This window comes from Myotis nattereri (assembly GCF_964212035.1).
Source record: "Myotis nattereri genome assembly, chromosome: 16".
NCBI lineage: Eukaryota > Metazoa > Chordata > Mammalia > Chiroptera > Vespertilionidae > Myotis > Myotis nattereri.
This window is the reverse complement of record NC_138091.1, coordinates 7,037,549-7,109,637: the sequence shown is the minus strand read 5'-3', so window position 1 is coordinate 7,109,637 and position 72,089 is coordinate 7,037,549. Positions and strand designations below refer to the sequence as shown.

General features: G+C 45.6%; 1 protein-coding gene across 1 annotated transcript; it reads left to right on the top strand.

The window, feature by feature from the left end:
- Positions 1-35,346: 35,346 nt before the first annotated feature.
- On the top strand, positions 35,347-48,007 carry LOC308532607 (phosphofurin acidic cluster sorting protein 2-like; the record flags this gene model as incomplete). The annotated part of the gene is made up of 4 exons (XM_081110119.1): positions 35,347-35,371; positions 35,710-35,821; positions 44,440-46,392; positions 46,669-48,007. The coding sequence occupies 4 exons, from the start codon at positions 35,347-35,349 to the stop codon at positions 48,005-48,007; spliced, it is 3,429 nt and encodes a 1,142-aa protein (XP_080966245.1).
- Between the last annotated feature and the right edge of the window lie 24,082 nt (positions 48,008-72,089).

The window sequence follows — 72,089 nt, the reverse complement described above, 5'->3', positions numbered from 1 at the left end:
GCCAGTCACCGCAGTCACCAAGGTGTTTTCATCAACACGGACTCCAGTCCCTTCACCATGAAAAAAAGGCAACTTTCTTTAGGCATTTTCAAGATGTGTGTCATAGGATATGACATTTCTTTCTTTCTTTCTTTCTTTCTTTTTTTATCCTCACCTGAGGATATGTTTCCATTGAATTTTAGAGAATGTGGAAGAGAAAGCGAAAGTCAGAGAGAAACATCAAAGTGAGAGGAACACTTTTATTGGCTGCCTCCTGTATGAGCCCTGACCTGGGCCCAGGCCAGGGAGGAGCCTGCAACCTAGGTACATGCCCTTAGTCAGAATTGAACCCGGACCCTGTGGTGGGCAGGCCGAGGCATTATCCACTGAGCAAAACCAGCTAGGGCAGGAAATGACATTGCTTAGCCCTCCAGCAGCGGACCTTCCTTTTTTTCAACAGGAGTGTGGTAAAAAACCCTAGATCACCTTATTGGAGTCTTATTACCCAAGTTACTAAGAATATTATCAATGGTATACAGGGAGCTTAGCCAGTGAGCAGTCAGAAAAGGTGTTTCCTCTGTAGTTACACCAATTGCCGGCTCAGCCTCTGCCCAGGCCTAACTCCTCTGGCCGAGTCATTAGGCCTGGGCAGGAGACCCCCACTCCTGCAATCCCCCCTCCGCCCAACCCCAAGCTTAATGCCTCGGCATTAGGCCTGGGCAGAGGACCGCCAGCTCCCCCAATTGTGCGATCTGACCCTGCTCCCCGTGATCACTGGCTCTGCCCCTTCTCCCAGCCATCGCAAGCCCCCTTTCCTGCTCTCAGCCATCGCTGACTCCACCACTGGCCTGGCCTAATGCCTCTCACCAAGGCTGTAGGCCTAAGCGTGGAATGCCCCGGTCCCCACGATCGCTGACTCTGCCCCTGCACCCCGCGATCACTGACTCCACACCAGCCCAGGCCTAACGCTTCTGGCCAAGGTGTAAGGCCTGGGCAGGGGATCCCCAGCTCTCCTCAATTTTCGGCTCTGCCCCTGCCCAGGCCTAATGCCTGTGGCCGAGGCATTAGGCCTGGCAGGGGACTCCCAGCTCCAAGCGATCACCGATCACCGACTCCTCACATCCTCCACACCATTGCCGGCTCCACACCTGCCCAGGCCTAACTCCTCAAGGCATTGGGCCTGGGCAGGAGACCCCTCAGCTCTGATTGCAGGCTCCGATTGCCGCTGGGTGTCTATGTATGCAAATTAACCGCCATCTTTGTTTGGTTAATTTGCATACACATACGATTGGCTGCTGGGCATAGCAAAGGTATGACCAATTTGCATGTTTGTCTATTATTAGGTAAGATATGAATGTAAACAATCATCAAGTGGAAATACCATGTGTAACATCAACAAAATAATCTAAAGCACTAAGATGTTAACAGGAATTGCCCAGGGCCTTCCAATGCTCTATTTCTCCATTTAATCATAAATGCATGGACTTACTCATTTCTGGATAGAAAGATAAAATATTGCAAAGGCATATACTCTCCTGAATTAATCTAAAATGTACATATATATGTAATATGCAGATTAGGCCAGGAAGCTTTAATGCAGTGGTTCTCAACCTGTGGGTTGCGACCCCTTTGAGGGTTGAACAACCCTTTCACAGGGGTTGCCTAAGACCATTGGAAAACACATATATAATTACATATTGTTTTTGTGATAAATCACTTGCTTTAATTATGTTCAATTTGTAACAATGAAAATACATCTTGCATATCAGATATTTACATTATGATTCATAACAGTAGCAAAATTACAGTTATGAAGTAGCAACAAAAATAATTTTATGGTTGGGGGTCACCACAACACGAGGAACTGTAGTAGAGGGTCGCAGCATTAGGAAGGTTGAGAACCACTGCTTTAAAGGGTCACGACCAGACAGGAGGAGGTTGCCTGTGCAGGTGAGGCCAGGGGCAGAGATGGAGACAGACACAGGGGGCCTGCCTGAGCCAGAGCGGACACAGGCAGGGGGGCCAGTAAGGCCTGGGGTTGGCTGAGTCACTGCGCCTGGCTAGGGAAGCCCTGGAAGGGACACAGGCAGGGGGTCAGGGGGTACCTGGGGCAGAAGTCAGGTGCGGGTCCTGCTGCCTGCAGCACGGGTCAGATCCAACTCCTGTGGTAGCCCTCGAGGTGCCTCGTCCAGCGATTTCAATAGAGCGCTGGGCCTCTAGTTTAAAGTAAAAATTATAATAGGATTTTGGGGAAACAAACATTGTTCTAAATTTGATCTACAAATAAATATGCAAACAAATCAGGAAACAGTTGAAAAGAATATAGGAAGGGGACTTGCTCTGTCAATTAGGAAGGACTCTCAAGCAGTGCGGCCCTGGTGCTGGAGTGAGCAGGTCCTGGGAGCTGGGCAGCGACATCTGGAACAGGGCGCAGCACACATGAGACTCAGGGGATTATTGTGGGGGCCCTTTGGCAGCAAATAGCACTGGGGCAGCTGCTCAATTATTGAGGGGAAAACTTTAGGTCAATATTTCAGATCTTACCTAAGACATTTTAATGTATTTACGAATAATATATTTTACTGTCTTTTCCTTCTGAAAAACGAATGAAGGTGGAATCAAAATTTTAAAAATAAAAAATGAGAGAATATACATAAACTCTATTTAATTCCATGATATAGAGAACACTACCCACATGTTGATGTCTTTTTTGGGTGAGATGTAATGGAGAAAAAAGGGCAGGCCTATGAAGTCCTAAGCAAAAGCCTTGCAGACAGAGAGGTGTGTGTGTGCAAAGGCCTGAGGTGGGAAAGAGCCCACTGGGGTGAAGGAATGACACACGGGCCAGGGTGGCTGGAGTTAAGAGGAGAGTGTGAGACAGGACGTTGTGCTGGTCAACGGGGTCCCCGATCCTGCAGAGTCTTGCTCAAGCTGTAAAATTTATTCCAAGTGCCATGAGGACTTTTAGAGGATTTTAAGTGAAAGACATTTAGCAACTATCTTTCTATTTGTATTTGAAAATAGTACTTTAATAATCAGATTTGGCTGTTGCATTTTTGATCAGATGCTTTTTCAGTACCTAGTACATTTTATTAACTTTTATAAAGACACGGTTTTTATTTTTGAATATTCATTCCTAGGTTTAATTTCTTTTTAAAAAAAATATATTTTATTAATTTTTTTGCAGAGAGGAAGGAAGAGGGATAGAGAGTTAGAAACATCGATGAGAGAGAAATATCGATCATCTGCCTCCTGCATACCCCCTACTGGAGATGTGCCCACAACCACGTACATGCCCTTGACCGGAATCAAACCTGTGACCTTTCAGTCCACAGGCTGATGCTCTATCCACTGAGCCAAACCAGTTAGGGCCCTAGGTTTAATTTCTTAACAAACCTACAGCATCTGAGAAACTTATTTATTTATTTTTAATTTAAGTATAGTTGATATACAATCTTATATGGTTATATTGTTTCTGGTGTATGATATGGTGACTCAACAATTATATCACCTCACCAATTCATATAACCATCTGTCATCATGCAAACTTATCCCAATATTATTGACTGTATTTCCCTTCCCCTTTTCACCCACTCCACACCCTCCCTTCTGGTAACCACATCTTTTCTCTCTTTTTATATGAGTCTGTTTTTGTTTTGTTTTGTTTTTTTGATTCCACATATGAATAAAACTATATGGTAATTGTCTTTCGCTGCCTGACTTAGTTCACTTAGCATAATACCTTCTAGACCAGTGGTTCTCAACCTTGGCTGCACATTAGAATCACCTGGGAATCTTTTTCAAATCCTGATTTCTAGGCCTCATCCTCCAGAAATTCTGTTTCTTTGTTACTAATGTTGTGGCCCCACCCCATAACAAAGAAACAGAATTTCTAGGGGATGAGGCCCAGAAATCAGGATTTTAAAAGATTCCCAGGTGATTCTAATGCTCAGGCATGTGAGAAGGGAGTAATGTAGATTTCTTTAGTTGTGGCGCCAGACAAGCCATTCCATAATGAGCCAGACACTTAGAATAAGGACAAGGAGAAGTCTGAATGGGGATTTTTTTCTCAACACTTTCTCATACTGGCAAGGAATAAGAAGCTGATGTTTAATTTGGGTTTGGATTGGGGGGGAGGAATGGATGGTGGTGGTCGCAGCCATGAGGAACATGGTGTTGTGTTAGTGCTGGCAGTGTATAATAATGATATTGATTTCCTTTTTACATGGTAGACTATTGTTTATTGTTAAACTATTGAAAAGATGGTCAGCTCAAGATCTGAAGTTTTATGCCACAAGTGTTCCAGTTTTTCCTTTAACAACTTGGTCTAGAACAGCATTGCTGGATATTGGAGATACTAGAGAAGTGAGGTTTCACACTGTTTTACTGATGATACACTTCATGTTACATTTGCCCCATAAGTAAGATACTAATAATATGGGTTATTGGGTATGGTGTACGTCGTTATTATCTTCACAATTTTTCTGTAAATCTAGAACTAATATAAAATAAAACATCCATTGAAACAACACTCAAAATCCTAGGAAATGGTAGCAACTGATCATAGTGGAAGGGACCACTGAAATGACGGGGGAGTATGGGAATTGTCTTAGAGGAAACACCACCTCCCTGCCATATGCTGGACTCTAATGGAACTAGAGGAAATGAGAGAGAGAGGTCTCTCTGGGAAAAATTTTAGGAGTTAAGAGGAAGGTCTCGGTTCTATAACCAGAGTGTCTGAGATTTCTGCATCCTCTGCATCCCCCGCCCCTCCTTGATAGTGACACTGAGGCTTTGTGATGTCAAGCCACACCATGGCAACCACTGATTTTGGGCTGCCAGAGCTGAAGTAAGTGGCTCCTCATTAACCTAAAGAGTATATGTAGAGGCCAGGACCCTTTGAGTAGTGTCTGTTGCCTCAAGGTAGCGAAACTTAATAAGACGATATTGTAGGCTAGTAGAGATACGGAATAAGACTCCAAACCCAAGGATGGATGAAGAAACTGCAAGTCATAGAATCAATAATGTTTGTATGGGGCGGGGGGGGGTGGATGGTGGTGGTCACAGTCATGAGGAACAACAGGTTGTTGTGTTAGGGCTGGCAGTGTCTAATAAAGAGTTTGATTTCCTTTTTACATGGCAGACTATTGAATATTGTTAAACTGTTGAAAGGATGGTCAGCTGAAGATGTGAAGTTTTATGCCACAACTGGTACAGTATTTCCTTTAACATCATGGTCTAGGACAGCATTGTTGGATATTGGAGATACTAGATAAGTGAGTTTTGACTCTCTTTCACTGATGGGGAGGGATCTAAGGAAGGGGCAGGCATGTGAGAAGGGATTAGTGTAGATTTCTTTAGTTGTGGCACCAGACAAGCCATTCCATAATGAGGCAGACCCTTAGAAAAAGGACAAGGAGAAGTCTGAATGGGGATTTTTTTCTCTCAATGATTTCTCATACTGGCAACGAATAAAGAAGCTGATGTTTAATTTAGGTTTGGATTGGGCTGTGGGTTGCATGGTTGTGGTCGCAGTCATGAGGAACAGGGTGTTGTGATAGTGCTGGCAGTGTATAATAATGAATTTGATTTCCTTTTTACATGGTAGACTATTGAATATTGTTAAACTAATGAAAGGATGGTCAGCTCAAGATCTGAAGTTTTTTGCCACAACTGGTCCAGTTTGTCCTTTAACAACTTGGTCTAGAACAGCATTGCTGGATATTGGAGATACTATAGAAGTGAGGTTTCCCTCTAACAGTTTCACTGATTATTCACAGCATTTTACATTTGCCCCATACATAAGTAAGATATTAGGAATAAGGGAAATTGGTTATGGTGTACATGGTTATTATCTTCACAATTTTTCTATAAATCTGGAAGTATTCAAAAATGAAACATCCATTAAAACAACACTCAAAATCCTAGGAAATGGTAGCAACTAATCATAATGGAAGGGACCACTGAAATGACGGGGGAATATGGGAATTGTCTTAGAGGAAACACCACCTCCCTGCCATATGATGGACTATGATGGAACTGGAGGAAATGAGAGAGAGAGGTCAGTTTGGTTAAAATTTTAGGAGTGAAGAGGAAGGTCTCTGTTCTATGACCAGAGTGTCTGAGATTTCTTCATCCTCTTACACCCCCGCCCCTCCTGGATGGTGAAGCTGAGGCTTTGTGATGTCAAACCACACCATGGAAACCACTGATTTTGGGCAACCAAAGCTGAAGTGAGTGGCTCCTCATTCACCTACAGAGTTTATATAGAGGCCTGGACCCTTTGAGCAGTGTCCGTTGCATCAAGATAGCCAAACTTACTAAGAAGATATTTTAGACTAGTGGAGATAAGGAATAAGACTCCAAACTCAAGGATGGATGAAGAAAGTGCAAGTCCTAAAGTGAATTCGAAGTCAGTTTCTCAACTGCATGACGAAGAAGTGGATAACGTCAGAATACCTTATTCAAAACTACCCCTTCCCCAATAATTCCTCTCCCAAGATTCTGGCCTTGTGCTTTTTGGCCACAGACACTTCCTCATTCAATCCACTGTCATCCATTTACAAGCACATTTCCTAAACATTTTCCAAAATTTTCCCTAAAACCAATGTCTTTCTGTGATTAACTTGTTTCCAAACTACATAACCAAGATAGTGCCAACGGTAACTTTGGACTTTAAGCTGAATGTACACAAGAGGGAGAAAGACAGAAAGAATCAGATAATTGTATTTTACTACAGGAAGGGCAAAACCTCCAGTAAGCAAGACAACAAGCTCCAGTAAGCAAGGAAGAAAAGAAGCTGATGTTTAATTTAGGTCTGGATTCGGGGAGTGGGATGGATGGTGGTGGTCGCAGTCATGAGGAACAGCGTGTGGTGTTAGTGCTGGCAGTGTATAATAGTGAATTTGATTTCCTTTTTACATGGTAGAGTATTGAATATTGTTAAACTCTTGACAGGATTGTCTGCTCAAGATGGGAAATTTTATGCCACCATGGTACAGTTTTTCCTTTATCTACTTGGTCTAGAACAGCATTGCTGCATATTGGAGATACTAGAGAAGTGAGGTTTCACTCTGTTTCACTGATGATTCACTTCATGTTGCATTTGCCCTAAACATAAGTAAGATATTAGTAATAAGGGAAATTGGGTATGGTGTACATGGTTATTATCTTCACAATTTTTATGTAAATCTGAAACTATTCTAAAATAAACCATCCAGATTTTCAATCCCAGCAACAACACAGAGTGGGTAACTATTAAGGAACCAGCTCTGGGCAGTAGACTTCCCCACACCAGTTTTAAGTGTAATAGAGACGATAAACCCAAGCTACGCGACAGAGAGACCCTTTAGCCTCAGTGGCCAACCCAAAAACACTGCCACCCAGAGGCTGAGCCACAAACTGACTCTTAGCTAAATAAAAATTAAGGCAGTCTGGGAGTCAAATATGGCCTGCTTTAAAATGCGGACTGTGGTTTACAACAGGGAGGAACAGTGTATCACAGAGAAATTCAACACTCTCCTGAATTCCTGACAGGACTAAGGCAAGCCAGACTGACGAGTAGAAGAACCGAAGGACCTTCACTACTGCAATTTGTTTTTCTTCTTTTTTATTTTTTCTTTTTTCACATTTTAACTAAGAAACCATTTTTTTCCTTTGTTTTCCCATCACCTGATTTTACCCTTTAAATTACTACATTTTTATTTTTTAACCAGTATTATTACTGCTACCATTTTCCATTTTTCAAAGTGCCATTTTATTTTCTCTTTATTTTATTTTGGGATTAGTGTTCTGTATTCTGTTTCATCATTTCTTTAGCATCAATTTTCCCTACCTCAATTTTACCTCTATGCTAAAACCCTTTCCCTCACTTTTCTCCTTTTGTTGTCCTGTTTCTCTTACCCTACTCCTGCTTTAGATTTTCCCTATTCCTTCTGTTTACCTCCTGTCAAAATTTCACCCTACTTATATATCCTATTTCCAATTCATTGCTCTAAAACCTTATACACATATCCCTTATCTTTCTTCACTATCCAATTTTTTTCTTCTTTTATCTTTCTATTGTTTTGCTGCTGTTTGCTTGATTGTTGAGTATATTGGTTTTTTTGTTGTTGTTGTTGTTGTTTGTGTGTGTGTGTGTGTGTGTGTGTGTGTGTGTGTGTGTGTGTTTAGGACTGGTTGTGAGGCTGTTTTGCTTTTTCTTTTCTTTTTTTCTGCTGGTTTTTACCCTCGCTCCAACCCCTCCCCCCTGGTTATTTTTATGCTTCTGTTTTCCCTTGCCTTTCTAGATACTATTGGTTGATTCAAGGTTGCATTCATCTCCAGGGAGCTGTTGCTGGAGTTTGTTGGGATTAGTGGTTGTTATATAGGAGTTTTCTCCTCATATACATAGCCTCTTCCCCTCATGTACTTCATTCTCTCTTTTCGCTCTTTTTTTTTTACTCTCTTTTTTTTTCTCTTTTATTTCCCCCTTGTTTTTATCAATTTCATTTTTCACTACTTTTTTTTTTCTTTCTTCCCTACTTTTCTTTTCTTTTCTTTTTTCTCTTTTATCTTTTTCTCTCCTTTCTTCCTTGTCCCGTAATTCTCTTAATGCGGGTGGTCACCTTTTTGCGGGGTTATTAATATCGTGAATATATTTGTGTTTAGTGCCTAGTACATGGTGCCTTGTTGTGTTGTATTTTGTGCCTTTAAATCAACGCAGCAGATCCAAGAAACAGCAGCCTCATGAGCACCACACCCTCTGCTGAGGAACAGCAGCTGTACGTGAAGCCTCCCCACACCAGCCAGAAGAGCCACCACAGCTGTGAACAGCACCCACCAGAGGAGCTGCTGCCAACAGAGGAGCAGCTGCTACCACAACTGCCCGAGGAGCAACCACAGCCCAAGGAACCACTGCCACCCAGGGAGCAGCCACTGAATGACTCAACGTCTAGATCTGTCAGTGAGATCAATCATGGGTAGACAAAGAAACCGCCAAAGGAAAGAGAAGGAGGACTCTCCAGAAAAGCAGCTAAGTAATACAGAGGCATGCAACATGACAGAAAAAGAATTCAGAATAAGGGTCCTAGAGTGCATATACCGGATGGAGGAAAACATCAACAACCTCTGCAAGAAGCTAGAAGAAAAAGATGAAAAAGTCAACTACCTATGCAAGAAGCAAGAAGAAACAGATGAAAAAGTCAATAACATATGGAGGAAGCTAGAAGAAACAGATGAAAAAATCAACAACTTAAGTAAGACCCAAGAAGAAATGAAGAGTGATATAGCTGCAATAAAAAACACCATTGAAAGTTTCAACAGTAGACTAGGAGAAGCGGAGGACCGAATTAGTGAATTAGAAGACAAGGAAGCAAAACACACTCAAAATGTACTACAATTGGAGAAAAAAATTAAAAGACAATAGGAGAGCCTAAGGGAGCTTAGGGACAACATGAAATGAAACAACACATGAATAACAGGGGTGCCAGAACAACAGAAAGAGGAACAAGGATTAGAAAACCTATTCAAAGAAATAATATCAGAAAACTTCCCTGAGGTGGGGAAGAAAAAAGTCACACAAGCCCAGAGAGTCCCAAATAAGGTGAACCCTAAAGGACCCCCACCAAGATACATCATAATTACCATGGCAAATGTTCAGGACAAAGAGAGAATCTTACAGGCTGCAAGAGAGAGACGAAAAGTTACATACAAGGGATCTCCCATTAGATTATCAAATGATTTCTCAACAGAAGCACATCAGGCCAGAGAAGAATGGACGAAAATTTACAAAGTGATGCAAAGCAAAGGACTGAATCCAAGAATACTCTATCCAGCAAGGCTATCATTCAAACTTGAAAGGGAAATAAGAAGCTTCACAGACAAAAAAAGGCTAAGGGAGTTTATCACCACCAAGCCAGCAATGCAAGGAATGCTAAAGGGACTGGTCTAAAAAGAAGAAATGCAAAGCTGAGAAAGAAAACAGCCACACAAAAAAAGAAATGGCTGCAAACAAGTACCTTTCAATAACAACTTTAAACGTAAATGGACTAAATGCTCCAACCAAAAGACGTCAAGTGGCTGAATGGATAAAAAAACATGACCCATACATCTGCTGTCTACAAGAGACCCACCTCATTAGAAGGGACTCACAGAGACTGAAAGTGAAGGGATGGAAAAATATTTTTCAGGCAAATGGAAAGGAAAAGAAAGCTGGGGTAGCAATACTTATATCGGACAAAATAGACCTCAAAGTGAAGGCCATAACAAGAGATAAGGAAGGCCACTTCATAATACTAAAGGGATCAATACAACAACAAGATATAACCCTGGTAAACATATATGCACCCAATGCAGGAGCACCCAAATTCATAAAAAAACTCCTGGAAGATATCAAAGGAGAGATCGACAACAATACAATCATAGTAGGGGACTTTAATACACCACTGACAGCACTGGATAAGTCCTCTAGACAAACAATCAGCAAAGATACAGCAATCCGAAATGACTCACTAGATCACATGGACTTAATAGACATCTTCAGAACACTTCAACCCAAAGCCACGGAATTTACATTCTACTCAAGTGCTCATATTCAAAAAGAGGCCATATATTGGGTCACAAGCAAAGTATCCCCAAATTCAAGAAGATTGAAATCATAACAAGCATCTTCTCAGACCATGATGGCATAGTATTAGAATTAAACTACAATAAAAATTACCCAAAATACACAAACACCTGGAAGCTGAATAGCATGTTATTAAATATTGATTGGGTTACCAAGGAGATCAAAGAAGAAATTAAAAACATCCTGGAAACTAATGACAATGAAAACACAACAATCCCAAACCTATGGGACACAATGAAAGCAGTCCTGAGAGGGAAGTTTATAGCTCTACAGACCTATCTCAAAAAACAAGAAAAAATGGTAGTAAATCATCTAACTCTACAACTCAAAGAATTAGAAAGAGAGCAACAAGAAAACCCCAGAGTGAGCAGAAGGAAGGAGATAATAAAGACTAGAGCAGAAATAAATGACAATGACATAGAGACCAAAAAAGCAATACAGAAAATCAATGAAGCCAAGAGCTGGTTCTTTGAAAGGATAAACAAGATTGACAAACCTCTAGCCAGACTCACCAAGAAGCAAAGAGAGAGGACCCAAATAAACAAAATCAGAAATGATAGAGGCGAAATAACAACAGACCCCACAGAAATACAAATGATTGTTAAAAAATACTATGGGCAGCTCTACTCCAACAAACCAGAGGGCCTGGAGGAAATGGACAAATACCTAGAAAAATACAACATTCCAAAACTCAATCAGGAAGAAGGTAATAATCTCAACAAACCAATAAGTATGGAAGAAATTGAAGCAGTCATCACAAAGCTTCCATCAAACAAAAGCCCAGGACCAGACAGCTTCACAGGGGAGTTTTACCAAACATTCAAGGAAGATCTAAAACCTGTCCTCCACAGACTACTACAAAAAATTCAAGAGGAAAGAACACTTCCAAGCTCATTCTATGAAGCCAGCATCACCCTAATACCAAATCCAGGTAAAGACAACACAATGAAAGAGAATTACAGGCCAATATCCCTTATGAACATAGATGCCAAAATCCTCACCAAAATCTTAGCAAATCGGATCCAGCAGTACATCAGAAAGATCATACACCATGGCCAAGTAGGATTTATCCCAGGGATGCAAGGATGGTACAATATCTGCAAATCAATAAACGTGATACATCACATAAACAAATTGATAGAAAAAAACCACATGGTCATATCAATTGATGCAGAAAAAGCATTTGACAAAATTCAACACCCATTTTTGATAACAACTCTCAGTAAGGTGGGAGTAGAAGGATCATACCTCAACATAATAAAAGCCATATATGACAGGCCCATAGCCAACATCATACTCAATGGACAAAAACTAACACCATTTGCCCTAAGAACAGGAACAAGACAGGGATGCCCCCCTCACCACTCCTGTTCAACATAGTACTGGAAGTGTTAGCCATTGCAATTCGGCAAGAAGAAGAAATAAAAGGCATCCAAATTGGAAAAGAGGAAGTAAAACTGTCCTTATTTGCAGACGACATGATATGATACATACAAAACCCTAGAGACTCCATCAAAGAGCTACTAGACTTAATACATGAATTTGGCAATGTAGCAGGATACAAAATTAACCCCAAGAAATCTGAGGCATTTCTATACATCAATAGTGAACTTTCAGAACGATAGATTATAAAAACAATCCCATTTACCATCGCACCAAAAAAATTAAGCTACCTAGGAATAAACTTAACTGAAGAGGTAAAAGACCTCGACTCAGAAAACTACAGGACATTGACAAAAGATATAGAGGAAGACATAAACAGATGGGAGAACATACCATGTTCATGCATTGGTAGAATCAACATCATTAAAATGTCCATACTACCCAAAGCAATCTATAAATTCAACGCACTTCCCATTAAAATATCAACGGCATACTTCACAGATCTAGAACGAACTCTCCAAAAATTCATCTGGAATAAAAAAAAGACCCTGAATAGCTGCAGCGATTCTGAAAAAGAAAAAAGTAGGTGGGATCTCAATACCAGATATCAAGCTATATTACAAAGCCACTGTTCTCAAAACTGCCTGGTACTGGCACAAGAACAGGCATACAGATCAATGGAATAGAATAGAGAGCCCAGAAATCAGCCCGAACCAATATGCTCAATTAATATTTGACAAAGAAGGCAAGAACATACAATGGGGCCAAGATAGCCTATTCAATAAATGGTGTTGGGAAAATTGGACAGATACATGCAAGAAAATGAAACCAGACCATGAACTTACACCATACACAAAAAATAAACTCAAAATGGATAAAGGACTTAAATATACAACGGGAAACCATACAAATACCAGCAAAATCCAAAGGCAACAAAATCTCAGACATGTACCGAAGCAATTTCTTCACTGATACAACTCCTAGGGCACTTGAAACTATAGAAAAAATGAACAAATGGGACTATATCAAAATAAAAAGCTTCTGCACAGCAAAAGAAACCATCAACAAAACAACGAGAAAACCCACTGTGTGGGAAAACATATTTGCCAATGTCATATCTGATAAGGGCCTAATCTCCAAAATTCATAGGGAACTCATACAACTTAACAAAAGGAAGTTAAACAGTCCAATCAAAAAATGGGCAAAGGACTTAGATAGACATCTTTCAAAAGAGGACATTCAGAAAGCCAAGAGACATATGAAAACATGCTCAAAGTCACTAATCATCCGAGAGATGCAAATCAAAACAACAATGAGGTACCATCTCACACCTGTCAGACTGGCTATCATCAACAAATCAACAAATGACAAGTGCTGGAGAGGATGTGGAGAACAAGGAACACTTGTGCACTGTTGGTGGGAATGCAGACTCGTGCAGCCACTTGGAAGGGGATATGGAGTTTCCTCAAAAAACTGAAAATGGAACTGCCATTTATCCCTGTGATCCCACTTCTAGGAATATATCCTAAGAAACCAGAAACACCAATCAGAAAGGATATATGCACCCCTATGTTCATAGCAGCACAATTCACCATAGCTAAGATCTGGAAACAGCCTAAGTGCCCATCAATAGATGAATGGATTGGAAAACTGTGGTACATCTACATGATGGAATACTCTGCTGCTCTAAAAAGGAAGGAACTCTTACCATTTGCAACGGCATGGATGGAACTAGAGAGAATAATGCTAAGTGAAATAAGCCAGTCAATGAAGGAAAAATACCACATGATCTCACTCATTCATGGATAATAGAGACCATTATAAACCTTTGAACAATAATAGATACAGAGGCAGAGCTGCCTCGAACAGATTGTCAAACTGCAGCGGGAAGGCCAGGGAGGGTTGGAGGTCAGGAGGGAGGGGGGTAATAGATCAACCTCAGGACTAGTATGAATGCATATAAGCATAACCAATGGACATAAGACACTGGCAGATAGGGGAGGCTAGGGGACAGTCAAAGGCAGGGGGGAAACAGGACACATATGTATTGCCCTTTGTAATACTTTAAGCAATAAAAACAATAAATAAAATAAAATAAAACATCCATTAAAACAACACTCAAAATCCTAGGAAATGGTAGCAACTGAACATAGTGGAATGGACCACTGAAATGACGGGGGAGTATGGGAATTGTCTTAGAGGAAACACCACCTCCCTGCCATATGCTGGACTGTAATGGAACTAGAGGAAATGAGAGAGAGAGAGGACAGTTTGGGAAAAAATTTAGGAGATAAGTAAAGGTCTCTGTTCTATAACCAGAGTGAGATTTCTGCATCCTCTGCCACCACCGCCCCTCCTGGATGGTCAAGCTGAGGCTTTGTCATGTCAAGCCACAACATGGCAACCACTGATTTTGGGCAACCAGAGCTGAAATGAGTGGCTCCTAATTAACCTAAAGAGTATATGTAGAGGCCAGGACCCTTTGAGTAGTGTCTGTTGCCTCAAGATAGCGAAACTTAATAAGACGATATTGTAGACTAGTAGAGATATGGAATAAGACTCCAAACACAAGGATGAATGAAGAAACTGCAAGTCTGAAACTGAATTTATGTTTGTATTTTTTTTTGGGGGGGGGGTGAGATGGATGATGGTGGTCGCAGTCATGAGGAACAGGGTGTTTTGTTCCTGCTGGCAGTGTATAATAAAGAATTTGATTTCCTTTTTACATGGTAGACTATTGAATATTGTTAAAGTATTGAAAGGATGGTCAGCTCAAGATGTGAAGTTTTATGCCACAACTGGTACACTTTTTCCTTCAACATCATGGTCTAGAACAGCATTGTTGTATATTGGAGATACTAGAGAAGTGAGGTTTGACTCTGTTTCACTGATAGGGAGGGATCTAAGGAGGGGGCAGGCATGTGAGAAGGGAGTAATGTAGATTTCTTTAGTTGTGGCACCAGACATGCCATTCCATACTGAGCCAGACACTTAGAATAAGGCCAAGGAGAAGGATGAATGGCCCCACCCCATAACAAAGAAACAGAATTTCTGGGGATGAGGCCCAGAAATCAGGATTTTAAAAAGATTCCCAGGTGATTCTAATGCGCAGCCAAGGTTGAGAACCACTGGTCTAGACCCACCCATGTTGTTGCAAATGGTAAGATTTCCTTCTTATATATGGCCCAGTAAGATTCCATTGTACATATGCACCACATCATCTTTATCCAGTCATCTGTTGATGGGCACTTAGGTTACTTCCGTATCTTGGCTATTGTCAATAATGCTGCAGTGAACATAGGGGTAGAGCATAGGCGTAGAGCTTTTAAAGCTCTCCTAATATTAAACCATACTTGTGTTCCAGTATAAGCTAAGGAAGTAGATATGCTCATGTTTAGTCCTCTTAGTCACCTTTATTAATAAGTTGGTCCACAGCTGTTTTTTTTGTATGTGCCAAACTTCCTTTATATTTTGATATCTGTTGCATTAACTTCCATATTAAATTTGTATCCACATATGTTTATTTTCTACTATTTGGATTTTGTTGAATTTTTGTAATATCATTAAATATAAAATGTAAAGGAAGTAAAAATCACCCAGGTTTTTTAACAAAATTCTTCCAATTTTTGTTTTCTTACTAAATTATTTTTATTCACTCAATGTGCTGGTGAACATACTCTAAACATTTTCATCATTTTTAATGGCTGCATGCTATTACATTTTGGGATTGCATCATATATATTTTTAATCAATATTGTGATGATGATATTTAGCTTTCTTTCTGTCTTTCCTATTCAGACAATGGATCAGTAAATGTGTTTGCACATCACTTTTGGGCAGATTTCTAGGTACATTCAAAGGGAAGCACACTTCATTGTTATACATATTGCCAGAGTGTCCTCCAGGGAGGTAGTTTCAACTTGCATTCCCCAAGTTCATGGAAACTGTCAGGTTCATGCAGCCCTGCCAATCTGATCTGGGAAACAGCTTTAATTCTCACAGCACTCCTTACTGGTAATTCAAGGTGAAGATAAACAAGTTGTTGTTTTTAAAAAATTAATACCACTTTTTAAAAAATATATTTTACCGATATTTTACAGAGGAAGGGAGAGGGATAGAGAGTTAGAAACATCGATGAGAGAGAAACATCGACCAGCTGCCTCCTGCACACCTCCTACTGGGGATGTGCCAGCAACCAAGGTACATGCCCTTGACCGGAATCGAACCTGGGACCTTTCAGTCCGCAGACCGACGCTCTATCCACTGAGCCAAACCGGTCTGGGAGAAGATTAATATCTTAAGGAAATAGCAAAAGGAACTTCTTGGAGCTAAATCACAAATATTGAGAAGGGTATCTCTCCAAGATGCAAGGATAAGAATCATAAATGATACAGACAATTATTGCAGATACATGAGACCAAGAAACTCTTTGCTTTTATGCGAGAAATCATTATGATAAGATTAGTCACAGAAGCAAATACCAAACTGCTTATATTTGTTCTTCCAGTTTATTGTAAATTTAATTTTACATTTCTTGAAAGTCTTGGAAGTGTGCTACACAGTCACTTCTCTCTCTCCCCCTCTCCTCTCTCACTCTCTGTTATTCTTTAAAAATACTGTCTCCATATTACTGGGTATTTTTCCACACACACCAAAAAGGAGAAAAATGTACATTCAACATTGTCGTTTTGTGACTTTAAAAATAAAGTAACAAAAAGGACATGCTTTAGATTAAATTCTAGTTCTAGAAATTTATCTTAAGAATATAATTATCTATGATGGTGGGATTGGGCCAGGTGCTGGGTTGCTTCCCCTCATGGAGTTTGTAAACCAGCATAGGAGAGAGCTCCTCAAAGCAAGCAGACAGGACAAAATAACCACAAACCCATAAATGCTGCAAGGAATCAGTAATCTGGAATAGAGAGTCATGGCGGGGCGGGCTGGGGGGAGAGAAAAAGGCAACGTCTTGGATTAGATGGTCAGGGAGGTTTTCTCTGAGAGACTTTAAGCTGAGTCAGACAGCTGAGAGTGTCTGATACTCAGAGAGTTGGGAAAAGAGCTTTGCAAAGAGAAGGAAGAACATCTGCAAAGACACAAAAGTGTGTCTCAAGGACTGAAAGGAAGTCAGTGCTGGTGTTTTGTGAGTGAGGCTGTGAGAGACACTAGTTGAGGTTGGGAGGTCCATGGGACACAACAAGCCAGTGAGTCATTCTGTTTTATGTTTTAAGGACAATGAGAAGTCATTAAAGTGTCTTAAGCAGGTAGGGTGGGATGGCTGGTTTTAAGTTGAATGGATCACTCTGGTTGCAGGGAGGAGAACAGGTGGAAGACAGGACAAGATCAGAAGCAGAGAGAGCAGAGGGCCAGCAGAGGGGGAGGGTGGCCTGAACTAGGACAAGAGCAGGAAAAGTAGAAAAAGAACTGACTCCACTTGGAGATGAAATCATGACATGTCAATGGTGGACTGGGTCCTGGAGATACAAGGTAGGGTAAAATCAAAGATGACACTTCATTTTAGACTAGGGGACCTCCAGGAGGGCCCATAAAGGGTTAATATGGGGAAGTGTTTGTACTCCTGAGTGGTGAGCAGGAGAGAGGGCAGGAAGGTATTTAGATGCATAAGTCTTGGATGGTGGTATGAATTTGGAAGAGGAGGCGCTACTGACAATAGAATCCAATTGAGTAAGACAGGGAAACAGGGCAAAGGAAAGTCACAGTAAAGGTAAAATTGGGGAGTGAAAACCAGGACAGGAGGTCAGAAAATGTTACCACACTTTGAACGCTGCGTCAAAGCAACAAAGTCGGGAGCTTTTAAATTATGAAGCCAGGGAAACAACTTTAACCACACTTTCCTTTGACAAGTTCAGGAAAAATAATTTCATTTGCAGATGAGCAATAGGAAAAGTTGAGTACTGGAAAGAGTGTGAAAAAATGGCCACTCATACATTTTAGGGAAACATTTTATTGGGACAAGCTTATTAGAGAATAATTGAGAGCAGGGGTCTTCAAACTACGGCCCGTGGGCCACATGCGGCCCGCCGAAAACGTTTATTCGGCAAGCGGGTGTTTTTTGCCGCTGCTGTGTGCATAGGAATTTGTCCATAGTTTTTTTTTAAACTATAGTCCGGCCCCCCAGCGGTCTGAGGGACCTTCAACTGGCCCCCTGTTTAAAAAGTTTGAGGACCCCTGATTTAGAGCAACCATACATATAAAAATATTCAATCTTTTTGACACAACTCCAATTTGAACTTATTTTATAGGAATTCAAGAAACAGTGTAAACGTTGAAATATATGAATACTAGTAAATTTATGACAACACTGTCATCATAAAGTTTTGGCATTACTGCAACATCTATCAATAGACAACAGAGTAAAAGACAATATTGTGCATACATAATGAAATACTTGTGCAGTTGTAAAAAGGAGTCATGTTATCTTAATTTAGACATGAATTTTCCAAGATGAAGTTTAAATTAAAAGCACAAGTTTGTGTGATCCTATTTTTAATTACCTATATGTGTGCCTGTATGTTACCAGAAAAACATGCAAGTCCATTACTAAATTATTGTGATCAGGATTTTATTTTTAATTGACAAGATATTAAAAGAATCATTGTTCATATAATTTGATTCTATAATTCTATTTCCACTGATAGAGATCCTCATAAATCATTCAAAATGCTATACATTTTATAAAGAAAGATATCCATCACAGCATTATGTATGTATTTTAAAAACAAAAAGAGCCTAAAGACCCATTTAGGCAATACTTAAGCACATGATGGTACTGAAACAGATGAAATATTATGCAGCATGTTTACAGGCAACAGGCATTTCTTGTGAGATAAGAATGACAAGATGGAAACTGTGTCAACATTCACAGGATAATACTAGGAACAAATATACTAATATGTTGCATGTGATTGTCTCTGGGTGATGGAATCTGAGGTGATTTGACTTCTGTCTGTTTGTCAGTGGACTGAGATCCAGGACTGCTCCTGGGCAAGAATTACTCTTTCCTTTGAAGGTCCCAAGGGCTCAGGCAAGGCCTTGGGGCCCAGAAGACATGAGTACTGTCTGCCTAAGGGGAGATCATGTGGCTAAGCCTCCAGGAAGGATTGGCTTCACCCAAGCTGCTCATTCAGATACGAATCAGTAAGAAAATACTACCCACCAATGAGCTTGCTCAGTAAGTAACATTGGGTGTTGGATCTCCCTGAACAGTGTCTGAGAATATGGCTCTAGAGCAGCGGTTGTCAACCTGTAGGTCGCGACCCCTTTGGGGGTCGAACAACCCTTTCACAGGGGTCGCTTAAGACCATCGTAAAAAATATATATAATTACATATTGTTTTCGTGATTAATCAGTGTGCTTTAATCATGTACAATTTGTAGCAATGAAATTGTGGGTCACCACAATATGAGGAACTGTATTAAAGGGTTGCGGCTTTAGGAAGGTTGAGAACCACTGCTCTAGAGCACCTCAGAGAAGCAGGCCATTGGATCAAGCCAGCATCCACTCTATTCTATCAGTTGAGAGTTTGTCTCTCAGGGTCAGACAGGCAACCAAAGGAACCACCTCAACAACTCTTTGAACACCAACTGACAAATGCATTTGCAGAGCATGCCCTGTGCTTATCTGGGCACTTGAAGAAAAATGTGGAGGGAAATCCCAAGGTCCTTGCCCCCAATCAAGGAAGGCTTCAAGCGATCACTTTTGATCCACAGGCCTTTATTGATACTTAATGGGTGTCTACTCCTGCCCTGGGCACCTATGCACAGAGCGACCAGACATGGTGGAAGTTTGGTCCCCAGATCTCCTGACACCAGGTCATAAACTTGTGCAAAGGGGAAATAACAAGACATGTTAACCTGGATTATCTCTGATGCCAGAGATAAGACCTGGCACCATGGAGCCCCAGGGAAATGTGGAACTAGGCTGAGAGGGAGCATCAGGAGCCCACACCAGGTCAGGCATGAGACTGCCTCAGGGCTCCCATCTGTGTCCTTACTAATGAGGCTCCAGGGAGGTTCTGCTTCCTCTTCCCTCCAGGATCCTTGACTCAGATGCTGCATTAATCACTAGGAAGGCCTCTGCCATTCAGTTTCACCCGCTTAGTAGGTAAAAGTTGGATTATTTGGAAGGTCTCTCTGAAAACCTGTTCCCCATCGCAGATGTGGGTCTCCACACGGCGAAGGGAAATAATGGGTAGGGAGGTGGGTGGTAGCTGTTGTTTTGATTTTTGTTTTCTTGGTTCAGGGCTCCGTAAATAACATGCTTCAATTCATCCCACCTCCTCACCACCATTCCTTGCAAGACAACTTCCAGGTTTTATTGTCTCTTATTACCGCAAATCTCCATTCCCTTCCTTTCCCACCACATAGTAGCCACTTCAAAATTGGCATGTATGCTTAAAGAATTTATGTCTTTGTATGTCTGTGTGTTTGATAGACACAGGAAGTGTTGTGTTAAAAGTCCCATTGTGTTTCTCACTGTCTATGTTTACACTAATTTTTATGATCCACTCTCCTTGCTGTGTAAATACTCAAATCCCTGCTTGTTTTATCTTTTTTATCAAAACATTTTCTCTACACACAACTTTTCTTAGTCTAAATTGAACCCTATCACTTTCTGCTTAAAGCATTTCAAAAACTTCCATTTACAATTAGAAAAAAAAAATTGGAAACCAGCCTATGAGGTCTCCTTGTTGGCTCCTACATACATCTCCAACCTCAACCAGTGTCCTTCTCTTTCTTCTGCTCCCCATACTTCAGCCACACTGGCTTTCATTCAGTTTGCTGAATTCACAAAACTCTTTCATCTCAGCAACTTTGCCTTCTCCCCCTCCCCCAACTCATCTCTAGGATGGGCTTTCTCTTTCTCAGCCTTCAAGCCTCTCCTAACTGTGAACATTGGTGCAGCCCTTCTGGAGAGACTTAGGCAATATTAGTCATCCTGGGCCAGGTTCCCTGGCAGCAGTGACTCCTGGGAAGTGGGGCAGAGTTTAGTGAAGGAATGACCTCAGAAAAAGAAGATGGAGGGAGGTGAGCAGAGATGTGGACTCAGCACATTACGTTCAGCCTGGTCTTGAGAGGGGATCTGGAAGAGGAATTGTACCCATTGAGTGATTCCCATTTTAGGTAAGGAGCCAGGCTTATCTACCCAGTGCCAGTCATTACTGGCCTCCCAAGGTAGTGGACTGGGAGCACCTACCCGCTCAGGACAGGGGAAGGGCCATCAGGAGCCATGAGAAGCCAACATCCACAGCAGCTGGGAGGGGGGATGGCTGAACCAGCCAGTGAAGTTGCATCCACTAGTAAAACCTAAGGTGTGCAGGGCCTTCCTGCTAGAAATTCATTCTTAGCAACATACTCTAGAGAAGCTACATTCATGTGCCCATGAAGGATACAAGAAAGTCCATTTCAGCATTGTTTATGACGCTGGAAAACTAGAAATAAGCTAAATGTCCTTCAACAGGAGAATAAAGTTATCATAGTAAATGCCTAGTAAAGCGGTGAAACTAATGGACTGCAGTATGTGTGGCAATGTGGACAAATCTCAAAGCATGATTTGTGTGGAAAAGAAAGTGTCAGGGTACATTCTGAATGATGCTATTGAAATCAAATTTCAAAAATGCAAAAACAACTCTAAATTAACTTGTGTGTACACAACCTTTGAGTAAAATTATAGAAACCTACTTAGGGACAAGCACGAAGTGGAGGATAGTAGGTAGCTCTGGGGAAGGAAAACTGGGATGGAATCAGGAGTTCAAAGGTCTCCCAACTGTCACCCTAATGTTCTATTTAAAGACACACAGGCAATGGCAGAATTTAAGATTTAATAGGAACACAGGTGATCACAATTTATTCTACATAGATTTTATTCTTTTACATTTAATCCTGAATAGTCACACTTTAAAAATTACAGAAAATATTCACGTGGCCCTATGTACACCTTGAGTGATACTTCTGTCTTTTTGTTTTCCCTATACTATCGTTTTACTTTCAGATGATAGCAGAAGAAAGTACACAGATGATCCATTTTCTCTGTTTAGACTCCATCACAGCACTTTGCCACATTTCATCATGTCACAGGAATTTGTTAGCCATGCTGTTCATATACAATGCAATTAACATCGCGTAAGGATATTTATGTCAGTGGGAAAATACTCATAAAAAAGGCTAATGTCCTTTAGGTGGAATTGACAGGACAAGTTTTGGGAACCCACTTATTCCAGGTGTCTCTTTGCTCTCTATTCTAGCCAATATTTCCCGTGGTCCATTCCCACCCAGTGATGCTGATCAGAAGAACCAGATTCATGCTCTTAGACTCTGAGGGGTTATATTTTGACACAGAAGGCCTGCTCTCCCCCCTGTATCCCAGCCAAGGAAATGTTATTCAAAAAGTGATCAGACGAGATTGGGCGCTTTGAGGGTGGTATGGCCATAGTCAGGGAAGCATCTTTCAGATGCTCAAAACTCAGCGGGAAGGCGGGGGGGATGGGGGGGGGTGCGGTGAGGGGGAAAGATCAACCAAAGGACTTTTATGAATGCATATCAGCATAGGTGATGAGTGTGGACAACATTGGGGAAGGGAGAGGGGGAGGGCAGGATTGGGGGGATAAGGTGATATTGGTGGGGTAATGACACATTTGTAACATCTTATTCAATAAAGAAAAAAAAATGATCAGTTCAAGATTGAGAATGAGAGGCCTATGTTATAGGTTCTCCTATGGTGATTCTTTTGCTCTTCGGACTTAGCAAAATTATATATATGAATATTCAAATATATAAGAGCATATTTAATTTTGCTAAGTACTTCTAGATGGCCCTCCTGGGTGCCTGTACTAGTTTACACTCCCATCATAGCCCATGATGTTCCCATTTGTCCCATAGCCTCACCAACACTTCCCATCATCACACTCTAATTTGTCTTGCAGATCGGTGTAAAGAGGGCCTCATTACTTCTCTGACTACAAGTACAATTCAACATCTCTGCATATCTTACTACAAGTGCAATTGAATACCTCTTCATACCTTGTTAACGTTTTGGGTTTCCCTTTATGAAATTCCCTTTTCATATACTCAACCCATTTTTATGTGACAGACATTTCTTATAAAATGTATCTATTAATCGCAACAAGGGATTTCAGAGATCACTTGCAGGTTTTAAGATTAAGCTCCCATAAACATTTGTGCTCAGGTTTCTGAGTGGATGAAAGTTTCTATTTCTCTGGCATAAATGCCCCAGAGTGCAATTTCTGGGGTGTGTGGTGGTTGCATGTTGAATTTCATAAGAAACAACCAAAGTATTTTCCCCAGTGGCTGTAATAGTCTACATTCCCACCAGCACTGTATGAGTGAGTTTTTCCACATCCTCCCCAGCATCGAGTGTCATCACAGTCTTTTGTTTCAGTTAGTCTCCTTGTGGTCTAAATAACCTTTTCCTAATGGCTTATGATGTTGAACTTTTCCAGTGCTCATGCGACATGTTATAGCCTCTTCAGTGAAGTGTCTGTTCATTTATTCTGTTTAATTCTCCAGTGAACCACTTGGGCCTGGATTCCCTTCCTTAGATGCTTTAACTACAAATTCAACTTCTTTCATAGACTAGTCAGGGCATCACTTTCTCTTGAGGAAGGTTGTATAGTTTGTTTCCTCCCAGGTATTGGTCCGTTTTGCCTAACTGGTTAGCTATATGCGCACAGTGTTTTTCTCTGTTTCTTGGTCAGTCTGGCTAGATATCTGTTTGTTTTACCAGTTTTTTTAGAGAAGCAGTTTTCTGGTTTGTTGAAGGCTATTTTCAAATTCTTTGTTTTACTGATTTCTGCCATTATGTTTCCCCCTTTCCTTGTTTCTTCTAAGTCACTCTGTTGCTCTCTGTAATTTTCTATTTGGATACTTCAATCTCTCTTCCCAGCTGTAATGCTTTCCTTAGAAGTCTATTTAAAACAAAAACTCTGGCTTTTATGGCTGCTTTTGATATGCAGCTTTTCTTTATTGTTTTTAAGTTGGGAGTATTCCATAATTTCACTCATAATTTCTTTTGAACTCAGGGTTTGTATAGAATATACTTCACTTCAGCTTCTGCTGTATTTTCTTTTTTTTTTTAATATTTTATTGATTTTTTACAGAGAGGAAGGGAGAGAGATAGAGAGTCAGAAACATCAATGAGAGAGAAACATCGATCAGCTGCCTCCTGCACACCCCCCACCGGGGATGTGCCCGCAACCAAGGTACATGCCCTTGACCAGAACCGAACCTGGGACCCTTCAGTCTGCAGGCTGATGCTCTATCCACTGAGCCAAATCAGCCAGGGCATCTGCTGTATTTTCTAAACTCTCCAGATATTTGGTGATTTTAAAGCTATTCTTTATTATTAACTTCTTACCTTAGTGCATTAGGGTTAGAGAATATATAGGCATCATGCATTATGGTTCATGAACATATCAATGGAGAAAAAACATATATATCTTCTTTGGAATTTATTGAGACTTCCTATGTGGCATAGTATGTGGTAATGATTTATTTTGTTTAAAAGACTGGGTATTATCTGTTAGTCTGATATAATATGTCTAACAAAGCAAACAATAACTTCCATTTGTCAAATTTTCTTATTTTAAAAAATCCTTTATTGCTTCCCATTTCATAGGTCCTATTTCAGATGGCAGGTTTAAAATTAATTAATTCTATTTTGCAAGACAAGTTGCTTTCCCATAACTTAAAGTACATGCACTTAAACGTATCCCTGTGATTTATTACACATATCTATATTTTCCTCAGCAAGACATGCTCTTTAATATGCCCTCCTGGGTATCATTCCTCTACCCTCATCAACTACACAGTGCTGACACTAATATTTTAGATTTTTTCCACTCTTTTCCTGTAATATTTTAGTCAAGAATAAAATGAGCATGGGGCCACATGGCTCACTTCTGGGATTTTTGGTTCTGGCTTCACCCAGGACACCGACCCCTCATAGAATCTCCAATCTGTATCTAAGGAGAAAGGAGCTTAGCCCAAGGCCTTGTGGAGAATCAAATGAGGCTGAGGCTTTGTCACAAGGCAGAGAAAATTGCCAATGAGCTCAACCACAGCCCGTGCAGCAGACCTCTCCACTGTCCAGGCACACAGAGAGCACTTTCCAGGGAGGACCCCACTGAGTTTCAACACTAAACCTGTGAGCTTGACCCTAGGTCAGTGATGGCGCACCTATGACACGTGTGTCAGAGGTGACACGCGAACTCATTGGTTGATTTTTCTTTGTGACATGGCATTTAAGTATATAAAATAAATATCAAAAATATAACTCTAGCCAAAGCCGGTTTGGCTCAGTGGATGGAGCGTCGGCCTGTGGACTGAGGGGTCCCGGGTTTGATTCTGATCGGGGGCATGTGCCTGGGTTGCGGGCACATCCCCAGTGGGAGATGTGCAGCAGGCAGCTGATCAATGTTTCTCTCTCATCAATGTTTCTGACTCTATATCCTTCTCCCTTCTTCTCTGTGGAAAATCAATAAAATATATTAAAAAAAATTTAAAAAATATAACTCTTTGTTTTACTATGGTTGCAAATATCCGAAAATTTCTATATGTGGCACGGCACCAGAGTTAAGTTCGGGTTTTTCAAAATGCTGACATGCAGAGCTCAAAAGTTTCGCCATCACTGCCCCAGGTTCACCCTGTGGTCAGAGGCACAAGCACTCAGAGACATGAAGTGCCCTGAAGACTCCCAGCAAGCAGGGGGCCGCGTGACCACTGTGCTGCGCAGGGACAGGTGCTCACCTGGTACATAGTTGGACCCACACCTGTTGGGTGGAACACATGTTCTGTCATAACACAGAGAGATGAGGGCGAAAGCATAGGCCCTGCTCAGGAAGGCGGGCAGCTGGTACTGCACCAGTGTGTCTAGCCGGTGTGCCTGGGGGGCTGCACCACACACCTATGTTTTTAGGAAAGCACGAGTGGATGGTGTGGGGCCGCTTGGCGGGTTGGCAGCTGGGGCCCAGCGCTGGGCTGACTGCACTCCATGTTCTGCTCAGGATGCCGCAATGGGAGGCCAGTCCTTGGCATCTGACCACCAGCTCTGTGTCCTGTGGAGGCAGAGTCCTGGCTTCCAGGAAGGACAGGTGGAGAAGGGAGAACCCTTCTCGCTGGGAGTGTTAGGGGTCCTGAGGCCAAAACTCACCTTCCATGATTCTCCAGCTCAGCACTGCCCGCCTGACCCCCAGAGAGTTCTGGTTAATCAGTAGAGCAGTTGGGGCTCCCAGTGGGGGCTGCACATTAGCTTCCGGGTAGTGAGCACTTTTGTACTTAAGAAGGTTTCTCTTTGTGTTTCCAGGGTCGGTTTCTGCACTAAACTGAAAGGTGAACAGAAAAGCAGATGGGCCCTCCTGTGCTTGGCATCTGCAGGGTCGCAGGCAGGGCTGGAAGGTGGAGTCAGAATGTCTGGAGATGCAGATGGGGAAGTGCTGGATGCGGAAGGACCCTGGGCTGCCAGCTGGAAGAACTTCATTCCACACCACACCTTTGATGAGGACCTGCAGAATGTTCTCCTGCTGCTTCGCCCTGCAGACCAATTTGCTTATGCCCCCAAGCACTGGCTTTTGGATTTTGGACTCCACGCCCTTGTTCTGGTTTTCTTGGGCGAAAACAACACCTTCTTTTTCTTCTTTTTGGTGAGTACTGTCATGCACATGGTGTGTGTTCCTTTGGCCTGGCCACTGCTGGGCAGCCTGCTGACCTGGAGAGACTGGAAGGTGCACTTGAGAGTGTTGTTGGCGGTAGGCAGGTCTTTCTTCTTCGAGTCTTTCTTCCTGTCTGTGGGCTGGGCTGCCGTCCAGTAATCCACCTGCCTCTCCATCAGCTTGGCGCCATCACCCTGGCTTGGGGAGGACAAACCCCACTCACTGACAAGATGAATGGGATGACAAGGCATCATTGGTGAACAGAGGTAGGGACAAAGGGAAGGATGAAAGCACGCTGCAGCCCAAGGGGGTCCATCATCTGAGTCTCCCGACAAGTCTGAGGACTGTTGCACTGTCCCAACTTTCACCTGCCACCCTGAAAAGAATGAACTATAAGGAATCCTCATTGGGTGTCTTCTGCTTGTAGGAGAGCAGGGCTTCCTTGATGGGAAGCTGAGAGGAACAGTTGTTCCCGTGATATACTGCGTGATTCTCGTCACGATGTCCAGTGGGCCTTGTATGGTGCTCTGGGCCTCCAGGTTATGGAACAGGTCACATCAGGCCACGTCCTTGAAGAAGCTGTTGTAACGGTAGTGCATGGAGCCCAGGTACCTGGCCACAATGTTGGAACCCAGCGGGACGACCAGGAAGTGCACATCGCCCAGCCAGCCGAGCATCTTGTAGGATAGCAGCTCCAGGAAAACCCGCAGCACAGCGCTCAAGTAGTGCTGTGCCTCTTCCACCAGCATCTTCAGCGGCTTAAGGGGCTGGGAATTATCGTTACAGTATCTCTGTATCCACCAGATGATGGAGCTGAAGGCCACAGGACGTCAGCCATGAAGCAGATGCACAGCACAGGCAGCATGTGCCCCTGCAGGGTGTCCGAGGGGAACTGCTCCTGCCAATCAGAGGTTTGACCAGGATGATGTTCTCTGGCAGCTGGTCATCAGAGATGAGTATGCGGTTCAGCTGGTTGTACGTGGTCTTCCTGGGGATCTGCAGCTGGCTCCCTGGGTCTGGCCATGCTCATTGTCAGGGCTCTTGGCTCACTTGTTCTATGGCTGTGCCGTCTGCCGCCCCTTCAGGAACCTGCCCAGCCATGGTGGCGGGGATGCTTCCCCTTGGCCTTGGTGGAGGGGATGAGAGACTCATTCTTGGTGATGCGCCTAGTGAGCAGCATCTTCTTGGTGAGCATGCCCAGGGCTGAGGTCTCTGCCTCTGGGCTGTCCTTGGGCGGTGCTGGGTGCTCCCCTGGGTGGGCATGCTCTGGGGCTCTAAGGGGGTGACACTGTCACTTGGCTATTGCTGACTGAGCTTGGTCTTTTTGGGCACTTCAGCTGGACTAGGAGGCTCCTTTGTTTTGCTTTGTTTGTTTTGTTAACCCTCAGCAGAGGTTATTTTTCCACTGAATTTTTAGAGAAACTTGAAGGGACGGGGAGAGACAGAAAGGGAGAGAGGCATGGATGTGAGAGAGACACATGGATTGCTTGCCTCCTGCATGTGCCATGGCCAGGGCTGGGGATCAAGCCTGTAATCAACACAGTTGTGCCCGTGACCAGATTTGAACCCGGGACCGTTTACTCTGTGCGCCAATACACTAGCCCTCAGCGGAACCAGCTAAAACTCAGGAGCTCCGCGTGGCTCTGGGCACCATGGATGCTCCCCATGTCCATTTCTGAACTGAAAGGTGACAGGCCTTCGCAGTATGGCCTGAGCTTGGGTTTCGTGGTGCTGAGAAGGCTGTCATCTTCTTCCCTGTCGGGGCTACTGTCACTGGTTCTCCAGCATGTTAGACAGAAGGTGCGGGTCCTCCTCTACTTGGGGACATGATCTGCAGGGTCCTGCTCACGGTCCAGGGCCTCCTCCGACACTTAGGCCCTGCTCAGCCAAGCCACGACATTCTGCTTGTCATGGACCTTGTTGTGACTTTCAATCGTCACTGCTTCCTGATCCAGTTCCTATCCATGGGCGGCATCTTCACCGGCCTCCTGCTCAGAGAAGCTCTCATACTCCTTTTTAGAGTAGTGATTTGTAGACTTGGTCTTGGGCAGGCCTGCAGGGCGCTGTCCACACGGTGAGTGGACTGGCTAGACATGGAAGAGGTCAGGCTTCTGGCGACTTCGGGGGAGGGGGTGCTGTGGGCCACCAAGTCTGTAACACTGTGTCTGGGCTGCTTGATGCCTGAGGGCTCACGTGTTTTCTTGCACTTTGGCCATGATTGCAGACTCCTTTTGTCTCCGGGCCCTGTGTATGCTTCCGTCTGTGTCTTTGAGCTGGAGTGTGCCAACCCTTCAAAGAACAGTGTGAGCTTGGGCTTGTGGGTGCTGAGGGTGCTGTTCTCATCCTCCATGTCTGGGCCACTGTCCCTGGGGTTTCGCAGTGTGTTAAATAGAAGGTCCATGTCCCACTCCAACTCTGGGACATGGTCTGCTGTGTCCTGCTCGAGTCCACAGCCTCCTCCAACACTTTGAACTTTCCCAGCCATGCCACCACTTTTTCCTTGATATTTTGTGGCCTGGTAATGCACATCTTTCCTAATATCCATGGCCCCTACTTCTTGAGCATCCCCATGTCAATGCCCTTCTCAGCCAGGTTCGGTCCATAGGTGGCATAGTTGCTGGCCTGTTGCTCAGAGGAGAAGCTCTGATGTACCCCCTCGGTGTAATTTACCCTTGACTTAGCCTTGCATCTGTCCTGTATGGCACTGTGCTCCCAGTGGATGGGCTGGTTGGACAGGGAGCAATGGAGATCTCGGCCACTTTGGCAGAAGCCTCCTCGGCCACTTTGTCCACCCTTCAGGGTTCGCTGCCTGACCTTGGCCATGCGGATGGCGCCCACAGGGAGTGTCTTCTAGCTCCAGATGGTCTGGTTCTTAAAGCACTTCCTCCAGTGCAACAGGGCCTGTAGCTTGTTGCCTTCTCACAGAGGAATTGGGAGTCCTGCAGTGAGGTCAACCCCAGGACTGTCTCCAGTTGTTCACTGGGGAACAGCATACTCCCTTAGGATGTATTGGAGCCCTGCATCTTCACAGTGATCACCATCGATATGAGGTTGGAGTACTGCATCTTCATGGCGATCACCATGGAGATGAGGTCCTTCTCCAACTTTTTGAACACCATCATCTTCATTAAGGTCAGGTTGCACAACCTGGGCATGAATCTGAGGCTGGGGCTGTCCAACTCCTGGGTAGCAAACAGGTTCTTGGGCATTGGTGTTGAACCTGGGCACAGGTGTGGGGGAGCAGGAGGGGTGGAGACCAGGACTGTGGGCAGCAAGGTAGCAGCAACTTCTTACAGCATACAGGTCCTGCTGCATTCTGGGGTGATGGTTTCCCTTCCTGTGTTGGGACAGAGGAGGGACATTCCCTCAGGGGCAGTTTATGAACTGCCTGGTGGGTTGGGGCTTTAGTTCGGACCAATCCCCTAAGTCCATGATTGGCAAACTGTGGCTCACGAGCCACATGCGGCTCTTTGGCCCCTTGACTGTGGCTCTTCCTAAGCCTTAGGAATACCCTAATAAAGTTAATAACAACATAGTTACCTATATAATTTAAGTTTAAAAATTTTGGCTCTCAAAAGAAATTTCAATCATTGTGCTGTTATATTTGGCTCTGTTGACTAATGAGTTTGTCGACCACAGCCCTAAGCACTCAGTGACTGTTGTCAGGAGGTGGGGCACAAGTGATCCAAGAACTGTGTGTGTGAAAAGGAACCACATGCTCACTGACTAGCTCAGGGAAGCCCTGTGTGGTGTTCTTGCAAACTCAGAGACCTAAAGTTATCCAAAAGAATGTTCTGAAATGAAAACTTTCAAACTAAAAGCAGTTTATGGTGGGTAGTCATGTCCTAGGCTGGCATCTTCCCTGACAAAGGTCAATCTTAACCTTCACTGAGCCTGTCTATTGCCTTTTGGCATCTACAATAACATATAATTTGGAATGTCAAAGGAATTTTCCTATTTCCAGGCCCCTCATCACATAGGCAATGCTCTGTGGAGACCACAAATCCCCTCATTCTTACTGAGTTCATTGTTGACTTGTAACTATCCTATATCCACCATGTAAAAGAAGGATGTCCTTGTCATATTACTGTTTATCCAGTCACAGAGAATTTGCCACTTTGATTTCTCTGAAACCCTAATGCATCATCACAGGGTTTCCTGTTACCACCATACATCTCCTGTTCTGATTGTAATGTATACAATAAGGTGCAAAACTGCCAGAGAGAATTTCTCAATCCGCTGAGATTTTCATCCTGCCAGTTATTGACAGTGGGACTTAAATAAACGACCAAAATTCTTGACAAGTTTGAATGTTTCATACTTTAACATTTACTTGACGTAGTGGGTCAGGATTCCAAAAGAGCTCACGCTGGACCAACCCGTGGACATGGTGTCAGTGTTCAACAAAGGACCCATTGAACTGCTGGTTCTCCACCCATTCGGTGAACCTGGGTGATTTGTATCATAAATCCATGACTTTTCCCTTGCTGGTGGTAGCGGGTGAGATTTATTTGAGCTGTATTTTTAAATACTCCAGATAGAACTAAGATTAAGGGTTGATGGAACTTAGGTTAAGACAAGACAGTACGAAAAAAAATTGGTGGCTGTTGTTAAATTGTGGCTTTCCATTCGGAATTGCTTTCTGAGAATCAGAGCCAAAAAAAACCCAAAAAACAAAACCCCAAACATTATCATGTAAATTAGAGTTGAACTAAATCAGCTCCAAAAATACAGTGTCATATTCTCCCTCAGGTCCGAGTATTAGGTATTCCTAGGGAACTAAGAATCTCTGTGGATGTGTGATGTCATTCCTCATGATGTGCAGGAGCCCCAAAGCAAAATGTCAACACAATTGCAATTAAAGTGACTGGTTCTGGTGGGAGAGCACCCATAAGGTTTGGTCAACCGTTCCCTGACCCTCTGGTTGTTTGAGACAGCAGGGAGATCAACCGAGGCACATCAGAGGTTTGAATGTGATTTGAGGGGTGAGAGCCTCATGGAGCTCAACCGATAAGCAACACAGGTTGACCAACTACATTATATAACAATCCTAGAAAATTTGCTCCGATTCTGCAGATATCAGAAAGAAAAGAAAAACCACATACACATACACACAACTACAAAACAACAACAACAAAACACACCTAAAATTAACATGGGAAGTGGTGCCTCCAAGTCCAGGAGATGCCCAATCCCAACCCTCACTAATATTCCTGATAGGAAGCTTTTACTTACACGTGCTTTACAGAAATGGGAAGATTTAATTAGAAAATATCCTCCAAAAAATGGCCAAAGTGCAGTTTTATTTGTGTGCCTAAATTAATTTTTGGCATGCAATAAAAATTAGGAAAATGGCAGGTCTAACATTAAACTGAATGAATGAATGGAAGCATATCTTGATTTGGAAATCAGGAGATTTTCAGAAGCACATATAAATTCCTTTAAAAACAATTCAGGAATTAGAAATTGTATAGACTGTCTCTGAACTCTTCTGAAGGTAATAATTGCCAACACCCCATTCTTCCACCTTCTCTAGTTCCCCCACTCTATTCTGCACCCTTTTCCATCCGTCTTCCTTTCCTTTCAGTCCCCTCCACTATCACTTCCTACTGACTTAAGAGAAAATGAGAATAGGAATTCTAACAACTCCCTTTGGAGTAAAGCTTGTCTCAGCAAGAGAGGAACCAGCAAATGTTCCTGATTTTCTCAATGACCCTGATGGATTCAAAAAGGAATTTAACTCTTAGAATATGTAATCCTGGATATTCTAACTGATTCCAATTAATATAGCTAATGGTTTTTGTCAGCAAATGCAACACAAATTCTACATAAGGCTTTCAAGAAAATTCCTGTAGAGAAATCTGTTCACTGAAATGGGATGTAGAAAACCAATAACAAACCACACACACACACACACACACACACACACACACACACACACACACAAATATAGGGTTGATCCATGGGTGTTTCCCTTCTCACTGATAGTTTGGGAGCAGGTGAAATTATCATAGAAAGAGAAGCCACTAAGACCCCTGTAGACACTGGGGCTACTCTATTTATTCCTAACCACAGCCAACTAATTATCTTCTCCTTCAGAGTAAAGCATCTGTGCAAATGGCAGGAATATTTAACCAATGTCTGTTTTTAATCAAAACCTGTTTAAAACTAGGGAATGTTATAGCAATATTAGCAAACATCTCTCTTTGCTAATAAAATATGCCCCAAATCAGCTGATAGGGAGAGGTGTTTAGTTTGCTTATTTGTTTGTTTTATGAAATCAGTGATACACACACATGCTTTTTCCAGAAAGGTAATATGTGTTTAGAAATAAATGAACAAGATACTGAGCCCAACAGAGCCTGAGATGAACCCAGCGGTGTGTCCTCAAAGTAGGGGTTCTAGCTGCACCCAGGTTTCCTCGGGGGCTCTGGAAAAAGATCTGCTGGTGACATCATGCACAGACATGGAGAGGCATGGGGGAGATGGTGAGCATTCAGCAGGTAAATGAGCCTTTGGCCAGTATTTGACTGAAAAGGAGCCCAGAGTTGGAACCACAGGCATGCACCTCTGTCCAGTGCCCACCCAGGGTGGAGGGAGCTGGGCCCCTTTGTTGTGAGGTCAGGCTTATGCAGTTCTGAACCCAACCCTCAATGGAAAATTGGGAAACTGATGTCCATAGAGTGGCAGATATCACCCAATGTCCATGACATTCAGAGCCCAGAGTTCAGGAATGTTCAGACCTTCCAGGCCAAGGCTCCAACCTCTCCAACAGAGTTGGTCTGGACATTAGAAATCCTGACATACTGGGAAGCTCCTGCATGTTCCTCCGTCTCTAGGGCTCAGGGGCGCTTTGTTCTGGGACCCAGAAAGAGCACTAGCTCTTTTTTTTTTACTAAGAGAAATATTTGTATTATTTTATTTTATTATGGTTTAAAGTATAAAATATGTTTCCATTTTTCCCCTAGACCCCTCCCCAGCCACCCCCACCTGCAGCACATGCCCTTCTACCCCCTAAATGACTGTGTCCATTGATTATGCTTATATGCATGCATTCAAGACCTTTGCTTGGTCTCTTACTCTCTCCCCCACTCTCCCCTGCCTTCCTGCTGAGGTTTGAGGGTCTGTTTGATGCTTCTCTGTCTCTGGATCGATTTTTGTTCATCAGTTTATGTTATTCATTATATTCCACAAATGAATGAGACCGTGTGATATTTATTTTTATCTGACTGGCTTATTTCACTTAGCATAATTCTCTCCATGTCCATGCAAGCTGTTGTGAATGGTAAGACTTCTTTCTTTTTTACAGCAGCATAGTATTCCATTATGTAGATGTACCACAGGTTTTTTCCACTCAGCTGCTGTTGGGCACTTACGCTGATGGGAATTTAGGCTGTTTCCAAATCTTAGCTATTGTGCTGCTATGAACACAGGGATGCATATATCCTTTTTGATTGGTGTGTCTGCTTTCTTGGGATATATTCCAGAAGTGGAATTACTGGGTCAAATGGGAGTTTCATTTTTAATTTTTCAAAGAAGCTCCATACTGTTTTCCACAATGCCTGCTCCAGTCTACGTTCCCACCAGCAGTGCACAAGGGTTCCTTTTATTCCACATAATCACCAGCATTTGTCCTTTCTTGATTTGTGGATGATAGCCATTCTGACAAGTGTGAGACGGTATCCGATTTTGTTTTGAAAAAATATATTTTTATTGATTTCAGAGAGAGAGAGAAAAACATCAGTGATGAGAGAATCATTGATTAGCTGCCTCCTACATGCCTCTATTGGGGATCAATGCCCAAAACTGTGCATATGCCCTTGACCGGAATCAAAGCCTCTATCAAGACTCTATCCACTGACTAAACCGGCCAGGGCCCTCGTTTTTGTTTTCATTTGCACCTCTCACATGATTATGGACTAAAACCATGTTTTCACAAGGCCATGAGACATATGAAAACAGAACTTTTTTTCTAGTGACTAATAAAAAGAATTTTATATAACTCACTGAAGTCACATGTCCACATACAACCGTCATCACTCTGGCCAGGTCAGTGAGCTGTGCTGATAACTCCACTCTGGAGCCTTGACCCAAACTCCCCAGACCACCTGGATATGGAAATTGGTAGCTGTTAGAAAGGGGGAAATGGAAGTCATGTCTCTCACAAGCCATTGTCAAATAAAATGTCAACTTGTGGTTTCCACTCTGACATATGACCTTGTAAGTTCTTACTCTCATCCTTACAATAAGAAAAAAGATGAATAATCCAAAAAATCAGGAAGTCTTTTTAGTTCCACCAGATCATTGAAGTCATATGGCTATGAAATTAATCGTTGCCTCTGCAAACTACTGTATTCAGGCTTTGTTAACACAATACAACCTAGCACTAGCATATGTGTGTGTGCGCGCACACAATCTCTCTCTCTCTCTCTCTCTCTCTCTCTCTCTCTCTCTCTCTCTCTCACACACACACACACACACACACACAATCAAATGACTCTGGGTGGAATTAAAAGAAAATCAGACACCAAGGAGGTGACAATAGGAAGAAAAAGAGGTTGTAGGCACTTTTGCCTTGTGGCATTCCTCCTCCTACTTTATAGCTACTTCCTTCATGAGCGTAAATAACGCTAAGAAGCACATGCTGCAATAATCCATTGTGCAGGCAGAGAAGAGACAGGATCTAACAGGCAGAATGACTTATGCAGGATCAAGAAGAGGTAAGAATGAGGGGTTGAGTCTGAGCCCTGGTCTGTCTCCTCAAACCTAGTACCCTGGCTGCAGCTAAACCTTGTGGAGAGGGTGTGTTCGTGTCACTGTGTACAATGTTGGTATTCCATGGAGAAGGTAGGTGAGCAGTCAGCAGCTCACAGGACTATCTATAGCTGTTATTAGGTGAGGGGAGTCATCAGGGAGGCAATTCCAGGAAGTGAGGTCACTTCCTAATAGAACTTGGAACCCCCGTAACCAGGCACCCACTTTCTAGCAACTGCCCAACTGCCACTCACTTGGCAAGAGACAGTTGACAGTTCAACATGTTCTCTTGTTGTGTTCCCAGTTGTGGGGGCTCTGGTTCCCGGAGACCCTGCAGGGAGCGTTGTTCCAGACTCTGTAGACGGTTCACCACTCGTGCCCGACATCTCTGGCCGTTTTCAAGAAGATCCCCTCAGGTAAGTGAAGGTGGCCTGGGTCAGACCCATTCACGCCAGGCCAGCCTCCTCTGTGGGCCATCCCTGTGCAGCCCACATCCCCCCTCTTCATGTGGTGGATAGGGGGTCCTGCAGGGAGAACCGTGGGAGTGTTTGGAGCAGTGGATAACCTCGATGTCCTGTGTGATCACACCCCAGGGTAGGGCAGGCAGGTGGAGATGGGGCTCTAGAGGGGTCCCTTATCTATGCCAATGGGAGTCCTAGGCCCTCAGGCTGTCATGCCTTTTCCTTGCCAGTAGAGGTCTCAAAAGATCACATTCTGTGTGTCTGGAGTGGAGAGTCACAAGTTTTAGAGAACCAGCAAAACAGGGCTCTGAGGTTTTCCTCTGGTGACTGGAAACTGTCTTGATAGAGCTCTGCACAGGAGAGCAGACCGGAGCCGACAGATGGGGTCTTCAATTCCACGCCCTTGCAGGCGGCACAGACACCTGAGATATCCTCCAGCCTGAAGCACCGCCGCAGGGTGAGTGTAGGTGCCCAATTGACCCAAACTCCAGGACCCCAGGGAGTCAACAGGACTCAGGTTCCAGAAGGCACCCTGCTACTCCCCTGAGATCCCTCCTAGTGTCCAGTTCCCAAAGGAATTGGGTCCTCATCTCCTCCATGTCAGGAGCTGGGGCCTCCCACGGCTGCACATTGTATGGGGACCGCGACTGCTTATCACAGAGATCCATGTCTTTTTTCTGTGGGACCTGGACTTAAAACCTTCCGTTGCCATGACGACGGTGCCACCCTAAACATGCCACATGTCCTGACATCCAAATCCTCCACCCCAGGAAAAGCCTGTGTGTTCTCATCACACATTGGGATGTTCTGTCAGAAATCGCACGGGTGGCACTGTTAATACAAGCATGTGCTGTTTGTCCTCTGCTAAGAGAATGACCTAAGCTACTAATGTGCTTCATATTCCTCACCTGCGATTCTACTTTTCCTGCCAAGAACCTTTTCTCTTATTAATGTGAAAAACTTTCAGACCTCTGAAAAATTTGTGTGTGTTTATTTGATCCCAAGTGTTAAGAATTGTGAGCGAGAAAAATCTCAATGGGTGGAGAAAATGCTCCTTAGAATGACAATTTTGCACCTTATTTTATACAATACAAGCAAAAGTGCAGACTTATGTGGGTTGCTTGAAATCCATGGGTGATTGATTAGGGAGACAGGAGAAAGCAAATTGGAGACACTTCTGTGATTGGATAAAGGGTAAAATGATAGGCACATATTTCTTTTACAATGGTGGATGTAGGATTGTTTCAAGTCAAAAATGAACTCAATAGCAACGAAGGGATCTCTGATCTCCGCAGAGCACAGAACAGTGCCTGAGCATGAGGTGTCCAAAATAAGGAAAATCCAATGATATGTTATCATAGAGGCAAAAAGGCAGTACACACACTCAGTTAAGGTAAAGATTGGTCTTTGTCAGGGAAGATGCCAGACAAGGATCTGACGACCCATCATGAGCTCCTGTTAGTGTTTTAATTTCAGACCATCCTTTGTAGTTACTTAAGGTCTCTGACTTTGCAAGGCTGCCTTGCAGGACTTCCCTGAGCTAGTCAGGTTAGCATGGGGCCCCTTTTTCATTCACACACCCTCCTTTTATTCAGAAATCGATACAAATTATGCATTGATGATGAGTGTTAGTGTTATGTCTTCCTGAACAATGGACCATTCGGGATAAGGTAAGACTATAACCTTAAATGGCATTCAAAGTGGAATTTTTATTATTAAACAAAATAAAAAGGCAGGTGCATGGGAGGCATGAGATCCTATGTGTTCTTGTTAAAAAATATTCTGTATCAATTTTATATTTTGAGCTAACATGAGCAGAGTCCGTTTGCTGCTTGTCTTAAGTTTTGGTATTTTGCATCTAGTATAACATTTACATACCAGGGACAAAAGCAACAACATTAAAGCAGGAACACTGCTTAGGAATAGAAAATGTCTACTACTAGACAAGAAAGTGACTAAGGAAAATAAGCATCCCAGCCAACCAAAAACCTTTGCATGTATTTTCATAATTGCTTATTAAGCTAATTATGTTTCCTTCTTCATCCACTGTTCCTTGTACTTATGCTATGTTTGACCTGAAGAATTAAGACTCTCTACTGTTTCCTTTCCATACTGATCATTAGAATGTACTTGTCTAGTAGGTGGGAAAACTTAGCAGATATCAAAATTCAACTACTCATAAGTAATAAGATGTGTAATAAAAATATAAAAATCAGTTTGTGTACATATAATCAATAACAGTTAGGAGATAGAAGAAGAAGGTTTGAGCAGCAGTAATCTGTCAGCATCCAGGCCTTGTTGACTTCTTGGGAAAGCTGTCAGCCCCCACGGCCAGTGGTTTCTCATGCTTGACAAGTCTTCAGTCTCCTTGGTTAATGGAGGGCAGTGTCAGTGACAGAGATCCATTTATGGTTAGGCCTCTAATAAGGTAACATCCTTTTTAACACATTGGAGAGAGTCTTTAATTAATGTGTTTCAATAAACAAAATCTCCAGGTTGTAGGTTTTGGTCCTTGAAGTCTTTGTCTCTTGGGATTACTGTGAAATGAATGTCACTAATGTATCATTGCCTCTAACCTTCCTAGTGAGTCATGGATAGTAATGTAGAATTTCTGCTTTTCAGTTTTCCTTATATTTGAAAAACAAAATGATTTAAAAATCAGCAGTATTTTAAACAGAGTCATAACAATAATAACCATCTTCTCTTCATTTAGTTCCCTACCCATTTTGTTGTTTATCCTGGTTATTTGCTAGTATTTTCGTGAATTCATTCATTCCTTAGAGATCTATACTTCTGCATTCAGTTCAGAGATGTGACCTGCGTAGAAACCTGTTACTTAGAGTAAGTCAAGCCCTGAACAGTTTGGCTCAGTGGGTGGAGCTTAGACCTGAGGATTCAAGGGTCCCAGGTTCAATTCAGTTCAAGGGCATGTACATTGTTTGCAGGCACATTTCCAGTAGGGATTGTGCCAGAGGCAGCTGATCGATGTTTCTCTCTCATCAATAAAATCTATGAAAAGAATAAAAAAATAGAGTAAGTCAAGAGTCCTTTTCATGAATTTTTCTAAAGATGTAACATATTTGAAAATGCAGTAAAGTAAAACAATATCTATGAACGACAAAACAAAGTGGTATGGTTATAGTTTTGATTGCAATGCAATTGATGAAAAACTGCCTTTTTGGTAAAATATAACATTTCAAGGCAATAATTTTTGGATAACAACAATTACTGTAAAATTACAGAGAACGATATGAAAATATATAAGTATATGTATATATTTGGATTCAATACATAATTTCAATATAAAAGGAACAGAAAGCATGTAAGATTTTAAAACATTGTCCATGGCTTCTTGTATTGAGAATTGGATATAATTCATCAACTTCCAATGTTTGTGCCACAAATACCCGGAGTCGAACTGCCAGACACCCTCACAGGGAACCATGCTCTTGGCTGGCCTGGTGTCGCTGACACCAAGACCACTGTTACAACAGAGTGTTTCCTATTTGAAATTTTCTTGAATCTTTTTATGTTCCTTCCTAGGGAAGGTTGAAATCTTTAGAACAACCATTTTAATAAAAATATAGGTACACAAATAGCACAGTTATTTATATTTTTTAATTTTTTAAAGCTTCTCAGGTAATTTCAAGCATATTAAGTAGTCCTAAATTAGTTAAAAACGTTTCTCTAATAAGGAGAGAGAATAAATCCTTGAGGTACTCCAGGGCCCATTGGAATTGACTCAAAGTCATCTCCTGTTTTAAAAGTCTCTTACAATAGAAACTTTGGGAAGGTTGCAAATATACTTGTGCAAAAGATTATACCATGGACTTTTTGTAAATCTACGTAAAGCAAACACAGACTTAGGGTAACTAACTCTAAAAGATATTAATCATACTTGCAAGCAGTTGTAATATTAAGTATTTTGTCCAGACTACAGAATTCTCCTTAATTTACATAAGCATTTAATCTTTGTAGGCCAATAAAAGATTATATCCTAGTAATGTCATATGGAGGCTGACAATTCACCACACATAACACACAGATGAACACATATCACACAAAAACTATACACACAATTTAAATTATTTTTTGGTAGAGAAATAAAAGAATATTTTTATATAAAACTTTCACAAAATTGTATAGCCTATACCCCCTTTTACAAACCTTTCCTCACCTTTTACAAACCTTCTTACCCATTCAGAAATAACTATCCTTAGAGAAACTTACATGTGACCTTTTCCTTCAAATATGACTCTCCATACCTCAAGCCTTCTATTGTCATAACTGTATAATTTCTTCCAACTTAACTGGAACTTTTAACTGTTAGGAGCATTAATTTCCAATCATAAGCACACAAGTGAACAAACAGCATTCCTTAGATTGACGTTGATGAACATATTTTAATCAAACTCTTACTTTGAAAAAACACACCTTCAGCAAAGCAAAAAACATTACATCAACAGTTCCAAATCCATTTTACAGACCTTCTGCAATTAAAAAACCCCAAAAGCAGTGAACTTCAGACTTGTCTAGCAATCAATGTGTCAGTATTCACGTTATTTCAAAATGTGTAGATATTTAATAACTTTCATTAAAACTTACTAAGTTAGAAAGATATAGTTGAAAAAGCTAAAGAGATTTGTGTAGGTGGGTAAGGTATTTTTTTTTTCTATTGGGATAAATCATATCTTCCAGAGATCTGTATTTTTAAAAATGGCCTAGACAAGACGTCTTGGTGAACTCAGGTATTTTCACTTCAAAGGTTCTGGGACTTTGGTTGCATGAAGCCAATTACCAGTAAGACTCCAAAATGAATAGGGGACGTTTGGGGAAGGTAAAAGGACTTGGTGGGCTTTGAATTGTTTCTGGAGCAAAACCTATGGCACCTTGAAAACTTCATTTGTAAAACAAGGATAGTCATTTTCAATACCTCAGGAACTGGGTTGCCCCCCCACCCCCCCACAAATGTTAGCAAGGGATTGACAAATTCATTCACCCATTTTTGGATGGTTTCTTTCTATTTGGGAATATTTTTCTAGTTTCCAGAAAGCTCACAACTCTGAGAGGTATAAAGACTTTCAGGTATATGAAACCGCCGTCTGTCTCCCCTGGGAATGGCAACACAGGTCCCAGGTACGAGATAGTCTTAAAGTTAATGGTGCCAAAGCCTCTCTATTACCCACTTTATATTGCAACCAGGTAATTGGTGTAACAAAAGAAGATTGGCTTCTTGTTTGAGGCACTCAGGTTCAAGTTACTCCCATTTGGTGAACATGTACCCCAAAAGAGAATTCTCACTTCACTATGGGCTGGTCCCCCATCTTTAGGCAGACATATGGGAAAGCCTAGTGTTAGAGGCATGTCTGCATGTCTCTGGGCTGTTTGGGGCCATTCTGAGTAGGGTGGGTACCCTGTTCAGCCATCTCTCAGGGTCTTGTGGAAGATAATACTGAAGAAGAGATGATTAGCAAACATTCGGTCAGTCTCAAGCTTAGTTTCCTCCTGGAAGGTTCCTTTAAAATCATCACTTTCCCTTTTGGTTCAGTATCTGGTTCATTCATTCTAAGTATATATGTTACTATTCTGGAGAAAGCATCTGTCAGCATCACTGATTTCATTAAACAGTAAAAAAAAAACACTCACTAAACAGGGGAATTGGGGAAGATTTGATAAGCAAACCATATATATTCTCATAACATTCCCTAGTTGGAAGGAAACAGGATTTGATTAAAAAACAGACATTTGTAGGAAAGCTTTATTCCGATGGTGAAAGCAAGTAATTGGTTGTGGTTAAAAGCAAATAAAATAGCCTCAATATATACAGGGTACTTAGTGGCTTCTCCCCCTCCCCCTTTTTTAAAATAGATTTTTTTATGGATTTCAGAGAGGAAGGGAAAGGGAGAGAGAGATAGAAACATCAATGATGAGAGAGAATCTCCAATTGGCTGCCTTCTGCACGCCCCCTAATGGGGATCAAGCCTGCAACCTGGGCATGTGCTCTTGACCAGAATCAAACCTGGGACCCTTCAGTCTGCAGTCAACACTCTATCTCCTTAGCCAAACTGGCTAGGGCAATGGCTTCCCTTTTAATGATCATTTAAAATTCTCCCAAAGTATCAGTGGGAAGGAAAAACAAGCTTGGAGCAGCCCTAGGCATGTTTCTGTTTGTATCCTTTTTCTAAATCCTGTTTCAGTTTCCTATATCCCTAAAGTGTGGAGGCTTCTCCATAGGAGTTTTCTATAAACCTTATTTAGTACTTCTCTTGCTTTTGCTCCCAGAAACCAGGAGTATATTAATTGCAATAGGTTAAAATAGCCAGGATTACATGTTCCATCAGTTAAATTTCTCTGTGAACCAATCAGGGCCATAGAGAAAATGGAGGATGATTGCTGATTCCTCTCTGGCTGAGAGCAGCTTTTCTCCAAAGGGAGTTGGCAGAATTCCTCATCTCATTTTCCCTTAAGTCAGTAGGGAGGGGCAGTGGAAGGGACAGAAGGGGAAGAAAGAAGGGAAGGGAAGGAACACATCTGGACAAGGAAGCTCAGAGAGCAAAAGATATAGGGGACGTGCTATAGAAGGGGGAGGATGGGGTGTTAGCATGTATTAGCTTCAGGAGAGTTGGAAGATAATCTCTGAAATTTATTGTTCATTTATTTTTTAAAGAGAATTTGTCTCTGCTTCTCCTTAGAAGTTTCTAATTTCCAAATCAAGATGTGCATCCTATGCACTCAATCAGTTCAATTTTCAGGCCGCCATTGTTATAGTTATTTGTTTCTTTTGTTTTATTTTGCCTGTGAAAAATTAATTTAGGCACCCAAAGAAAACTGTACATTGGCCATTTCTCAGTTCATATTTTGTAGTTAAATCTTCCTACATTTACCCTTCTGTAAAGCACTTGCAAGTCAAGGCTTCCTAACAGGAATATTAATGAGGGCTGGGGCCTGGGAGTTCCCAGCCATGGAGGCACAACTTCCCATGTTAATTATAGGTGTGCTTGTTGCTGTTGTTTTTATTGTTTGGTATCTGCAGAGTCTCAGCACAGTTTCTAGGAGTGTTATGTAGTGGGTTAAAGTTTGTTGCTTTATGAGTTGAGCTGCAAGTTGCTCACTCACCTAGAGTCTCATTCAACCTTCTTTGTGCCTCAGTTTCTCTCCTTGCTGACTACAACAACCAGAAGGGCTACCAGCAGAGGTGGACTAAACCTCATTAGTGCTCCCCCTGAAGAGCCAGTTAGTTTAATTGCAGTTGTGTGGGAATTTCCTTATGGGGCTCCTGCATGTCATGAGGAATGACCTCTGACACATCCGCAAAGATCCTCAGTTGTCTAAGAACATCTGAGATTCATGCAGGAAGGAGGATGTGCCCCTGTATCTTCTGAGCTGAACAAGATCAGCTCTCACTTAAACAGCTAAGGTGTTTGCCCAGACTCTCAAAAGGCAAATCCTATAGAAAAGCCAGGGGGAAAAACCAGTCCCATTTTCCCTCCTGTCTCTGCATCGCCAGGGATCTATCAACTGTTAACCTTTGTTCCACCAAGAGTATTACAAAATATGGCTCCAATAAAGTCAGCAACACAAGCAAGGGAAGGTCCTGAATCCAACAGACAAGTGTCACAAGTACACCGGCAGGCAGGGAACTGGTGCGTCAATGGACCCTTTGCTGGATGCCAGCACCAGGTGTAGGTCTGCAGGGTGGTGCTAGGTGAGATTTTCTGGAATCCTGCTGTATTGTGCCAAGTAAATGTCCATGTCAGAAGCATTCAAAACTGTGAACAATTGTTGAGATTTTATCTGAGCCAAATGGTCATTTGCCTTGAATCAAAACCTCAATGGATTGAAATAATGCTCTGGAGAATGGCAGTTGTCACCTTATTTTAGATATTACGGTCAGAAGTGGCGATGTATGTGAGTTGCATGAAATCCATTGGTGATAGATTGGATGAAAAGTGAAATGACAGACACATACTTCTTTGCCATAGGGGGATATAGGACAAAACAGCTAACAATGAACTCAATAACAGTGAGGGGATTTGTGGTCTCCGCAGAGCACAGAGTATCCAAAAAATAGGAAAATTCCTTTGACATTCCAAAGCTATGTTCTTGTAGATTCCAAAAGACAGTAGACAGTCTCAGTTAAGGTAAATAATGACCTTTTTGCAGAAGATTCCAACCTAGGACCCAGCGACCCACCGTAAAGAGCTTTTAGTTAAAACGTTTTAATTTCAAAGCATCTTTGTGATAACTTTAGGTCTCTGAGGTTAAAACACCATCACCCAGGCCTTCCCTGACCTAATCACAGATTAGCGAGTGGCCGTTTTTTGTGTGGCCACACTCTCCTTCAATCACTCATGCCCCACTTCTTGCCACCAATCATGTCCCTCCTCTGTCCCACCACAGGAGAAAAAACCAGCAACCCTGAGTAGGAAAAGGTCCGGTAGGGTGCCAGCAGCTGCAGCTTCCTCACGAACTGTGGGCCTGGCCAGCACGTCCACGGTGCTCAAAACACTGGTCCCCCAGAACCTGTTCGCCACCTGGGAGGTGGACTGCTCCAGCCCCAGCTGCGTGCCCAGGTGGTGTAGTCTCACTGTAACGAAGCTAGTGATCTTCAAGAAGCTGGCCAAGGACCTCAACTCCGTGGTAATTTCCGTGAGGATGCAGGACTCCAAGGGCATCCTGAGGTCCCAAGAGATTGTGCTGCCCCGCAGTAGACCAGTGCACACCATCCTGGCGCTCACCTTCTCCCTGCAGTACAACCACTTCCTCAAGGGAGAAGGTAACAAGCTCCTGATCCTGCTGGAGCAGAGGAAGTGCTCTAAGAACAGAAACGTCCTGGGCTACGAGACACTGGCCTCTGGCGCCATCCACATGGCTGACGTCATGCAGCGAAACCCCAGGTGTGGCCAGATGGTGAGCCTCTTTCCCAGCATCAAGGAATCCTCCACTGCGGTGGCCGAGATCTGGATCTCCTCCCTGTGCAGTGAGCCCATCGAACACGAGGACAGTGCCATGCAGGTCAGCCCTAAGGCCAAGGCGGCAGGGAACTACGAGGGGCAGGATGAGCTGCAGGCCAGCGGCAGGGGAAAGCACAGACAGGACCTGCACAAGGATGCCTTGGAGAAGGGGGAACCAAAGAAGCAGCGGCCATCAATACGAGGAAACCTGAAGCTGAAAGTCCTGGCGCTGTTTCACAGGTCCAAAGTGTCAGAGAGGGACCTTCGGTCTGACATGATGGGGAAACGCAGGAAAAGTGACCCATACCTGGAGGATGATGAGAGCGTCCTCAGCACCCCCAGGCCCAAACTCAGGCCATACTTGGATGGCCTGTCAGACTCCAGTTTGCAGACGGAGATGTGGGGCAGCCACAGTGACAGGACCCAAACAGAGCCTCTGAGTCTGCCCCACATGCCCGAGAATTCGTGGGCCCTGGGAGGCAAGCAGCCAAGTGAGACGGACAATGGATTTGTGGCCCACAGCACACCCACCAGCAAGGTGGACAACATCCAGATCTCTCTGTCCATGCCGCCCATCGACCAGGAGGACAGCGCCAGGCAAGCCAGTCCCGAGGCTGAGTCCTCGGACAACTACTCTGAGTGCATGTGTGAGAGCTTCTTCTCGCAGCGGGAGGCCAGCTACCACACCGCTGACCAGGAGGAGGGTGACTGTGATGAGGGGACTCTCATATTCACAAGAAGCACCCTGACCACGCAACAGAACTACCACCAGAAAGTCCTGTTATGGCTGCGCACAGTCCAAGGTTCGGAGGAGGTCCTGGACCCTGAGCAGGACCATGGGGAGCATGTCCCGGAGGTGGAGGAGGACCTGGACCTCCTGTATGACATGCTGCCCAACCCCAGTGACAGTGGCACAGACACTGAGGACGATGGCAGCGTCCTCAGCACCCCCATACCTAAGCTTCAGCCATACTTTGAAGGGCTATCTAGCGGCCCAGGCATGAAGGACAATCACAGTGTCCTCAGCAGCCCCAATCCCAAGCTCAGGCCATACATGGAAGGCCTGTCAGACTCCAGCTTGCCGATGGAGATGCGGGGCCTCCACAGCACCAGGATCCAAAAGGAGCCTCTGAGTCTGGCCCACCCGCCTGAGAACGCGAGGGCCCCGGGAGGCAAGCAGACAAGCCACAGTGACTCCCAACTTGTGGCCTACAGCACACCCACCACTAAGATTCGAATGGCCTCCCTGTCCCGCCAGCCTATCGATCAGGAGGCCACTGCCATGCCGGCCAGCACTAAGGCCCAAACCTCGCATAACCACCTCGCCAGCACATCTGAGAGCTGCTTCTTTGAGCAGCCGGCCAGTCACAATGCCGTCCACAGGCAGTCCCAGGAGAATAACTTGGACCAAGGGAATCTCATAGTAAGAAGGAGGTGCATGAACAGGCAACACCATTACCACCAGGAAGCCGTGGCATCTATGCTCAGGGCCCAAGTGTCGGAGAAGGTCATATCCTCAGAACAGGCCCTTGTGAGGCATGCCCCCAAAGTGGAGAAGGCTCTGCACCATCGGTATGATATTGTACTGAGCTCTAGTGACAGTAGCCTAGACACAGAGGACGATATCAGTGTCCCCAGCACCCCAAAGCCCAAACTCAGGCGATACTTTGACAGCATGTCAAGCGATAGTAGCTCTGACTCAATGGCCCACACAATTCGCTCCCCTGGGAAGCAGCTGGCACAGCTGGAGGACAACCGGGAGGCAGGGTCCTCCGCCCAGCATTGGTTCACCAAGAAGCTGCCATCCATAGTGCGCTTCACCAAGTCTCTGGTCCTGCCCTCCAGCAGGTCCAAGAGGAAGCAGGCTGGCCACCGGGGCTGCGACACAGCCCTGAATGAGTGGGTCCACAGAATGGGCAACGAGAGCCCATACCCACAGAGCCAGTGGCAGATCCCCAGGAAGCCCATCCGTGACCAGCTCCACAACATCCTCATTTGCCAGGACAAGATGCCCGAGAACATCATCCTGGTCAACACCTGCGCCTGGCAGGGCCAGTTACTTTCGGACATCCTGCAGGGGCACACGCTGCCCGTGGTGTGCACTTGCTCCACAGATGACGTCCAGGAGGCCTTCAGCATCATCGTCTCACACATGCAGAGATACTGCAACTGCGATTCCCAGGCCCTGACGCCTGTGAAGATGGCGGTGGCAGGGGCACAGCCCTACTTCAACGCTGTGCTGCGGGTCTTCGTGAGGCAGCTGTCCCAGCAGCCACCCCAATGGCTAGACTACATGCGCTTCCTGGTCATCCCGCTGGGTCCCCACCCCTTGGCCAGCTACCTGGGCTCCATGGACTGCCGCTACAACAACTTCTTCCAGGACCTGTACTGGCGGGACATGTTCAACAACCTGGAGTCTGAGAACACCTTGCAGGACACACAGGACGTTGTGTCGAGAATCTCTGAGTACGTTTCGGGGGCCAACTGTGTCTACCTGCTGCCCATTGCTGAGGCCATTCTCATGTCTAAGCAGCAGCGCCCCAATGAAAAGTCCACACAGCTCATCCCCTTTGTGGGGGCAGTGAAGGTTGGAAGAGTGGGACCATCTGCAGCCATGTCAGGAGGCTCAGATGATGTAGTCACCTCATGCTCCGGTGAGCTTCTGTCCCCTACCGGGAAGGCCTCACCCAACACACTCTCCCCCGCATCAATGAGTGGGAGCCTGTCCTCCACCAGTCAGAGTGTCCATGCACACATGATGGAGCTGCAGGTGGATTACTGGACAGCAGCCCAGCCAATAGATACGAAGAGAGTCACAGAGAAGAAACAGCTGCCTACCACCAAAAACACACTCAAGTGCTTCTTCCAGTCTGTCCAGGTCAGCAGGCTGCCCCGCAGTGGTGAGGGCACAGCAACACCTGCCTTGTCCATGGCTGTGGTCACCAAGGAGAGAAAAAAGAAGGCGCCCAAGAAAACCACGGACGAGAATGTGGAGTCCCAAAGCCAGTGCATCCAGGGCATTGGTCGCCTGGTTTGCAGGGCCAAGCACCAGCAGAGCATGCTGCCAGTCGTCATCGATGGCGTGGAGTGGAATGACGTGGTGTTTTTCCAGTTATCAGCCCAGTGGTCCTCCCACGTCAAGCATGTCCCCATCTGCATCTTCGGACACAACAATCCCACCTTCTAGCCCTGCCCCTTCCCCTGCCCTTCACTCTGCCTTGGCCAAGACCAGAAGGACCCAGCTGCTTTTCTGTGAACAGTACAATTTCCTACAGACACAGACCCTGGGAACGCAAAGAGAATGTGCTCACAGCCTGGAACCTAAGGGGGTTGCCCCTCCCTGGCAGCTCCTCAATGCTCTGTTCAGTAACCAGAACGCTGTGGCGGGTGGGAGTCAGGAGGGCAGTGTTGAGCTGGAGCATCATGGAAGATGTGTTTTGGCCTCCAGATGCCCAACATTCTCAGTGAGAAGGGTTCTGGCCTTGAAGACCTGCCCTTCCAGGAAGCCAGGACTCTGCTTCCCTGGGAGACAGCTCCAACCTGTGCCCAGACTCAGAGGTTGGCAGCCAGAGGTCAAGGGCTAGCCTCTGATGGCAGTATTCTGAGCAGAACTTGGAGTCCAGTCAGCCCAGCCCTGGGGAAACAGCTGCCCGACAGCCAACTGGTCTAGCACCACCTACTCAGGGTTACCAGTGAACTCCAGCCTCACAGGCAGAAAGAGAAAAGACCTGTATGGTGCGCATCGCCCTAGCACACTGGCTAGACAAAGTGGTCGATTACCTGAGGAGAGAACCCACCTTCGTTCCTGTTACTACAGAACATTTGTTACCACCCAGCAGCTGTGGAACCAATTATTTACCAGGTGAGCCCCTCCCCCTCCAGAGCACATGCTCACCAGGCCACCTGTTGGCTGTTTGCCTTCAGGTCACTGCAACTCTCTGAGTGTTTGTTCCTCTGAAACCTCTGAGAAGCAGGGAGCAGGCTCACAGGGTTATTGTAGGGACTCGCTGGGTTCCTCCCTGGTAAGTGTTCTCTGGGAGCCTAGGCAGTGGAGAAGTCTGCTGCAGGGGCTGTGATTGAACCAACTGGTCATTTTCTCTTTCTGTTGAAGAAGCCACTGCCAAATTGTGATTCTCTTTGGGGCCTTGGGTTTAGCTCTTTTCTAATATTCCAAAGAGATTGGAGATACTATTAGGGGGTCTCTGTCCCAGGTGAATCCAGATTAGAGATGCCAGGGGTGAGCAGTGGGGCCCAGGCTCACCCAGCAATCTGAGGTGGGGCTGGTTTGGGCTCATTCAATCAGCACGTATATTAGAAGCCCTGCCTGGTACAGAAATGTTTCTAGGCACTGACCATAACCCAGTGCTCAGAGCAGACCCCAAGCCTGCACTCCAGAGCTTCCTTCTGGGAGGGAGCGATTCAGTCCCACTAGGCTGCACAGGCTCATAGTGTGCACAGAACACCTGATGTGACGTCCTCCTGGCCTCCTCTCCCTATGGCTGCATCTTCGCGTATTGTGAAGAGGATGGTAAACCTCTGTTCAGCAGAAAACGTGAGTCAGTTTTGGATCCGATCCATGAGGGGAGTATGGAGACTGTGAATTCAAGGTGTTGGCAAAACCATGGATCCCACTCATGGTGGGATTTCTGCAAGAGGCAGAGGTCGGAGGGCTTCCCTAGAAAAAAGGACATGAGTCAGACAGCTGTGCAAGTGGATATGGGTGGTGTGGGCAAGTGGGAAGGTCAGTGGAGAGACAGCCCCTCAGACAATTCATAGCCTTCCACTCCTAATTCTAGCCCAGTCTGCACCCCTATACCGGGACCTCGCTCCCTAATCTGGTAGAACCTTCGCAGTGGCAGCTTGGGGTACCCCACCCTGTGGGAGTTGAGTTTCAGTGGGAGGCAAAGAACCACACAGGACAGCTAGTGAATGAGGCAGCATGTAGGTGCAGGAGCCAAAGTTTGAGGTGATAGGAAGGCCCTGGGGTTTGTTTGTTTGCTCACTGGTCAGTATTCCTGAAGCACCTGCTCAGTGCCAATGAGTGACATGAACTGGGTGGACACCAGGCCTCTAAGTCCTAATGGGAGGGAACAGGGACACTGCGAGAGCATGTCAGGTTCCCCTGAAGAAGGGGACAGGTGGTTCCCTCATTGATCCCGAGCTGTCAGGTAGGAGTGCTTCATGCCAACCATTCCTGGGTGACCAGGCCCATCTCTGCAAGGACTGCCAGACTGAAGGTGGACAAGGAGAAGGTCTGGCTTCTGGATGGGCAGGAGCAGCAGGCACAGGACCCCAGGCTCTCTGAGTGGTGCTGTGGGAGGTCCGTGTGGAAGGGAAAGGCAGGCCTCACATTCTGCTGCTCACCTCTCTCTCTCCCCAGGGCCATCTCCTGCATCCTGAGCATCTGGCTGGACCAGCACCTTCAGAATTTCCCAGCCTGATGATGCTGTTGGCTTCCATAGAGCTCAACTTGCAGTCTCCTACCTGCCAAACAAGGCCCAGTGCCTCAGCGGGAGCACCTGAGCCCACTGAGGCCGAGACAGGAGGAGGAGGAGGCCTCCGGGGGTGGTGTGGGTGAGTGTGCCTCTGGAAGGCACACAAAAGGCAGTGAGGGTGGTAACATGTCCTCTTCTTGCATCGACAGAACCAGCTCCAGAAGAACACCAGGAAAACCCTCAAGGGCAACGCCACCCTAGTGGCCTCTCCAGAGCCAGAGCCGGATCCAGGCCCAGCTTTCACTCAACTTCAAGAGGCAGAAGAACCACCTGCAGCATTTGAGCAACTCACCCCAGCATCTGTGCGGCCTGTGGTGCTAGATCCCAGGCCAGAGCGCGTGTCAGCAGCGATAGCAGAGAGGGCACCCTCCTAACCCCATTTAGACACAGTGTTAAATGTGTAATATTCTTGTTACATATGTTTATAATTTTATTATATTTTTACGATATTTAATGACATACAGTGTACTGTAGAGAAAATATACTGAAGTACTAAACAGAAAGTTAATTTAGAGTCTATAAAATTTAACCCTAAAAACCCTCAAAGCTTTGAGCAAGTCTGTTTTTCTGGACCCTGACCCACCCAGAGAGAACTGCCCTCACCTTCTCCACCTACCCTTCCTGGAGCCAGGACTCTGCTTCCCAGGGAGCTGGATCCACCCTGTGCCCAGACACAGTGCTGAGCTCCCAGTAGGGGCATCCTAAGCCCAACATGGAGGCCTCTCAGCTCACCCCTGGGCCTCCATGTTGTCCCCAACACCACTCACTCAAGCTTACAAATAAGCTTGACCTTCACAGGGCAAAAAAAATAAAAATAAATAAAAATAAAAATGGACATGTAAGGTGCAGACCTCCCAGGAACAGTTAATGGAAAAACTGGTCAAATACTTGGTGCCCAGCTTCCTGGGCAGCGTCCCCACCTTGGTCTGCACCCACCCTTCTGTGTTAATACTGAACTTTTGGGACTCACCAACGTGTGTGGGACCAACCATGGACCAGGTGAACCCTGCCCCTCCACAGCACAGTGGTCACTCAGCCACCTGCTTGCTGTGAGTCTCCAGATCCCTGCATGTCCCTGAGTGTTTGTTTCTCTGAACATGGGGAGAGCCTAGGCCCAGCTTCATAGGGTTATTGTAGGGACTTGGGGCGGCGGGAGGGGGGTTCCTCCCAGGAAAAGGCCCGCTGGAAGCCTGGACTCTGGAGAGCTGTGCTGGTGGAGCTGTGGTTGTTCCAATTGGCCATTTTCTCTTCTTTTAAAGAAACTTGTGCCTTATTTGTGATTCTCCTCAGGACTTAGGCTAAGCTACTTTCCCTTTTGATAAAGAGGTTGGAGTTTCCATTAGGGGGTGTCTGTCCTGGGTTAAGCCAGATCAGAAATCCCAGGGGTGAGCAGGGGGACCCCAGGCTCAGCCAGCCTTCTGAGATGGTGGTGGTTTGCACTCATTCATTCAGCAAAGGCCCTGACCACAGGACTGCACTCCAGTGCTTCCTTCTAGTCAGGAGTGATTTCAGTCAAACTGGGCTGCACAGCCAGGTAGCATCCACACTACAGCCCATATGACTTCTTCCTCAAAGTATCGCTGATGTACACGTACTGTGAAGCAGAAAGTGGATCTCTAGACCAGCAGAAAAAGTGAATGGGCTTTGGATCAGAGCCTTAAGGGGAGTATGGGGACTGTGAGTTGGAGAAGCTGGCAACACCCTGGATCTCATGCCTTGTGAGATTTCTGCCAGAGGGCAGAGGTCTGAGGGCTTCTGCTAGAAAAAAGGGAGGGAGTCAGAGAGCTGTGCGTGTGGATTGGGTGGTGTGGGTGAGTGGGGATCAGGCTGGCCCACACAGAAAAGAGCTCCCAGAGGCTGAGCTTAGGCAGAAGTACAGAGCCACTCAGGTCATTGCCCAGGGCCTGCAGTCTGGAGGGCTTCCTGGGGTGGGGCCTTGAACTGGGACTTCCGTGATGGAGATGGGAGGTTTCTTCCTTGTAAGGCACACAAAAGGCAGTCATGGTGGTAACATGTTCTCTTCCTGGATCTACAGAAGCAGCTCCAGAGCAAGATGAAGAAACACCTAAAGCGGCAAGGCCTACTCTGCTGCCCTCTCCAGAGCCAGAGCCGGCTCCAGGCACAGCCGTCACTGAACTTGCAGATGTGGACCCACCTGCAGCTTGTGAGCAACGCACCTCAGCTCCTTTGGAACCTGTGGTCTTAGATCCTGGGCCACAGCGTGTGTCAGCTGCCACAACAGAGAGGTCTCCCTCCCTCATTTATATGAAGTTTTAAAATATTTGTGTTCATCATATATATGTTTAACTTTATGTATTTTTTCATACTATTCAGTAACATTCAGTCTAATTAAAGAAAATGTAATGAAGTACTCAAATATAAATATAATTTAGATTCCATAAAATTTAACTCTACAATCCTTCAGAGACTTGAGCAAGTCTGTTTCTTCTGGGCCTGCGTCTTGTTACTATGAGTCATAGTTTGGGAAGAATGAGTCTCTCAGGAGCCATCTGCTCTAAGGATGTGATGTACTTGAGGCCCAAGACAATGGGACTTTGGGGGAAATTGACCCACCAGCATTGGGGCAGGGACCCTTGATGTCAGGGCTGCAAACCCACATTTTGTTTGACTTCATCTCCCACCAGCACATGGACAAAGCCTGGCCTTTAGCGCCCCCTGGAGTCCACGTTGCAGAATGCTGTAGGGTTTAACCAGCAGAGAGCAGTTCCTGAACCCTTACTGACACCTGCACCTGGACAGAAAGTCCACCCTGCCCCACGGGCACTGAACAGCTTTCTGAGCATCTCCTCTGTCCGCCCACAGCACTGAAGAGGGGCCAGGGAATGTCCCAGGGCCCGGGGTCCACACTCATCTCCTCCACAGGCACCGCTTCAAAATTTCCTCTGGGGTCAGAGCCTCTGTCTGTCTGCCCTCAGACCCTAGGCTCTGGTTCAGCTGGGCTTTTTCCTGAGGCTCTTCTGTCTCTCCAGAGCCCAGCAGCCATTCTTTCTCACGCCCCAAGGCTGAACAAGGTTGTGGAGACAGCCTGGCTTCTCCTTTTCCATCAATCCTCCTCAGTGCTCTGAACCACCCTGGTGAGGATGGACTAGCAGCCTTGTTCAGCACCCCGCCATGGCACAAGCTACACTGACTCAGGACAAATGGGCGCTCACTGGGGACCACACCCAGGGTTCCTGCTCTCAAGGAGATCAGCCCTGTTGGTTGACACAGAGAGAAAGGAAATCTGAATGGAGTCTGATGAGACCTCCCACTGACCCCTGAGGACCATAAGCCCTGAGAACGTGAGCCCATCGTGGGGGCACTGCACAGGCTCTCTTTAGGATGTGATTTCTAAACCAGAAAGATGAATAAGTACCTGTCTACCCTCTTCATCCTGATTTTGCAATGGCAGCCGATGAAGGCTTGTGAAATTAAAGGAGGTCTGGAAATCAGGGGCAGGTCTCCCTAAGAGGTCCATGGTGATGACCGTGCACTTGCATGCACTTGGAGTGGGCCTGGAGGGGCAGCCGCCTGCCTTGCCTGTAGTGTCTCTGCAGTAGACCAATTCCAGGATGCCATAATTTTAAGAGGTTCATCAAAAGGTTGATGAAACTTGGGGTCTCAACAGGGTTGAGTCACACATGTTGGGAATGGCTAAAGGCATTTCCCCAAACCTGAATAGGAAACTGATTGTGGCTGCCAGACAGCTAAAAGGCATCTTAATCTACATGTTATTGCCTCCTACTGGCCAAACACCTGAACAGCCTTAGGCTATTCCCCAAACTGACAATGCCTCTGTACCCTTTGAAACCTTGCCTTTTGAAGTGTATTATCTCCACCTTGCCTTAGGACAAATTGTGTTAATAAAAGCAAGGGGCCTAGACAAGGAGGTACTCTTCAGTCCCTTTAGCTGAAGGTCCTCTGACCCCCAATGCCTTTCAAAATTATAACTCGTCTCCGGACTCTCTATCAGTCTCTGGATTTCTATGTCATTTGCACACAGCCTTTTCCAGATTCTTGAACCCTTCTTGATGCTGGAACATGTTTCCAGGCGCGTCTCCTTACCTTGGAAGCTCAGAACTGTGGTCTCAACAGGTGCTGTTTCTTCTTTCGAATTACACTTTTCAGTTCGGCTCTACTTTGCAGGTCCTTTCCTAAGTTTCACAGCCATCATCCAAACTGGAGGCAGAGGGTGTGAGAAATGAGGGGCAGGGGGCTGGAGGCAATTGGGAGGAAAAAAGGAGGGAGATAGAAGGGCAGGGCCAGGGCCTGGTGTGGGACCACTGTGCTAGTGATCTATTGCTGACAGTTACCGCACATTAGAGACTTAACCAACACACACTTATTAGCTCACACATCTGTGACAAGGAATCCTGCATGGCTCAGCTGGGACTACTGTGGTCTCACCTGTGGCAGGATCTCTGTCACCTAGGGTCTGAGCTCACTTTGGGGAGGGGGGGGGGGGTCTCGGGGATACAGTTTGGATGGAAGGCCTGACTTCCTCTCTCTCTGTTGGTCTCATTCAGTGCTGGGTCACATGGGTTTCTCCAGATAGCAACTCATAGCACAGAGGCTTATTCCTCAATGTAGAGAGAGACAGAGAGAGAGAGAGAGAGGGAGAGAGAGAGAGAGAGAGAGAGAGAGAGAGAGAGAGAATATCAGAGTAAGCAAGTGGATAAGCATCAATTTTTATTTTATTTATTTTATTTTTTATTGCTTAAAGTATTACAAAGGGTATTACATATGTGTCCATTTTTCCCCCCACCCTAGACAGTCCCCTAGCCTCCCCTATCCCCCAGTGTCTTATGTCCATTGGTTATGCTTATATGCATGCATACAAGTCCTTTGGTTGATCTCTTACCCCCCTACCTACTGCCCCCCAACCCTCCCCGGCCTTCCCAATACAGTTTGACAATCTGTTTGAGGAAGCTCTGCCTCTATGTCTATCATTGTTCAAAAGTTTATAATGGTCTTTATTATCCATGAATGAGTGAGATCATGTGGCATTTTTCCCTCATTGACTGGCTTATTTCACTTAGCATAATGCTCTGCAGTTCCATCCATGCCGTTGCAAATGGTAAGAGTTCCTTCCTCTTTAGAGCAGCATAGTATTCCATCCTGTAGATGTACCACCGTTTTCTAATCCATTCATCTACTGATGGGCACTTAGGCTGTTTCCAGATCTTAGCTATGGTGAATTGTGCTGCTATGAACATAGGGGTGCATATATCCTTTCTGATTGGTGTTTCTGGTTTCTTGGGATATATTCCTAGAAGTGGGATCACAGCGTCAAATGGGAGTTCCATTTTCAGTTTTTTGAGGAAACTCCATACTGTCTTCCATAGTGGCTGCACCAGTCTGCATTCCCACCAGCAATGCACAAGTCTTCCTTTTTCTCCACATCCTCTCCAGCACTTGTCGTTTTTTGATTTGTTGATGATAGCCAGTCTGACAGGTAAAAAAAAACTTTTCAGGTTGGGAATAAATCAACTAAAGAACTTGTATGCATATCTGCATAACTCAGGGACACAGATAATAGGGTGGTGAAGGCCTGGGGTGGGGGGTAAGGATCAGCTAGAAGTCGTCAATGAGGTAAAAGGGGACATATGTAACACTTTCAAAAATCAAGATTAAAAAAATAAAATGGATTTGCTTTAAAATTGTTAAATTATTTTTTTTTTAAATTGATGAGACAGTGAGAGAGAACCAAAAGTGTGTGGGAGAAGCATCAATAGGTTGTCTCCTGTATGCACCCAGACTGGGAATCAAACCCACAACTACATATGGGACCTGACCAGGAACCGAACACGAACGACAATCCTTCAGTGCACAGGACGATGCTCAACCACTCTGTCTGTCCCAGGCACCGGCTTTGAGAACCAAATCATGGATTTCGTGTTGGATCCCTTTGCCGTCTTCTATGGAGTCACTAAGAACAGCCACATTGAAAGGGAGGGCACACATTCACACCACACGAGGAAGGTGGAGTCCATGGGGAGTCACGGAGGAGGGAGCCAGTGACCCGAGAGGTCCATGCCTTGCCCCGGATCACAGATGGTCAGAATGCAGAGACTGAGATAAACCCAGTTGTGTCCTCCCAGAGGGGGTCCTAGGTGCCCCCAGGTTTGCTCAGGGGCTCTGGAAAAGGCTGTGCCGCTGGAATCGTGTGCTGACATGGAGATGGCACAGGGGAGACTGTGAGCACTTGGCAGCCTAGACAGTATTTTTCTGAAAAGGCGCCCAGATCTGGAATCACAAAGGTGCACCTCTGTCCACAACCCACCCGCAGTGGAGAAAGCCAGGCCCCCTTATGCTCAGCTCATGCTTACGTAGTTGTGGATCACACCCTCATTGGATAATTGAGAAATTGAAGCCCTTGTTCAGGCAGGGATTGGCCAGGGTACATGACATTCAGAGTGCAAACTTCAGGAATGTTCACACCTTCCAGGCCAAGGCTCCCACCTCCCCACAGAGTTGGTCTGGACATTAGAAATCCTGACATACTGGGCAGCTTCTGCCTGTTCCTCCCTTTGTGGGAGCTGATTTGTTCTGGAGTCCTGAAAGGGAGCACTGTCATGTGCACACACACACACACACACACATTCACTCTAGATGTGATGATTTTGGGGGGGATTAGAAAAAAAGCAGACACAGAGGAGGTGACAACAGGAAGGAAAAAGAGGTTGGAGGCACTACCTACATGTGACAGTCCTCCTCCTACTTTATAGCTCCTCCCCCACAGTAGCCTGAACAGCCATAAGAAGCACTTGCTCCATAACCCATTGTGTAGGCAGGACAGTGACGGGCCCTGACAGGCACAATGACTGATCCAGGATCAAGAAAAGGTAAGAATGAGGGATTGAGTCTGCACCCAGGGAGGTTTCCTCAAGTCTGGGACCCTGGCTGCACCCAGAGCTTCTAGGGGGCTGGGTAGAGGGGTGTGCTGTTGCCACTGTGTACAGATAAGGTGTTTCATGCAGAAGAGGTGTCTGCAGACAGCAGCCCACAGGACTACTTGCATAGCTGTCATGAGATGAAGGGACTCAGGGAAGACAATAACAGGTGTGAGGTCACTATCCAATATAACTGAAAACCCCCGTAACCAGGCACCCACATGTAGCCCAACAGGCAGCTCACTTCCCAGGAGGCATTTGCCAGTGCAACATGTTCTCTTGCTGTGTTCCCGGTGATTGGTGCTCTTGCTTCTGGAGTCCCCGCAGTGAGAGCTTTTTCAGACGGTGCAGACAATGGTTCAACCCTCATCCCTGACGTATGTGTCCACTTCCTAGAATTTGGCCTCAGGTAACACAAGGTGGCCGTGGTCAGACCCATTCAGGACAGGCCACCTCTGTGTGCCATCCCTGCGCAGTCCACATCCCCTCCCCTTCATGTGTTGGGGAAGAGGGAACTGAAGGGAGAACTCTGGGGCAGGGACAGCTTTCGGGGGCAGTGGATCACCTAGAGGTCCTGCTGTGATTACCCACTAAGGCAGGGCAGGCAGGTGGAGATGGGCTTCCAGAGGGGTCCCTTATTGGTGCCAATGGGAATCCTAGCCCTCAGGCTGCCACACCTTTTCCTCTGCAGTGGAGAATCAGCAGACCTCACTATGTGTGTGTGTGTCTGGAGTGGAGGATTACAGGGGTAGAGAACCAGCAAAACAGGGCTCTGAGGCTTTCCTCCTTGTGACTGGGAACTGTCTTTACAGAGCTCCTCACAGGAGAACTGAGAGGACCTGAAAGATGGGGTCCTCACCTCCATGCCTTTGCAGGAGGCATAGGTGCCCCATACATCTTCCAGCGTGCTGTACTCCTGCAGGGTGAGTGCAGGTGCTGAGGTGACCCAGACTCCAGGATCCCATGTAGTCAAAGGTAGCCCTGGGTTCCAGTAACTGCCCTGCCACTCTCCTAGGTCCCTTCCTGAGTCCAATTTCCAAAGGAATCTGGGGCCTGTATCCTCCCCACAACCCACTCTCACTGTCCAGCCCCCTTCAGATGAGATGCAAAGTCACTGCCCACAAAGTTTTAGGAATATCAGAAGCGAGACCTTGCTCCATTTCACGTCATGCTCAGTCAAGGGTATTTTTGTATTTTTTTTACAGACTTTCCTGTTTTAATGCCCATGTCCCAGTGTCCATGTTGGCCTGACAATCATTATAAACCTTCTCCCACTCTCACACATCATCATGATTAATAGGGATGCTTTTCCCAAAAGTTCGTGGGGCTGAAGATACCAAGTCTGTTGCTTTGCCATTTGCTTCCCAGAGGACCACATCCCCATGGTCCCTCTAGGTCAGGAGCTGGGGTCAACTTGGGCTGCACTACTTACCAAGGGGGAACCTGTTATCAGGGCTGGCGATCCAGCTCTTCACTGCTGTGCGACCTGGATGTGACCCCCTCCTATTGTCATGTCAATGGTGCTGCCCTGAACAACCTACTTGTACGCATATCCAGACTCTCCCACCCCAGGACAAGCCTATGTGTTCCCATCTTAGAATGGGATGTTCTGTCAGAAATCCCAGGGTGACCTTGTTAACACAGGGAGGTGTTGTCCATTCTCTACTAAGAAATGACTAAGATACCAATGTGTCTCATCATAACTCACCCCCAAGTCTACCCTGCCTGCCGAGAACCTTTTCTCTTGTCCATCTAGAAAACATGGAAACCTGTGCAGAATTTTTCTGAGTTTATTGAGCCAAAATGTAGGCAATTGCAGTAAAGCAAAATCTCAATGGAATGAGATAATTATGCTCCGGAGAATGGAGCTTTGCATCTCATTTTAAACATTACAATCAAAAGTGGAGACTTGTGTGGTTTCATGAAATTCATTGTTGATAGATGAGGGAAGCAGGAGAAAGCACAGCAGGGAAATCTCTGGGCCTGGAAAAAAGGTAAAATGATAGACATGCACTTCTTTCACTTAGGTGTGTATAGGTCAGTAAACAGTCAACAAGGAACTCAATAACAGTGAGGGGATGTGTGGTCTCTGCAGAGAGCAGAGCAAGCAGTGCCTGTGCTCCGAGTGTCTAAATAAAAAGGAAAATTACTGTGACATTACAAAAATATGTTGTTATAGATGTAAAAAGACAATAGACAGGGAAAAATCAAGATGGCGGCATAGGTAAACACTGGAAATTGCTGCCTCGCACAACCACTTCAGGTCCCACTCTGACCACTGGGTACAATGGCTCTTGGATCTCTAAGGAGCTGCTAATTTAGCCTCTGCCTGAGGCTGTCCAGCAGGAGCCCAGCTGTGAAGCAATGCAAGCCACTGGGGGCCTTGGGCCTTCTTTTGGGTACTCTGGCTTTCTCTGACCCAGCTGCAGTATTTTAGGTAATTTTAGATTGCAAAGGGCCAGGCCTTTCATATGCAAAAGCCTCTGTGCACAGCTTGGGTGGGGTGGGGTATTAGGATCAACAGGCAGAGCAAGCAGCTTTGGCTTCTCCTCAGTCCTGCCCTAAGAGGCCCCGCTTCTCAGTGTCCCAGTAATCACTGCAAGCACCTCTGATTGAAAGCCGCCCTCGAGTTCCGACTGATGCCAGACAGTACAGTTTCTCCTGTGTGAGTCTGGGTCCCCAGAGACTCACCTGGAACTGGAGACAGGGCTGTAGGGAGATTGTGCCTCCCTCCTGATTGAAAAAGACAACCATGTCCTCAGTTGGCAGCCCGTTCCATGTGCACCTCCGTACCTCTGCACTTTACCTCCGCACCTCCTCTGAGTCTCAGTGTGCTTTTCTCTTTCCTTCTAGTTGTAGAATTTCCACTCAGGAGGATGTTCGTTTTGTCTTTTAGTTGTATTTTTGATCGAGATTACAACTCCTCAGATCCATAAGGGACACACTCAGGGAACAGTCTCAGTGAGCACCAAAGCCCCACTGAAGCAAGTCTTGCCCTATAAGGGTGTCTTCAACACAGAAGTTCTCCCACTGCAGACACAGCTCATTCTCACAGCCAATTGGCCTTAAGGTCAATTCCTCCCAGTGATACCTACAACAACCAAGGCTTAACTCCAACAAGACTGTGTACAAAGCCCACAAAGGGGTGCACCAAGAGTGTCCACCTCCCTTCATTGGGGAGGCTGAGCCACTGGGCCCTATAGGACAGCTAGCACAGAAAGAACACCCTATCAACACAGGAAAGCATAAAAATGCGGAGACAAAGAAACAGGTCACAAATGACAGAAATGGAGGAAAGCAAATTACTGGATATAGAGATCAAAACCCAACTTATACGGTTTTTCAAGAATTTTCTAGAAACTTCCAATAAATTTAGTAAGACCCTCAATAAGTCTAGTGAGACCACCGATAAACTTAGTGAGACCCTCAAGAAATCTAGTGAGACCCTCGAGGTTATGAAAAAGGACCACCTAGAAATTAAACATACACTGACTGAAATAAAGAACATTATACAGAGTTCTAACAGCAGACTAGAGGATAGCAAGAATCAAGCCACAGATTTGCAATACGAAGAAGCAAAAAACACCCAACCGGAAAAGCAAAAAGAAAAAAGAATCCAAAAATATGAAGATAGTGTAAGGAGCCTCTAGGACAACTTCAAGCGTACCAACATACGAATTATAGGGGTGCCAGAAGAAGAGAGAGAGCAAGATATTGAAAACCTATTTGAAGAAATAATGACAGAAAATGTCCCCTACCTGGTGAAAGAAATAGACTTACAAGTCCAGGAAGCACAGAGAACCCCAAACAAAAGGAATCCAAAGAGGACCACACCAAGACACATCATCATTAAAATGCCAAGAGCAAAAGACAAAGAGAGAATCATAAAGCAGCAAGAGAAAAAAAGTCAGTTACCTACAAGGGAGTACCCATACAACTCTCAGCTGATTCCTCAACAGAAACTTTGCAGGCCAGAAAGGAGTGGCACGACATATTCAAAGTGATGAATAGCAAGAACCTACAACCAACATTATTTTACCCATCAAAGCTATCATTCAAAATTGAAGGTCAGATAAAGAGCTTCACAGATAAGAAAAAGTTAAAGAAGTTCATCACCACCAAACCAGTATTATATGAAGTGCTGAAAGGTATCCTTTAAGAAGAGGACGAAGAAGAAGAAGAGGAAGAAGAAGAAGAAGAAGAAGAAGAAGAAGAAGAAGAAGAAGAAGAAGAAGAAGAAGAAGAAGAAGAAGAGGAAGAAGAAGAAGAAGAAGAAGGTAAAGATACAAATTATGAACAACAAATACACATCAACAAGTGAATCTAAAGATCAAGTGAACAAATACTCTGATGAACAGAATAAACTGGTGAATAGAGGGAGTGGACTGACTATTCTGAGGGGATAAGGGGTGTGGGGGATGCGGGAAGAGAATGGACAAAAATTGTACATCTATGGATGAGGACATCCTATTTCTATCCTGTGTTGGGAGAGGGTTACATGCCATCAGAGGCAGCTCATAAACTGCCAGGTGGGTTGGGCACTCCAGCTCAGAATGAACCCCAAGCACTCAGTGATTGGTGGCAAGAGATGGGACAGGTGTGATTCCAGGGACCATGTGCTAACCTGGTTAGGATGAGGACAGTGGAGGGGGGCGTGGGGTAAGGGCAGAGGGTGGAGTTGGAACTGGATGGAGGCAATTTATGGGGGGAAAATAGAGGAACAACTATAATAATCTGAACAATAAAGATTTATTAAAAAAAATAGGCAGGCTCAGTTAAGATAAAGATTGACTTTTTCAGGGAAGATGATAGCCTAGGACAACAGTACCCACCATAAGCTGCTTTTATTTAAAAAAAAAAAAAAAAACAACAAAAAACAATCAAACAACACTTTAAGTTCAGACAAACCTTTTCATTTACCTTAGGTCTCTGAGTTTGCCACGCCGCCAGGTTAGCACATGGTCCCTGGAATCACACCTGTCCCATCTCTTGCCACCAATCACTGAGTGCTTGGGGTTCATTCTGAGCTGGAGTGCCCAACCCACCTGGCAGTTTATGAGCTGCCTCTGATGGCATGTAACCCTCTCCCAACACAGGATAGAAATCAGTCCACCATTTCGGTGCCCGCGGGCCAGGAAAGCATGCCCGCCGCACTCAACACACAGGTGCCCATGAACTTGTTTTCCACCTGGAATTGGAATGCTCCAGCCACACCTGCGTACCCAGGCTGTGTAGCCTCACCTTAACCAAGCTGCTCATCTACAAGAAGCTGGAGAAGGAGCTCAGGGCTGTGGTGATCACTATAAAAATGCAGGGCCCCTAAAACAACTTGAGGTCTGATGAGATTCTGCTGCCCCCTAGTGGTCAAGTGAAGACCGACCTGGCGCTGACCATCTCCCTACAGTACCCCTCACTCTCTCAAGAAAAAAGGCAACAGCTTACTGCTGTTGCAGAAGCAGCGCCTTAACAACCAGACCGTCCTGGGTTACCGGACACTCGCCATGAGCACCATCGACATGGCAGAGGTGATGTAGCGACCCCTCGAGTGTGGCCAGATGCTGAGACTCCATAGCACCAACATGGAGGAATCTGCCCACATGGCTGAGGTCAGCATGTCCTCCCTGTCCAGCCAGCCCATAGACCCCAAGGACAGCACCCAGAAGGCTGGCCCCAAGTCCAAGTCCCTGGTTCATTACTCAGAGATAGAGTATGAAATATTCTCAGATCAGCAGGGCAGCTATCATCCCGGGCATGGGCAGGACCAAGAGGAGGAGGACTTCCACTTTAAGGAGCCCAAAAAGCAGCACCAAAGTGTAGTAAGATCGCCACTCATGACCTGGCAACAAGATGCCAACAAGAAAGTTGGGGCGTAGCTGCTCAGGGTGCAAGAGTGGGAGGAGGTCCTGGATTCAGAGCAGGAGTCTTCGGAGCATGTGCCTGAGGTGGAGGAGGACCTAGATCTGCTGTATGACTGACTTGAGAACCATGAGAGTGACTCAAGAGAGTATCCTCAGGACCCCGAAGCCCTGGCTCAGACCATATTGGAAGGCCTGTCCCAGCCCAGCTGGAGCATCCACAGTGCCCAGCTCTCAGATGGAGTGCTAGAGAATCCACAGTGCCAGCACCAGGAGGAGCCTCCAGGTCCAACCCATGTGACAGAGAAGATGAGCCCAAAGCCACCAGTGGGCGCATCACCAAGACCGAGTCTCTCCTTATCGCTTCCACGAGATCCCAGGGGGAGCACGTTGGCCGCTGGGCCTGGAGCACATCCCTGAAGGAGCAGCAGGTGGCAGAGCCAGAAACAAGCGGGCCAACAGCCTGGACAACAAGCACTGCCCCGACCCCCTCAGCCAGCTGCAGATCCCCAGGGAGACGGTATATGACCAGCTGAACCTCTTCCTCATCTCTAACAGCCAGCTGCCCCAGAACATCCTCCTCCTAAATGCCCCTGACAGGCAGCGGCAGTTCCCGTCTGAGTCCAGCAGCAACACATGCTGCCCGCGGTGTGCACCTTCTCAAAGGCTGAGGTCCAGGCAGCCTTCAGCACATTCATCTCGTGGAATCAAAGATACCGTCTTTATAATTCCCAGACCCCCAGCCTGTGAAGATCGTGGTGTCAGGGGCACCGCATTACTTAAGCACCGTGTTATGGGTCTTCCTGAAGTTGCTGTCATACAACCTATGCCTCTCTCCCCCTGGCTGGGCTACATGCACTTCCTGGTCATCCAGTTGGGTTCCTACCTTGTGGCCAGGTACGTGGGCTCCGTGCATTACCGCTACAACAGCTTCATCCAGAACCTGCCCAGGCGGGACCTGTTCTACAAGGAGGCCCAGAGGGCTGTGCAGGACACGCTGCCCATGGTGTTGAGAACCTCACAGTGCGTCACAGAAGCCAATTGTGTCCACCAACTGCCCATCGTGGAGGCCACACTCACCTACAAACAGAGGAGCCCCAATGAGGAGTCCTTGAACATCATTCCCTTCGTGGGGGTTGTGGAGCTTGGTATTGTGAGACCATTCTGGGTCGCCTCAGGACACTCAGATTATGCGGCCCGCTTGGGCTCTGGAGTGCTGTTGTCCACCCTCCATACGGGTCTGCGGCAAACAAGGAGGCATCACACATCCTTCTCTACTCCCCGCCAGTGAGAGGAGATGAGTCCTCCCCCAGCCAGGGTGTTGGAGCTGAGCTGATGGGGCTGTGGGTGGACTCCTGGATGGCAGCCCAGCCCACAGACAGAAAAGGAGACTCTGAGAACAAAGCCCAGGCTACCGCCAACAACACCCTCCAGTTCCCCTTCCAGTTTCTCTAGGTGAGCAGGCTGCCCAGCAGTGGTGAGGCTGCAGCCACGCCCTCCAGGTCATGGACAAGGAGAACAACAAGAAGGTGATGTGTTTTCCCAAGAAAACCAAGGACAAGGAACTGGAGAACCAGAGCCAGTGCCTGGAGGGCATCAGCCGCCTGTTCAGCAGGGCCAAGCACCAGCAGGACAACTGTGGGTCCTTGTTGACCGTGTGGAGTGGAACAGCGTGGAGCTCCCACGTCCAGCACTTCCCCACCTGCATAGTCGGAAGCTCCAACACGACCTTTGAGCTTGCCCGTCCCCTACCCTTCCCTCTGCCCTGGCCAAGCCCGGGAAGGATGAGCTGCTTTTCTGTTCACATTTCGGTTTAGCACCGAGACAGACTCTTGAAACACAAAGTGTAACCCTTTCAGTGTGAATAAGCTCATAACCTGGAAACTAACGTGGTGGTGCCCACAGGGAGCCCCCAACTGCTCTGCTTATTACCGAGAATGCTCAGACAAGTGGGAGGTCAACAGTGTTGAGCTGGGCAATCATTGAAGGTGATGGTCTTCAGGACCCAAAAACTGCCATTGACAAAGCTTCTCAATGCCAACACCTGCCCCTCCTGGAAGCCTGGACTCCGCCTCCCCGGGGAGTCAGCTTCCCTTTCTGCCCGACTCAGTGCTGGCCTCCCACGGGGGCACCTGACTGAGAACAGAGGCTGGTCAGCCAGCCTTGGGCCCCACTGCCCACCATCCCAGTGGCCCCAGCACTACCCGCTCATGCTGTCCCATAAACTCCATCCTCGTGAGGCAGAACAGAAGAGAAAAACCAAGGACCAATGTGGTACTGACCACCTGGCACACTGACTGGACAAACTGGGCAAATACCTGATGCCCACCTTCCTGGGCAGGGACCCCACTTTTGTCCCCACCTCTCCGTGTTTTTATGGAACATTTGCTACAACAGGAGTTGGATCAACCATGTACCAGGTGAGCTCCTGCCCCTGCACAGCACAGTGGTCATTTGGCCACTTGTTTGCTGTGAATCTTCAGGTCACTGCATGTCTCTAAGTGATTGTTCCCCAGAATGTGAGGCCCAATAGGGTTATTGTAGGGTCTCAGTGGGGTGCCTCTGGGTGCCTGGACAGTGGTGAGGTCTGCTGGAGGGGCTGTGTTTTAGCCAATTGGTCATTTTTTTCATTCTGTTGACAAAGTCTCTGCCAAATTTGTGATTCTCCTCAGGGCTCAGGGCTAAGCACTTTTCTCATTAGATATAGAGATTGGAGATCCATCTCCAATCAGAAACCCCAGAGTTGAGTAGTGGAGTTCAGACTCACCCAGCTGTCTGAGATGGACATAGTTTGGGTTCATTCATTCAGCAAATATATGAGAATTCCTGCCAGGTACAGACACGTCTCTAGGCACTGACGATGATCCAGTGCACAGAGCAGACCCCAAGCCTGCACTCCAGAGCTTCCTTCTAGTTGAGAGTGATTCAGTCACACTAGGCTGCACAAGCTCCTAGTGTCCATAGGACAGCGGATGTGACGTCCTCCTGGCCTCCTCTACCTATGTCTGCATCTTCCCATGTTGTGAAGAGCACAGTGGACCTCTGTTCCAGCAGAAAACGTGATTTGGCTTTGGATCAGAGCCATGAAGGGAGTATGGGACCTGAATTCTAGGTGCCGGCAGAACCCTGGATCCCATGCATGGTGGGATTTCTGCAAGAGGGCAGAGATCTGAGGGCTTCTCCTAGGAAAAAGAGCAGGACTCAGAGAGCTGTGCATGTAGATATGGGTGGAGGGGGCGAGTGGGGAGGTCAGTGGACAGAGTGAGCCCCTCAGAAAATTCGCACCCTTCTGCTTCTAATCCCAGCCCAGTCTGCACCCCTACTCAGGGACCGTGCTCACTAATCTGGTAGAACCTCCTCAGTGGCAGCTTGGCTGTTGCTCTCTACCCATGGGAGTTACCTGTCAGTTAAAGGATAAGAAACCCACAGGCAGCTAGTGAATTAGGCAGCACGTAGGAGCAGGAGCCAAAGTTTGAGGTCTTAGGAGGTCTCTGGACACCAGAGGTGCAGATGGATTTTCTTCGTTCACTCATTGGTCAGCTATACCCGGAGCACCTACTGTGTGCCAATGAGTGACAGGAGCTTAATAGACACCAGCCCTCCCTGTCCTCATGGAGTTGACATTCGGATGGGAGGGCATTGGGCTGGTACAGGGACACTGAGAGAGCATGTCTGGTTCCCCAGAAGAAGAGGACAGGCGGTTCCCTCATTGATGCAGAGCTGTCAGTTAGGAGGGCTTTCTGCCAGCCCCTCCTGGGTGACCAGGCACATCTCTGCCAGGACTGCCAGGTTGATTGTGGGCAAAGGGATAGGTCTGGCTCCTGGATGGGCAGGAGCAGCAGGCACAGGACCCCAGGCTCTCTGAGTGGTGCTCTGGGAGGGGCATGTGGAAAAAAGGCTAGGCGTCAGACCCTGCTGTCTGTCTATCTCTCTCCCCAAGGTCATCTCCTGCATCTTGGGCATCTGGCTGGACCTGTACCCTGAAGACTTTTATTAGCCGCCAGAATGTCCCAGCCTGATCATGCTTTTAGCCTCCATAGAGCTCACCTTTCCAGTCCCAGACGTGCCAACCAGGCCCAGTATCTCCACTCACAGCTGGAGCACCTGAGCCCACTGAGGCAGAGTCACAGGAGGAGGAGGAGTGGGTGGTGTGTGTGAGGGGGAGGACACGTGGCTGCCCCACTCAGAGAAGAACTCCCACAGGCTGGGCTTAGGCAGGAGCACGGAGCCGCTCAGGTCAGTGCCCATGGCCTGCAGTCTGGAGGACGTCCTGGGGTGGGGGCTTGAACTGAGACTTCAGTGATGGAGATGGGAGGTTTCTTCCTTGGAAGGCACATAAAAGGCGGTCGTGGTGGTAACATGTTCTCTTCATGGATCTACAGAAGCAGCTCCAGAGCAAGATGAAGAAACACCTAAGGAGGAAATGCCAACTCTGGTGCCCTCTCCTGAGCCAGAGCAGGCTCCAGGCACAGCTGTCACTGAACTGCCAGATGTGGACCCACCTGCAACTTGTGAGCCAGTTGCCTCAGCTCCTGGGAGGCCTGTGGTCCCAGGTCCTGGGAGGCAGCCTGTGTCAGCTGCCTCAGCAGAGAGGACTTCCCCTCCCCAATAATAGCAATTAAAAAACTTTTTGTGTTTATCTTGCACATACTAAGAAGGTTAGGGTATTTTTCTGACATTATTGAGTAAAATAAAATGTCTTTTAAATAAAACTTAGTCATATTATATTAAAAATAAATTTAAATTTTATAAATTTTAACTTTACGATCCTTCAAAATGTAAATTCCAACATGGAGTATATTCACAATTTTTCACAACTGTTCCATAACATCACAAACACTCTCCAGTTCCACAACATTTTCAGAACCCACATCCGAGGTATGTGTCGTGACCGGGAATCAAACCTGCATCCTTTTGGTGTATGGGATGACTCTCCAACCAATTGATGAGGCACCCTGTCCAGGGTGAGAAAGAGCAATATTTTCATTTGAATTTTTCATTCTGGTTTAAACTGCAGTTGAGTATCTTTCACATGCTTTTGGCCTATCCCTTCTTTTGGAATTTCAGTTTGAGACCTTTTGCCCTCTTTTCCATTGGATTGTTAGCAAATCTGAATTGTCGTGGATATCAGCTTTTTGCCATGTAACTTCCAAATGGTTTCTCTAGCTTGCCATTTGTCTCCATTTGATATGTGTTTTGCCAAATAGACGCATTGCATTTTGATGTGGTCGAATCTGTCTTCTCTTCTCATGCTCTTTGATCTTGTCTCTCACTTTGAGTAAAAAGCATGTTTTCCGTCTTATCGGGAAGACAGGCTAGGTTGTATTGTTCTAACAGAGCCCTAAATCTCCGTGGTTTGCAGGAGCAAAGGTTAATTTCATAGTCATAGTTAATTTCAGATGGATTTAACAAGAGCTCCTGTTTTTCAGATCGTTCATCTTTTTTTTTTTTTCTGGTAAGGATGGAAGTAAAGACTTCCAAGGTCTTACATGTCACAGTGGAAACCAGAAGTCAAATACTTATTTGACAATGGCCTGTGGTGGACATGACTTCCATTTTCCCCTTTCTAACAGCTGCCAATTTCCACATCCAGCTGTTTCTGGGGGGTGTTATTCAGGGCCCCAGACTGGAGGTATCAGCACATCTAACTGGCTAGACCACAGTGATGATGGTTGTATGTGGACATGTGACTTCAGTGAGTTTCATAAGATTATTTATACTAGTGACCAGAAGAAAATTCTGGATGTTTTCAATGAAATTAGAGCAGCCTGTGAGTGAGAGAAATAGACAGAAGTGGGAACCAGTGGACTGAAAGTTCTTGGGTTTGATTCCAGTCAAGGTACATACCTCAGTTGCAGGCTAGATCTTGGCCCTGGTCTGGGCAAGGGAACCTTGTCCTTGGGTGAGGATTGACAAAAAAAAAAGTTTTAGTGCTAAGAATGACACTGCCACTTGTATTAAAACCTCAGGTATGTTAGCGGAGTTCTTTAAGTCTTGTTCTTTACACGTGAAAAATGAGTTGAAAGGATAAAATTGAACAATAAAGTGCTTAACGTAAAGAGTTGGCATATGGTAGGCACGTAATATATATTGCCCATTACTTTTATAAATACACCTGAGGCCCGGTGCACGAAAGTTTGTGCACTGGAGGTGGGGGAGGGGGGGTCCCTCAGCCCAACCTCCCCCCTATCACATACTGCGAGCTCTCAGGCATATCCTACTGATGGTTTAGGCCTGCTCCCTGTTCCCCTTGGGCAGCGGGCCTCAGCCACAGTCTGGCCTCCCTTTGTGGGAGGTGACCAGGCTCATCAGGGGAAGGCACCAGCCCCATCACCCCACTGTTGCAGCCATTGCCAGTCACCACAGCCACCAAGGTGTTTTCATCAACACGGACTCCAGTCCCTTCACCATGAAAAAAAGACAACTTTCTTTAGGGATTTTCAAGATGTGTCTTTCATAGGATATTGAAGTAGGGGATCCCTCGGGGGTGAGGACGACGGGGCCCCAACACGCTAGGGCGTCTGCATCCACGACCCCGGGGACCAGGTACATTGACACAGATCCGTTGAATTGAGGAACTACAGGGGTACATATAGAATGAGGGGACCAATCAGAAGGAGACACGTTGCTATAGGTGACCAATCAGAGGGAGACACATTGCTATAGGCGACCAATGGCTGAAAGGCTGGGGTACTATGCATGTGGCTCTAGGAGTTAGTTCAGGCGGGCATTGTTACTTCCTGGTGTGCCAAGGAAGCATGTCATGGTGGAGTGTGCTCACACCATTGCAACAGCCACAGCGCTGAGACACACTTCCTGAGCTCTACTACAGGATATGGCATTTCTTTCTTTCTTCTTTTTTTTATCCTCACCTGAGGATATGTTTCCATTGAATTTTAGAGAATGTGGAAGAGAAAGCGAAAGACAGAGAGAAACATCAAAGTGAGAGGAACACTTTGATTGGTTCCTTCCTGTATGAACCCTGACCTGGGCCCAGGCCAGGGAGGAGTCTGCAACCTAGGTACATGCCCTTAGTCAGAATTGAACCCGGACCCTGTGGTGGGCAGGCCAAGGCATTATCCACTGAGCAAAACCAGCTAGGACAGGATATGACATTGCTTAGCCCTCCAGTAGCAGACCTTTCTTTTTTTCTCCAGGAGTGTGGTAAAAATACCTTAGATCACCTTATTCAATTCTCATTACACAAGTTATTAAGAATATTACAAGTAGCATACAGGGAGCTTAGCCAATGAGCAGTCAGAAAAGGTGTTTCCTTTGTAGTTACACCAATTGCTGGCTCTGCCCCTGCCCAGGCCTAATGCCTGTGGCCAAGTCATTGGGCCTGGGTAGGGGACGTCCAGCTCCTCGCCATGGCCGGCTCCGCCCATGTTCCCCACCATCGCTGGCTCCGCCACTGCCCAGGCTTAATGCCTGTGGCGAAGTCATTAGGCCTGGGCAGGGGACTCCCAGCTCCGTGCCTATGTATGCCAATTAACTGCCATCTTTGTTTGGTTAATTTGCATACTCATCCAATTGGCTGGTGGGCATAGCAAAGGTATGGCCAATTTGCATGTTTGTCTATTATTAGCTAAGATATGTATGTAAACAATCATCAGGTGGAAACACCATGTGTAACATCAACAAAATATTCTAAAGCAGTAAGATGTTAACAGGAATTGCCCAGGGCCTTCCAACACTCTATTTCTCCATTTAATCACAAATGCATGGACTTACTCATTTCTGGATAGAAAGATAAAATATTATAAAGGCACATACTCTCCAGGATTAATCTAAAATGTACATATATATGTAATATGCAAATTAGGCCAGGAAGCTTTAACGCAGTTGTTTTCAACCTATGGGTTGCGACCCCTTTGAGGGTTGAACAGCCCTTTCACAGGAGTCGCCTAAGACGATTTGAAAACACATATATAATTACATATTGTTTTTGTGATTAATCACTATGCTTTAAGTATGTTCAATTTGTAACAATGAAAATACATCCTGCATATCAGATATTTACATTATGATTCATGACAGTAACAGAATGACAGTTATGAAGTAGCAACAAAAATAATTTTATGGTTGGGGGTCCCCACAACATGAGGAACTGTATTAAAGGGTTGCAGCATTAGGAAGGTTTAGAACCACTGCTTTAAAGGGTCACGACCAGACAGGAGGAGGTTGCCTGTGCAGGTGAGGCCAGGGGCAGAGATAGAGACAGACACAGGGGGCCTGCCTGAGCCAGAGCGGACACAAGCAGGGGGGCCAGGGAGGCCTGGGATGGGCTGAGTCACTGCGCCTGGCTAGGGCAGCCCTGGAAGGGACACAGGCAGGTTAGCATGGGGGCCTGGGGAGGAAGTCAGTGTGGGTCCCGCTGCCTGCAGCTCGGGTCAGGTCCAACTCCTGTGGCAGCCTTCAGGGTGCCTCCTCCCGTGATTTCAATAGAGCTCTGGGCCTCTAGTTTAAAGTAAAAATTATAATAGGATTTTGGGGAAACAAACATTGTTCTAAATTTGATCTACAAATAAATATGCAAACAAATCAGGAAACAGTTGAAAAGAATATAGGAAGGGGACTTGCTCTGTCAATGAGAAAGGACTCTCAAGAAGTGCGGCCCTGGTGCTGGAGTGAGCAGGTCCTGGGAGCTGGGCAGCGACATCAGGAACAGAGCGCAGTACACATGAGACTCAGGGGATTATTGTGGGGGCCCTTTGGCAGCAAATAGCACTGGGGCAGCTGCTCCATTATTGAGGGGAAAACTTTAGATCAATATTTCAGATCTTACCCAAGACATTTTAATGTATTTATGATTAATATATTTTACTGTCTTTTCCTTCTGAAAATCGAATGAAGGTGGAATCAAAATTTTAAAAATAAAAAATGAGAGAATATACATAAACTCTATTTAATTCCATGATATAGAGAACACTTTCCACATGTTGATGTCTTTTTTGGGTGAGATGTAAAGGAGAGAAAAGGTCAGTCCTATGAAGTCCTGAGCTAAGAGCCTTGCAGACAGAGAG